The sequence below is a fragment of the Triticum aestivum genome, chromosome 2D (assembly GCF_018294505.1).
Source record: "Triticum aestivum cultivar Chinese Spring chromosome 2D, IWGSC CS RefSeq v2.1, whole genome shotgun sequence".
Taxonomy (NCBI): Eukaryota; Viridiplantae; Streptophyta; class Magnoliopsida; order Poales; family Poaceae; genus Triticum; species Triticum aestivum.
This window is the reverse complement of record NC_057799.1, coordinates 23,710,144-23,781,303: the sequence shown is the minus strand read 5'-3', so window position 1 is coordinate 23,781,303 and position 71,160 is coordinate 23,710,144. Positions and strand designations below refer to the sequence as shown.

Sequence of the window (71,160 nt, the reverse complement as noted above, 5' to 3'; positions counted from 1 at the left end):
AAGAGTTGATAATATTTTATTAAAAAGGTTCACACCTTTCCAAAATGGAACTTTATATAAATGCACATGACATTTTAAAAAATGGTCTTGCCATTTTAAAAATGTGCATCCATTTTAAAAAATGGTCATTCATTTAAAAAATGTACATCAAATTTTATAAAAAATCCTAGAGTGTTAAAGGAAATTGTACAATTTTTATCAAATGTTCATGACATTTTTAAATTGTGCATACAATTTTAGAAAACATACATTTTAAAAACAATGTCCATGGCATTTTTGTTTAAAAGTTCTGAAATATTTCTAAAATGTTCATGATATAACACATTATTTGACTGGAAATCATAAACTTTCAAAAAATACTTAGCTATTTTAAAAAATCTTCATGACATTGAGAAAATGTTCATGCATTTAAAATCATAGTTATGTGTTTCTGAAACAAATTAGTTTTTTTATCTTAAAAAGGTAAAAAATCTAAAAGAAAAAAAAGGATGAATAGGAACCACGTGCAACAATTCGAAGGAAAACTATTCCCTACCTCGGCTATTGGGTTGCTTTCGCGTCTCGCGGCCGCTTCTCGACGACATGAGACATATTGCAATAGGCTATCTTCCTTTTGGTGGGAGCCCCTATAGGGCCGACCTAGTGGTGCCGTGAGTGAGACTGTAGCTGATCGGCTTTTATATACCCTCTATCATTTATTTTTTTGAAAAATACAATAGGATTTGAAAAAAAAAGTGAACTTTTTTGAAAATACAACAACTTTTTTTGGCAAGAAATGAACATTTTTTTAACATGCAATCATTTTTGCAAAAAAATGAATATTTTTTAAATGGCAACAGCTTCCCAAATTTGCGAACATTTATTGTAAATATGAAAATTATTTTTGAAATTTTGAAAAACTATTAGAACATAAACACCATTTTTGGAAAACAATAGTTTGTAAAATTCGGAAATATGTATTGTAAAAGTGAACATTGTTTTTGAAATTTTGAAAAAAAATAGAACATAACCACTTTTCTTTGGAAAAAGTGTTTTTTTAATGCGAATAGTTTTTGAAATTTTGAACGTTTTTTGAAAATGCAACATTTTTTCCATAGTTGTGATCTTTTTTGAAGTGAATGTTTTCAGAAATGTGTATTTTTCAAAAAAATCGATCATTTTTAAATTTATGGTCTTTTTTAATTGTGAAAATGATTTTAAAATGGGAGGATGTGTTTAAAATTCCAATCAATTTTAAAAATTAAAATTCCAAACATTTTTAAAAATTAAAATTATGCCATTTTCTGAATATAAAATAAAAGAAATATAAAAAATGAATAACCATGAAGAAACAAAAACTATGTAGAAGGTTCCTAAAACTTGTGAAAACCAAACAGGAACCTTGCTCCCAAAACTAGGATATGTACAACGCTAAATGAGCCGGCCCAACTGAATCCCCCGTTCGCCAGCACTTTGCGGTATGCCAATAGCTTGGCTTACAGAGCGACAAATTTGAATTTCTCCTTTCGGTAGACTTGTCATTGGGACAGTGGTAGCAAGGGCCTAAAATTGAAATCACTAATTAAGTAGCACCACATGCAAATATAACTTTCATCTTCTCTGATGGTGACAAATGGTGTAGCGCATGCGTGGCACTTGTCGCCACCAGATAGCTTTGAGTGGTTTTCTCACGGGAGGCTATTTGTTTGTGTTTTTCTTTCTTGATCCACTTTTATAAAATTAAATATCTTCTGAACCCTACATCCAAACTAAAAATCGTTTTCACTGTTGCCTTCCTTGCGTCGAGGCCTCCAAAACTAGATCTCATATTGATAGGTTTCGACGAATTTTTTGGGCGAAAGTTTTGTTGGAAATATGCACTAGAGGCAATAATAAAATGGTTATTATTGTATTTCCTTGTTCATGACTTGACGAGCCTAGCATGTACAGACATGGCCTCGGAACACAAGAGACCGAAAGGTCGAACATGAGTCGTATAGTAGATACGATCAACATGGAGATGTTCACCGATGATGACTAGTCCGTCTCACGTGATGATCGGACACGGCCTAGTTGACTCGGATCATGTATCACTTAGATGACTAGAGGGATGTCTATCTGAGTGGGAGTTCATTAAATAATTTGATTAGATGAACTTAATTATCATGAACATAGTCAAAAGGTCTTTGCAAATTATGTCGTAGCTTACGCTTTAGTTCTACTAAGATATGTTCCTAGAGAAAATTTAGTTGAAAGTTGATAGTAGCAATTATGCGGACTGGGTCCGTAAACTGAGGATTGTCCTCATTGCTGCACAGAAGGCTTATGTCCTTAATGCACCGCTCGGTGTGCTGAACCTCGAGCGTCGTTTGTGGATGTTGCGAACATCTGACATACACGTTTTGATGACTACGTGATAGTTCAGTGCATAATGTTAAACGGTTTAGAATTGAGGCACCGAAGACATTTTGAAACGTCACAGAACATATGAGATGTTTCAAGAGCTGAAATTGGGATTTTAGGCTCGTGCCCACGTCAAGAGGTGTGAGACCTCTGACAAGTTTCTTAAGCCTGCAAACTAAGGGAGAAAAGCTCAATCGTTGAGCATGTGCTCAGATTGTCTGAGTACTACAATCGCTTGAATCGAGTGGGAGTTAATCTTCCAGATGAGATAGTGATGGTTCTCCATAGTCACTGCCACCAAGCTATTAGAGCTTCGTGATGAACTATAACATATCAGGGATAGACATGATGATCCTTGAGCAACTCACGATGTTTGACACCACGAAAGTAGAAATCAAGTAGGAGCATCAATTGTTGATGGTTAGTAAAACCACTAGTTTCAAGAAGGGCAAGGGAAAGAAGGGATACTTCATGAAATGGCAAATCAGTTGCTGCTCTTGTGAAGAAACCCAAGGTTGAACCCAAACCCGAGACTAAGTGCTTCTGTAATGAGGGGAACGGTCACTGAAGAAGAACTGCCCTAGATACTTGGTAGATGAGAAGGCAGGCAAGGTCGACAGAAGTATATTGGATATACATTATATTAATCACTACTGAAATCAGCTAATTTGCCATCTGCCAGCTCTTTGCCGTCTGCTAGCTGACGGCAAAGAAGCTCTTTGCCATCAGCTAAACATAAGTAGACGGCAAAGAAAAGGCTGACGGCAAAGAAGCTCTTTGCCATCTGCCAGCTCTTTGCCGTCTGCCAGCAGACGGCAAAGAATCTTTGCCGTCCGCCAGCAGACGGCAAAGAGTGTGGTGGCCCCCACCCCCCGCTTGTTTGAAAAAATCCTAACGGCCCACCTCTAGCGGACGGCAAAGAGGCAGAAAGGCGGACGACAAAGGCTGGCGGACGGCAAAGAGGGCACTTGCCTAACGGCAGGTACCCCCCGCCCGTTACTCACTTCGTCCTCGCCTCGCCCTTCTCCTCCCACCCCCCCGCCGCCGCCGCCGCCGCCCGCCGCGCGCCGCCGCCCCGTCGCCCCCGCCGCCCCGTCGCCCCGCCGCTCCGGCTCCCCGCCGGCCCACCGCCCCGTCGGCCCCCAGCCCCGGCCCCCCGCCGCCCCGCGCCCCACCGCCGCCCCGGCCCCCCGCCGCCCCGCGCCCCCCGCCGCCTCCTCCACCGCCCCGCCCCGGCACCCCGCCGCCCCGCCTCCTCCACCGCCCCGGCCCCCCGCCGCCCCGCCTCCTCCACCGCCCCGCCCCGGCCCCCCGTCGCCGGCCCCTCCCCGACCCGTCGCCGCCCCCCACAGTGAGCCCCTCCCATTTTTTTTTTCTGTTTTTTTGTTTTTTTTCTGTTTAGATAAGGTTTTTTAGTTTAAGTTTTTTCAGTTTAGAATTAATTAGTTTAGGTTATTTAGTTTAATTAGTTTAGGTTTAATTAGTTTAGGTTTTTAGTTTAGGTTTAGGTTAAGTAGAAGGGGGAAGAAGAAGAAGAAGAAGAAGAAGAAGAAGAAGAAGAAGAAGAAGAAGAGGAGGAGGAGGAGGAGGAGGAGGAGGAGAAAGAAGAAGAAGAAGAAGAAGAAGAAGAAGAAGAAGAAGAAGAAGAAGAAGAAGAAGAAGAAGAAGAAGAAGAAGAAGAAGAGGAGGAGGAGGAGGAGGAGGAGGAGGAGGAGCAAGAAGAAGAAGAAGAAGAAGAAGAAGAAGAAGAAGAAGAAGAAGAAGAAGAAGAGGAGGAGGAGGAGGAGGAGGAGGAGGAGGAGAAAGAAGAAGAAGAAGAAGAAGAAGACGGGGGATGAGAAGAAGTAGAAGAATGAGAAGAAGTAGAAGTAGTAGAAGAATGAGAAGACCCCCTGACCCCCCAACCCCGACACCACACCCCGACTCCACCCCGACACCCGACCCCCTGACCCCCTGACCCCGACACGACACCCCGACCCCCCGACCCCCTAACCCCCTAACCCCGACACGACACCCCGACCCCCCGACCCCGAAACAGCACCCCGACCCCGACACGGCACCCCGACACCGACACGACACCCCGACCCCCACACGACACCCCCGACACCCCGACACCCCGACCCCGAGACCCCGACCCCGACCCCGACCCCGACACCCCGACCCCGAGCCTGACCCGACACCCCGACCCCGACACCGACACGGCACCCCGACCCCGACCCGGCACCCCGACCCGACACCCCGACCCCGAGACCCCGACCCCGACACGGCACCCCGAGACCGACACGACACCCCGACCCAAGTATTCTATCTACCGTGGGCCTGCCAAACTAATCCAAATCTGAAAGGTTGGGATGTCGTTTATGAAGTGCCGCCACGTGCTAGACTATCTCCCCCAAAGGAAGAGGATTATGAACCTCACATTAACCCAGACACATATGAAGGAGAATTCTTCCAAGAGACACGTCTTTCCAAAAAGCGTTTCAAGAACCGCTATACTTCACCCCAAAACATCGAAGTAGACAGCGACAGTGAATCCGACATCACCCCAGAGGAGGAACAAGAAGAGCCGGAACAAGAAGAGGTTACTGCTGGGGATGACCTGTCATTGCTTGACCGATTACGTCAAGGTGGCCTTGCACATGTTGATGCCACTGAACCCTATGAGCCCGTCATTGATTATAGTGATGATGATGATTATGCATTTATTGATGATACTGATCGAGATTATTAGTAGTGTCAGGTATTAAATTTTTTAATGTTGTACTTGATGATGATACACTTAAGTGATACACATATTATTATTCATGTCGGTCTTTTTTTATGTTGTACTAATTTCGTTTACTGTTTGTCATGGCAGGTGTTGAAAGATGGTGGGCGCTGGTCGGGAGCGCGCCAAGGCCCCTTCTTCCTCGGCGCGTGGTCTGAGGTCTTCGATTCCAGACGTACCTCTTCGCCGAGCGTTGCTGGACAGTATGTCCACACCGCCGGGCCCTTCTTCGTCGACCGCGGTGCCCAGCAGGGGACGAGGTAGGAAGAGAGGAGGTGGGGCACGTGGTCGCGGGAGAGGAGGTAGGGTGACTGCTAGGGCGCCTTCCTCGCCGCCACCCCCAGCTGTTTCACCCGAGCACGTGACTGCTAGGGTGGACTCGTCCGAGGAGGAGGCTACACGGACTCCGGTCCACGAGCCTCCGGTCCACGGGTCTTGGGCCCACGAGCCTCGGGTCGACTGGCCTTCGGCCCACGAGAGTTCGGCCCACGAGACCCCGGAGGAGCACACGTCCGGATGGGGTACCTGGCCGGATCAGCCCGAGGAGCCGAGTGGCGATGCTGATGATGGCGGGGAGCCGACTGATCTTGAGGAGGAGGGTGGCACCGTCTACCAGCGTGGTGCTACACGGCTCCCGTCCGTGCCGGCGACCCGCGAGCAGAGGTGGTTGATCTTCCCTGATGGGGAGAGGTACGTAAGTGCATTTAATATTTTTGTACCTTCTGCATTCACGTTTCTTCAAATAACTAATGCGTTGGCCTTGTCATGCTGCAGGGGTTGGGACCACCATCATAGTGTCCGCCGGCCCAACTCCGTCCTTGGAGTTCTTTGCCGGCAAAACTTCCCGGGGTTTGTCACGTTGCCTGGTGAGGGTCGGCTTCCAGAGCTTGGGTTGAGCTGGGAGCACTACGTGGCTGCCCCGGCCCCGCCGGATGTCATTATCGACGGTGTCGTGTGCGACACGAGGGCAGACATGGTGATCAGGACGTTCTGGGTAATTTCTCCTTTACACATTTCAAAATCTTCAACTAGCTAGTTATTAATTGTACTAATCAATATTGTCTCATTTGATTGCAGACATTCTACAGGTGTGAGGAGGGATACGAGGAGGACAGCGCAAATGTTATCCAGAACGTCTGCAAGCGCCTACTCCAGAACTTACGGCACGAGGCTCGGGTGCAGGCTGTTCGAGACTACTACGCCTTGCGTGGTATCAAGAAGACCAAGCCGGCGTGCCGCGATAAGTTCTTGAGTAAGGAGCAGTACATGAAGGTAATTCTTAAGGCCTTCTACTTAAGTTCCTTCATTTAGTAATTCTTAGCCGTAGCGCTGAAGTTTCTATTTGCTAACTTAGGCGCCTCCGAGATGGTGTGCGGATCGGATGGATTGTTGGGAGGTGTTGGTCGATGAGTGGTGCTCACAAGAATGGCTAGCCCTCCACAACCAGGCCAAGGACAAACGTGCCCAAATGGAAGGTGTGCCACACCATCAAGGCAGCTCCAACTTATATCAGTTCGGGCGCAACTGGGTATGTGGTTTGCTTCATGATTCATGCAATTCATTCATCATGCTAGCTTGAGCCCTTTAATTACTAATTTTCATTGTTTCTCTCTTTCAGGCACGCTACAATAAGGCGGATAAGGTGCCAGAGGTGTACGACCTGTATGCCATGGCCCACACTGGCTCTTTCAAGAAAGTCAAGGCTTTCTCTCAGTCTGACCTCGATGATGCAAACAACTTCACCAACATCTCCTCCCACAACAAGCTCGTGAGATATAGAGATGAGGGGAAGGCGAGGAAAGGGGAGGACTTTAACCCGAGCCAGGGTCCCATTGATCCAGAGCTGGTGATGATATCTGGTGGCGGGAGGTCCCATGGCTCCATAGCCATTGGAGATGGACTTATCCGTTGTCCTAGCACTCTCCCGGAGATCAAGGCGCGCCAGTCGAGCTCCGCTCCTGAGATAAGGCCTCGTGAACGGCCAGTGCAACTCGCCATCAAGGTTAGTGATACGTACTCAGTTATCTTTCTCCATTACATTGTGTGCGCTTCCATCAATGATTACAAATGGTCATGTGAGTGGTGTTGCAGGCTGCTATACAGACTGAGAGAGATAGAACGGAGAAACTTCTGGCGGAGGCGGCGGAGAGGCAGCGGGAGATGGAGGAGAGGACGAGAAAGATGATGGAGGAGGAGAGGGCACGGAATGACATGCAGGCAAGGGCCATGTACGAGCTCCTTGTGGTAAGTTTCTTCTGCAGATTACTTGCTAGTCTTAACATTTGAGTCTCATTACTAACTAGTATGACTCTGTTCTGAAAACCAAATGTGCAGTCTGTGTGCGAGAAGTCCGGTCAGCCCGCTCCGCCGATGCCAGTGATTGCTCCTGGGAGCACGGTGAGTTTAGTTTGAATGGACATTACTTGGTAGTCTTAACATTTGAGTGTCGTAATGCTAACGAGACATTGGAAATGATCTTTGGTGCAGCTTAACTCCAGAAACGCATCGCACGATCCTTCTCCAGGTAGCGGCACTAGCCACCCCGCTCCTACACCTCCCTGATCACGGTAAGTTTCTCTAGTGTTTTGCTTAACAAATGCATAAAGACCTAGACTTAGCTTTATTTCCTCCAATATGCTTACCATAATGACCTAGAGTTAGCTTATTTTCCTCCAAAATGACCCATTTTACCTAGGTTAGCTTATAAATGATGCAATTCATCCAAGTTAGCTCAAAAATGACCCATTTTACCTATATTAGCTCCTAAATGATCCATTTTACCTACGTTAGCTTTAAAATGGCCCATTTCACCTAGGTTAACTCCAAAATGACCCATCTTACCTAGGTTATCTCATAAACGATCCATTTCAACTAATTTAGCTCATAAACGATCCATTTGACCTAAGTGAGCTAAAAAACGATCCATTTCACCTAAATTAGCTCTTAAATGATCCATTTCACCTAAGTTAGCTCAAAAAGATCCATTTCAACTAAATTAGCTCTAAAATGACCCATTTTACGTAGATGAGCTCCTAAATGATCCATTTTACCTACGTTAGCTTTAAAATGACCCATTTCACCTAGGTTAGCTCCAAAATGACCCATTTCACCTAGGTTAGCTCCAAAATGACCCATTTCACCTTACTTAGCTCAAAAACGATGCCCTTCATCTTAGTTAGCTCATAAACGACCCATTTCAACTAAGTTAGCTCATAAATGATCCATTTCAACTAAGTTAGCTCATAAACAACCCATTTCAACTTAGTTAGCTCATATATGATCCATTTCACCTAAGTTAGCTCATAAATGACATATACTTCTTGTTCTAGTCTTCTTGTTGTTCTAGTCACCTATTTCTAACTTTCTTATTTACCATTTTGCAGATTTCATTCACTTGATGGAAGCTAGCTTGCTATGATGGAGTGCTTGCTTTTCCTTTGATGAAACTTTGCATTGTATCTAGCTTGCTATCTTCATGACACTTTGCATTGTAATATATATATGGATGGAACAATGTGTATGGATGGAACTTCCTTATGTATGAACAATGTGTATGGATGAAACTGATGTGATATGTGATATGAAACTTATGTGCTGGATATGTGTTGGATATGTGCGGGATATGTGATATGAAACTTATATATTTTCTGTGCAAATTGTGGGATTTAATAAAAAACAGAAAAAACAGACAATATGCAGGCTCTTTGCCGTCTGCCACCGACGGCAAAGAGCTCTTTGCCGTCTGCCGCGGACGGCAAAGAAGCCACGTGGCAGCCAACTGTGCTTCCTGGGAGCTGACCCATTTGGTCAGTTTGCCTACAGTGGCAGACGGCAAAGACTTTGCCGTCCGTGGCAGACGGCAAAGAACCTGCACTTTTCCATCAGTGGCAGACGGCAAAGAACCTGCCATCTAGTGACGTGTAGATGACATCATAAGGCGGACGGCAAAGACCAGAGAAATTTTGCCGTCTGCGGCGGACGGCAAAGGTCTGCCGTTAGCCACTTAACGGACTGACAGCGCAATTATTGCCGTCCGCCCTCTTTGCCGTCCGCCGCAGACGGCAAAGAGCCTTTGCCGTCCGCCGCCAGGAAGCAGACGGCAAAGTAGCTGTTTACCGTAGCCTTCTTTGCCGGAGCCTTTTGCCATCCGCGGCTGACGGCAAAGGTCTTTGCCGTCCGCCTTTCGAGCCTTTGCCGTCCGCCATGGCAGACGGCAAAGTAGCTGTTTCCTGTAGTGAATGTGTACTTTACTAGTACTCCTAGTAGCACTAGGGTATTAGATACCAGTTCGGTTGCTAAGTGTTAGTAACTCTAAATAAAAGGCTACAGAATAAACGGAGACTAGCCAAAGGTGAGACGACGATATGTGTTGGAAGTGTTTCCAAGGTTGATGTGATCAAACATCGTACGCTCCCTCTACCATCGGGATTGGTACTAAACCTAAATAATTGTTATTTGGTGTTTGCGTTGAGCATAGACATGATTGGATTATGTTTATCGCAATACGGTTATTCATTTAAGGAGAATAATGGTTACTCTGTCTATTTGAATAATACCTTCAATGGTCTTGCACCTAAAATGAATGGTTTATTGAAACTCGATCGTAGTGATACACATGTTCATGCCAAAAGATATAAGATAGTAATGATAGTACCACATACTTGTGGCACTACCACTTGAGTCATATTGGTATAAAACGCATGAAGAAGCTCCATGTTGATGGATCTTTGGACTCACTCGTTTTTGAAAAGATTGAGACATGCGGACCATGTCTATTGGTATATATGCATGAAGAAACTCCATACAGATGGATCGTTTGGACTCACTTGAGACATGCAAATCATACCACATGGGCAAGATGACTGAAAGGCCTCGTTTTCAGTAAGATAGAACAAGAGAGCAACTTGTTGGAAGTAATACATTTGATGTGTGCAATCCAATGAGTGCTGAGGCACGCGGTGAATATCGTTATGCTCTTACTTCACAGATGATTTGAGTAGATTCTGAGTATATTTACTTGATGAAACACGAGTCTGAATTATTGAAAGGTTCAAGAAATTTCAGAGTGAAGTTGAAGATCATCGTGGCAAGAGGATAAAATGTCTATGATATGATCATAGAGATGAATATCTGAGTTACGAGTTTGGTACACAATTAAGACCTTGTGGAAATTGTTTCATAACTAATACCGCCTGGAACACCATAGTGTGATGGTGTGTCCGAACATCATAAATGCACCCTATTGGATATTGTGCATACCATGATGTCTCTTATCGAATTACCACTATCGTTTATGGGTTAGGCATTAGAGACAACCGCATTCACTTTAAATAGGGCACCACGCAATTCCGTTGAGACGACACCGTATGAACTATGGTTTAGAGAAACCTAAGCTGTCGTTTCTTAAAAGTTTGGGGCTGCGACGCATATGTGAAAAAGTTTCAGGCTGATAAGCTCGAACCCAAAGTGGATAAATGCATCTTCATAGAATACCCAAAACAGTTGGGTATACCTCCTATTTCAGATCTGGAAGCAAAAGTGATTGTTTCTAGAAATGGGTCCTTTCTCGAGGAAAAGTTTCTCTCGAAAGAATTGAGTGGGAGGATGGTGGAAGACTTGATGAGGTTATTGAACCATCACTTCAACTAGTGTGTAGCAGGGCACAAGAAGTTGTTCCTGTGGCACCTACACCAATTGAAGTGGAAGCTTATGATAGTAATCATGAAACTTCGGATCAAGTCACTACCAAACCTCGTAGGACGACAAGGATGCGTACTACTTCAGAGTGGTACGTAATCCTGTCTTGGAAGTCATGTTGCTAGACAACAATGAACCTACGAGCTATGGAGAAGCGATGGTGGGCCCAGATTCCGACGAATGACTCGAGGCCATAAAATCCGAGAGAGGATCCATGTATAAAAACAAAGTATAGACTTTGGAAGAACTACTTGATGGTCGTAAGGCTGTTGGGTGCAGATGGATTTTAAAAGGAAGACGGACAATGATGGTAAGTGTCACCATTAAAAAAGCTCGACTTGTCGTTAAGATGTTTTCCGACAAGTTCAAGGAGTTGACTACGATGAGATTTTCTCACTCGTAGCGATGCTGAGAGTCTGTTGGAATTATATTAGCAGTTACTGCATTATTTATGAAATCTTGCAGATAGGATATCAAAAAAATTGTTTCCTCGACGATTTTCTTGAGAAAAGGTTGTATGTGATACAACCAGAAGGTTTTGTCAATCCTAAAAGATGCTAACAAGTATGCAAAGCTCCAGCAATCCTTCTAAGGACTGTAGTAAGCATCTCGGAGTTGGAATGTACGCTTTGATGAGATGATCAAAGATTTTGGGTTTTTACAAAGTTTATGAGAAACTTGTATTTCCAAAGAAGTGAGTGGGAGCACTATAGAATTTTTGATGAGTATATGTTGTTAACATATTGTTGATCAGAAATGATGTAGAATTTCTGGAAAGCATACAGGGTTATTTGAAAAGTGTTTTTCAATGGAAAACCTGGATTAAGCTACTTGAACATTGAGCATCAAGATCTATAAGGATAGATCATTAACGCTTAATAGTACTTTCAAATGAATACATACCGTGACAAGATTTTGAAGGAGTTCAAAATAGATCAGCAAAGAAGGTGTTCTTGGCTGTGTTACAAGGTGTGAGTATTGAGTAAGACTCAAGAGCTGACCACGGCAGAAGAGAGAGAAAGGACGAAGGTCGTCCTATGCTTTAGACGTAGGCTCTACAGTACGCTATGCTGTGTACCGCACCTGAAGTATGCCTTGCCATGAGTTAGTCAAGGGGTACAATAGTGATCCAGGAATGGATCACATGACAGCGGTCGAACTTATCCTTAGTAACTAGTGGACTAAGGAATTTTCTCGATTATGGAGGTGGTAAAAGAGTTCGTCGTAAAGGGTTACGTCGATGCAAACTTTGACACTAATCCGGATGACTCTGAGTAGTAAACCAGATTCGTATAGTAGAGCAGTTATTTGGAATAGCTCCAAGTAGCGCATGGTAGCTGCATCTACAAGATGACATAGAGATTTGTAAAGCACACACGGATCTGAAAGGTTCAGACCCGTTGACTAATAACCTCTCTCACAAGCGAGATATGAACAAACCCCATGGGTGTTGGATTCGTTACAATCACATAGTGATGTGAACTAGATTATTGACTCTAGTGCAAGTGGGAGACTGTTGGAAATATGCACTAGAGGCAATAATAAAATGGTTATTATTGTATTTCCTTGTTCATGATAATTCTCTATTGTTCATGCTATAATTGTATTAACTGGAAACTGTAATACATGTGTGAATACATAGACCACAACATGTCCCTAGTAAGCCTCTAGTTGACTAGCTCATTGATCAATAGATGGTTATGGTTTCCTGACCATGGAGATTGGATGTCATTGATAACGGGATCACATCATTAGGAGAATGATGTGATGGACAAGACCCAATCCTAAGCATAGCACAAGATCGTGTAGTTCGTTTGCTAAGAGCTTTTCTAATGTCAAGTATCGTTTCCTTAGACCATGAGATTGTGCAACTCCCGGATACCGTAGGAATGCTTTGGGTGTACCAAACGTCACAACGTAACTGGGTGGCTATAAAGGTGCACTACAGGTATCTCCGAAAGTGTCTGTTGGGTTGGCACGAATCGAGACTGGGATTTGTCACTCCGTATGACGGAGAGGTATCTCTGGGCCCACTCGGTAATGCATCATCATAATGAGCTCAATGTGACTAATGAGTTAGCCACGGGATCATGCGTTACGGAACGAGTAAAGATACTTGCCGGTAACGAGATTGAACGAGGTATTGGGATACCGACGATCGAATCTCGGGCAAGTAACATACCGATAGACAAAGGGAATTGTATACGGGATTGATTGAATCCCCGACATCGTGGTTCATCCGATGAGATTATCATGGAACATGTGGGAGCCAATATGGGTATCCAGATCCCGCTATTGGTTATTGACCGGAGAGGTGTCTCGATCATGTCTACATGGTTCCCGAACCCGTAGGGTTACACACTTAAGGTTCGGTGACGCTAGAGTTGTTATGGGAAATAGTATGTGGTTACCGAAGTTTGTTCGGAGTCCCGGATGAGATCCCGGACGTGACGAGGAACTCCGGAATGGTCCGGAGGTGAAGATCGATATATTGGACGAAGGGTATTGGAGTCCGGAATTGTTCTGAGAGTACCGGGTGACGACCAGCGTGACCGAAAGGTGTTTCGGAGGCCCCGGCAAGCATTGGGGGGCCTTATGGGCCAAGGGGAGGGGGCACACCAGCCCACTAAGGGGCTGTGCGCCCCTCCCAACCCCTCTCACGTAATGTGGAGAGGTGGGGGCGCCTCCCCTAGGGCAGCCACCCCTCCCGGCTTGGGGGGCAAGTTTCCCAGGGGTGGGGGCGCCCAAACCCATCTAGGGTTTCCCCTGTGGCCGCCGCCCCTCCCCTAGGGAACCCTAGGGCGCCTCCTCCACCCCCCTTCCCCCTATATATAGTGAGGGAGAGAGAGGGCAGCCGCACCCCTTGCCTGGCGCAGCCCTCTCCTCCTCCAACTCCTCCTCCTCCGTAGTGCTTAGCGAAGCTCTGCCGGAGAACCACGAGCTCCATCGCCACCACGCCGTCGTGCTGCTGGAGTTCTCGCTCAACTTCTCCTCTCCCCTTGCTGGATCAAGAAGGAGGAGACGTCCCCGGGCTGTACGTGTGTTGAACGCGGAGGCGCCGTCCGTTCGGCGCTAGATCGGATCTTCCGCGATTTGAATTGCCGCGAGTACGACTCCATCAACCGCGTTCTTGTAACGCTTCCGCTTAGCGATCTTCAAGGGTATGAAGATGCACTCCCTCTCTCTTGTTGCTGGCATCTCCTAGATTGATCTTGGTGACACGTAGGAAAATTTTGAATTATTGATACGTTCCCCAACAAGTTTCACTCCGAAAGTGAACTAATTCGTGCTGCCAAATGTACTAACTTGTGTTTCCACTGGTTGAAGTAGACCTTGCACTCCTGTGTGAAGCACGCATGCACTTCCAAAGTGAGCTAAGTTATGCTTAAAAAATGTACTAACCCGCACTTTCAAAGTGAATTAGCTTGTGCTTTCGCTGGGTGAAACATACATTATGCTGCGGCTTGAAGCACACATGTGCTTCCAAAGTGAACTAACTCATGCTTTAATACCGTACTACTCATGCTTCCAAGTAAACTAACTTGGGCTCCTGCGGGGGTGAAGCATGCCTCGCACTTGTAAATGAAGCACACATGTACTTCGAACACAAATTAACTCGTGCTTCCATCTAGTACTAACTCGTGGTTCCACATAACACTAACTTGTGATTCCACCTAACACTAACTCGTGTTTCCGCTGGGTGAAGCACAAATATGCTTTCGCGTGAAGAAAACCCTAGCTCTGACAGCCATCGGCAAAAGGTGTATGCATATAGAAACTCACTGGTGGAGTGCAGATCAAGGTCAGCCCAACCAGTTCCGCCATCCCGCTTTCTCCCGTCAGACTAATTGACATGTACTTGACCACTCTAGTTGCCGGCCGCTCACCATATAGGACAGACTAGATCAAATGACTTCATCATTGACCGCATCCTCGGGTTCCTCTCTCACCTATACCTCGACTATCACTGGAGTCCTCCACCTACTCCAGCTAATGTGCCAACGCAGTAACCCCCCTGGATGACATCCAACACAAAATCATCTTCAAACTCCCGTGAAATAGGTTGGTTGCACCACCGTCATGTCCTCTAGTTGGAGGCATATCTGGCCCTCCACCTAGCTCGACCTGGACACAAGGACGGACTTGACCACAACCTAGTGTCTCCCAGGGCATCGCCTCCCACCAGGGCCCTTTTCGATACATCCACCTTACCAGCAAAGCCATGCGAGCTCATATGTATAAGCTCACGGAGTGGTTTTTCGAGTGTTTGCCATCAAGGGCGTGTAGGATCTCATCTACGTCAACCATTGGTCCATCATCTTTATCTGTCTTCCTGACGAGATCCTACAATGTACGTCCTTGACACGTTTATAGGTTGACATGTGCTTCTTCTGGTAAACCTATGGGCACCCTACCACCATAGCCCGGTTCCCCGAGTTGCTAGAGGTGCACACCGATTTATACAAGGTAGACTTTGATCGGGTGCTCGCCGGCAGCCCCAAGATGGAGAAGATAGCTTTCATCAGCACCCACATGGCCCTGACCCACATCGACCTCGTTGGCCCTAATCTCAGATGACTCTTGTTCAGGCACACCGTTACATCACAGGATCTCGCCATGCATGACATTTTGCATAGTTAGAAAATGTTCACCTAGTCTTAGAAAGAGCTCATGTAAAAAGTTTCATACATTTAGAAAAAATTATTTATGAAATTTTAAATTCGAGTAAAGCATTTTGCTAATAAATGTTCATGACATTTAATTTGTTTTCCATATATTTTAGTAAATGTTCATGACATTTCTTAAAAGGTGCATGATATTTTAACAAATATTTCAATTATTTAAAAAATGTTCATGACATTTATTTTGAAATCATGCATTTTTTGAAAAAACACGCAATTTTTACAAAATGTTCATCATACAACAAATCTTTTCTAATATGCGATTTATGCTAACATAGGACTACCCTCTATATATGGACGTTCAAAACCGACCATGTTCAAATGGGAAAAAGCCCTCCCAAATTGTCAAATCCTTGCCTCTAGCCATCTGTCGCGCCCTCCCTCGCGATGCCGTCATACCAATCTTTAGAATCCCCTCGTCGCTACCCACCATTTCACTCCCCTTGCCTCTTTTTCCCGCCTAGGGAATCACATCGCCGCCGTCCTCCTTCCCCGTTTCTCCCATCGCCGCCGCGGTTGGGTTTAGTTTCACCATGATGAGACTTGCAATAGAGTCCTCCAAAATACAGTGACCCTTCAAGCTCGCTCGTTTTCTTGAATTTGGCACAACCCCATGCCACGAGTTCGTTGTCTCGGGAGTCGTGCAAATATGACTTGTGGCCCTGAATGGCACCACCGGTGGTTGTATGCCCTGGTTGACTAGAATAAACTATACATATACCCTCACCACGATGTTCTTGATATTGAGCTTGAGGAAAACTAACAACCAGTCTTTGTTGTCCTCCTTCGTAACCCATCGGGGTAGAAGTGGATGCACCAATCGTGGTCGCCGACGGCACAGGTAATGGACTTGATGCACTTGCCAACAACGAGGCATCGGTATACGCATACAGGTAGATTTTGAATAAGTGGTTGTCATGCGCAGTCATCAAGACGCAAGCCAATGCCATAATCACTTTGCTTCTTTACCTCTTCTTGGCCTCATCCGCCAGCCATCACCCTTCTTTTTCACCGCATAGACATTTCTGGCGAGAAGTTAGCAAAAAACAAACGAAGGTGCATTAAAAGCCCATTTATGATCGCATGACACTCATAGTCCTAGGAACATAGGGCGTGTTTGGTTGCCCGCATCAGGCCTAACCAGGCCCACGGCGGAAAGGAGGAGGCCTGTTTGGTTGCCCATTTTCACTGTTGGCCTGCATCGCACGCTTCTTAAAGCAGCCCAGAGCCTGTCTCACTGGAAACGCTTGAATCGGCAGTTTCTCGCGAGCCAAGCCGAGGCGAGAGCTAGCGAGCGGGCCCTTGCAAGAGTGGAGACGCGAGAGATGCTAGGTGATTACCTAAGGTCTTCTTCAACATCCAGTAAGCTTCTATCTAATCTCCTCTCTCTGATCTACACAACGGTGCTTCGATTCGAGGTAAGCTCTACACGAAAAAGATGCACCTCGATGCTACGGTTCCATTCAGGCGATCGGTTCGTAGTTTCGTCGGCCGTAAGTTCTTAATCTCGTGTTCTTGTTTGGAGCTATTCTGGACGAATTTTGTCAGATTCGTCGCACACGATCGATCATTTGAAATTTCCTTTGACCAGCAGCCTAATCTCGCAGTTCCTCACAACATTCATGTTGTAAGTTTTTGGTTTCGACGATCGTAGCTTCATCTCTCTTTGGGCAGCAGTGTACTTCACTGACGCCGCAATGTCGAGCTCCTCTGTTCTCTGCTCAGAGCCATCCTATTCGTCCCTCTCGATGCCAAAGCCCTTCCTCTTGATCTCCTTGCCCACGTCCTACTACACTAGAGTCGTTTCCGGCGTCGCTCATCTCGGCCTACTCTCTGTCGTCCTCCTACTGCACTGACGCTGCAATGGCGCGCACACTGCTTCTTGTGTCCTCTGCCTCCATGCACACTGTAGTTCACCGCACCGCCGACGGGGTCGATCATCTTGGCGTCCTCTCTCTCGCCCTACTACACTCGAGTCATTTCCGGTGTGGATCATCTCGGCCTCCTCTCTCGTCCACTGCACTGACGATACCATGGCGTGGGCACTGCATTCTCCTCCTCTGTCGAATGTCTTTGCTCGAGCACCGCAACTAGTTCGCCGATGGTGTCGCTCGCCGTGCCGCCGACGGGGTCGCTCGTCCACGACTCCATGCTCGTCATGTCGGACACAGCGCCACGGCCACTATCCACCGCAGTCGCCATGGTCCGGCACACACTGCATTTCTTCTCCCACTTCCTCTGCTATCTCTTAACCCTGTGTGCTAAGTGCAAGTGCTAGCTCTTAATCATACCCCATGCGGGCAACCAAACAGCGTGTAGTTGCATGCGCCGAGACAATGCAGGCAACCAAACAACGTGCCAAAGTTGATCTCCTAATGCAGGCAGTTCATATGCAGGTAACCAAATAACTCACAGATGTCGCATATGAAGCTGTTTTTCTAGAGTCAGGCTGAGTAGAGATGTGTATTCAACGCAGGTACTGTAGGCGACGACAACCAAACACGCCCATAGCAATGCAAAGAAGCCGACCGTTTCTCGTTCTTGTTGTTTGGACAGTGCAAACACTGCTTACCAGAATGTGTCAGGAAACGCAGATAATATAGTTTGGTGGTCAACACAAACTATTGATGGTACGATCAAACTGTACACATTCTATATACATAAGGCCAGGGTTCAGAGTGTTTTTTATTCACTGTTGAATAGTTAGAAAGTTTCCAATGCCCAACGGCGTTTGCCACAAGCTCATTGAATCTTGGTTCAACCTGCATGCATAGAAGGAGCAACCTCTAATAACTTTCTTCCCAATACTGCTGATATTAATCAGTAAATGAGTCATTTTGATAGGTCGACCTGGTAGAGTTTGCCAAATCAGCAAGATATTCCATCATCCTACTCATCATTCGTGTCTGTGTAATAAAATTCATGGATACTGATATTCTTCACGATTTTCCTGCCATCGAAAGCAATCTTTGCTCGAGCTTAGGCCTGTCTCTGAACGTCAATGTCTCTATTAGACTTTTTTTTCCATTGATCCGATCTCTACCTTTGAATTATTTAAGAGGAAAAAAAAGGTATAGTACAAGAATGAGACAGAGAAAGAACATGGGTTGATCCATCATGAAACATGCTTTCACCCCCTTTATAATAAAGCCCTAAGCAGACGAATTGATACAAAGTGATGAGAAAACCCTCATGCAAGCAGGTCAAAAGAAAATATAAGGACGTGAATAAAGGGCGGACGTCAGCTCAGGAAGTACCCCCAAGCGAGCATTTCATTCTGTTACGAACATATCGACTGAGCGAACGATGATGGTTTCCTTGGGCGTTCGTGCCAGCGAGTGTTCAGCACGACCGCATGTTGGACCACAACGTATAGAGCACACGGAAAAAACGGGTTACGACCAGTAAGTTGCTTTTGCAATAATTTCCATCAAGATTTTTTTACTTTGTAATATATAAAAGACAAAACACATAAATTTGGCAAGAGAACAAAAGCATAACTTTGCGAGCTCTAAAAATTGTCATATAAAAAACAATCATAATGAAAAAAGGAAAAATACATATAAAAGTGAGTTTTGCCATGATCATTATTAGAATCCACCCCACATATAAAAAAATTGCCATGTTTGAAGATTTCATATACATGAATAAATTTATAAAATAGTGAAATTGCTGCATATGACACAATGAAAAAATCCCGGCACAATCTGCTCCCACGGCAGAATCCGCTGGTCCTGGATGTGTGTGTGTGCGGTTCTCATCTCTCTCTTGCCTCCCTTCCGGCCACGTGTCTCCGGCTTCATGGACGGCGGCGGGGATCCATCTCTTTGTGATGGCGCTTGCGTGATGGCTCTGTGATGGTGCTCCTTCGGCACAACCGCCGGTCGCGGTTGCCTCGGCCGCTTTCTGGGATTCTCCCTTGCAACTGGCGGTATGTGGTGCACTGGTTCTCCTCTACCTTATGTCTCCGCTCCGGCCAAGGTGCCTCCAGCGTCACTGTGAAATAAAATCGACGGCAACACCGATTGAGCGGAAATATGCAGCAGAACCCTCCCCTTGATTTGTGGCTGTATTCATGATCTGTCGTCGCTGCTGCGAGCACACTTGACCTGACGCGTTGAGGCCATGGTCCACAACCTCGGTTTAATTCAGTTGCCGGCGGGCATGGCCTCCCACGTTTCTGGCTAGCTCCTCCGTCCAAGCCATGCCGCCCGAGCTTCAGGTTGCATCCTCCTCCCCATCATGAAGTGAGGTTGTTCTGTCGCTCCAGTACATGGTGTGCGAGGCAAGTTTGTCGCTTCACTAATCCTTAGCAATTCGATTCTTCTTTACAGTCTACTCCCTCCGTTTCAAAATAGATGACTCAACTTTGTATTAACTTTGTACTAAAGTTGAGTCATCTATTTTGAAACGGAGGGAGTAGAAGATAGAACAGAGAGTAGATGTACGACACGAACTACTCTATCGATTCATTGGATTTGGCCAACGTTGTAGGATAAATCAGCCTTATTTTTGTGGGATCCCCTCTGTACCATTTATTTACATGCACTCTGGAAACTCCGAATGTAATACGTACAAGGAATAGAATCGCATCAAGCCTTTCCAAGGAACCCCTTTGGAAGGTGCCAGACAGTCAAGCAGTGGCGAAGCAGTAGCAGCTAGGGAACAAGCTGGGAACCTTTATGATGCTATACCATAGATTAAGATCGCGGGAGAAACGATTTCGCGGCGGCCTCTCCCGGCAGCTATTGCGGCCGCCATAGCGGGCAATCGCGGCAAATAGCGGAAATTTTTCTGGTGGGAGAGATGATTTTGGAGGGTTTTGCTGATTTTTTAGCTATTTAGAGGATATGTAGAGGATTTCGCGGCAGCAGCCATAGCTTAGCGGCGAGGCTCCCGGGCAGCTATAGCGCAGCTATCACGGCTATTTCGCGGGCTATTTTAATCTATGTGCTATACAAGCAATTCATTTTAAGCATACATATATACTAGTTCTTAATTCATGGTGATATGAACGTGGATGATTTAAGGTCCAGAGTGATGTTCCAAAACACCTTGGTCTTACATATGTTGTTTACATATGCTCATTTTCTTTTCATGCCCATATAACCAAATTTCATCGAAATATATTGCAAGCAAATCCCGCAGCAATGCGCGGGGTATCATCTAGTTGTATAGAATTTGTATGAAAGGGTCACATGGGTAACTTTTAAAATGTTTTATCTTAAAATTTCCATGGCAAGTATAAATTTTTTTCTCAGTTTTGTCATCTAAGTAGTAAGTATGATGGCAAAAATAGAAAAGCATAGTACAAGTGACATGGCAATTTTCTTTAAGATTTTTTCTATAAATGTGTTATAAGACATCAAAAGTTGCTAGATTTTTTAAATAATCACATGGAAGCACAAAGTTGTTGAACATGATCTATAGAATATAAAATGGTAACATGGCAAATGCCGAAAAAATGGTGACATGGCAAAATATATTGATTGTACAAAAAGGTCACATGGGCAACTATAAAAATGTTTTTATCTTATAGTTTCCATGGCAAATTGTAGAAAACAAAAAAAAATCTATCTAAAAAACATTCATAATAGTAAAAAAAGTGAAAATACATTTAAAAAAGTGAGTTTGCCATGATCATGATTAAAATCCACCTACATATTAAAGAATTATTTTGTCGTGTTTCAGTATATTATATACATGAATAAATACAGAAAGACAAAAATTCCCATGTGACACAGTGAAAATAATCCGCCTATATGTAATATGAAATTGTCATGCTACATACAACATAAATTTTTCATGGTACGATCCATAGATTTTTCATGGTATACAAAATAATTTTTCCATGGTATATACAAGAAATTTTCCATGGAACAACAAATAAAAAACATATGCATGCAAAATTGCCATGGTATTGTTCCAAAAAATCTACATAGTTAAATTTTGCCATGGTGCCTGCAACTTTGATAGAAAATGTTCTGTAGGTCATGAGAAAGTTCCTGTTTTTTTTTAATAATCGCATTGCAAACACATATAATTGTTGAAAACAATATCTATATTAATGGTGACATGGCAAAATGCAAAATAAATTATATTGGTGACATGATAAATTGTAATATAATTTGTATAAATGGTCATATGGGTAGCTTTAAAAACATATTTATCTTAAATTTCCATGCCAAATGTATACAATAAAAATCTAAGTTTTTCTATATGAGTAGTACATATGATGTCAAAAATAGAAAAACATAGTACAAGTGACATGGCAATTTTTTTAAGTTTTTCTTCATAAATGTGTTATAAAACATGGAAAGTTGTTTGAATTTTTTTAATAATCCCATGGAAAGCACAACATGTTGACCATGATCTATAGGATATGAAATGGTAACACGACAAATGCATGAAAACATTTGGTGACATGGCGAAATGTATATAATTGTACGAAAAGGTCGCATGGGCAACTCTGAAATATTGTTATCTTAAAATTTTCCATGGTAAATCATAGAAAAAAATTTGCCATCTCAAAAACATCTGTAATAAAAAAAGGGAAAATGCATATAAAAGTGAGTTTGTCATGATCATGACTAAAATCTACCTACATATTAAAGAATGTTTTGCCGTGTTTCAAGATATCATATAGTATTTTGTAATAATCACATGGCAAGCATGAAGGTGTTGAGACATCATCTACTTAAATGGTGACATTGTAAATGCAGATTAAAAGTATAGGGTGACATGGCAAATTGTATAGGATTTGAATAAAAGGGTCTCAGATGGGTAGCTATAAAAATATTGTTATCTCAAATTTGCCACGACAATTGTAGAATTTTTTTTTCTAAATTTTGCCATCCGAGTAGTACACAGGATAGAAACAACAGAAAAAGCATAGCACAAGTGAGATGACATTTTTTAAAGATTTGTTCTGTACCTCATGGTAAATGCAGGGAAAAAAAGTACTGTTACATGGAAAATTTAGAAGAAAAAAATCTCATTGAACATGGCAAAGGTGTATATATTTGTGGAAAAAAATGGCCACATTGCAACTTAAAAAAATTGGTAACAAAAAAATTCATGGCCAATTGCCATGTGTGTAACAATATCTGCCTTTCTCTGCATGATAGTAAAATCTACTAGGCACTAGGTTTTGGAATGCACAAATCCACATTTGCATGTGTTGCCAGTTTGTGTTAAGAAAAAACGTTTGTGATGGTCAGATGGCAACTTCACAAAAAACAATAGGTATCTAATCTGTATTATCACTAGATCATGGTCGGGGTTATACATGCATAGTATTTCCCATGATGAGTTTACTCTGAAGATTGCTGCCCCCCGACACTTTTGTAATGCTACCATACTACAATAACTGAAAGTTTTGAACCATAATCGGAGATGTAGCAGCCCGAATCATGTTCATTTGAATCATCTAACATGGTAACACGTTTACACACACACACACACACACACACACACACACACACACAGAGAGAGAGAGAGAGAGAGAGAGAGAGAGAGAGAGAGAGAGAGAGAGAGAGAGAGAGAGAGAGAGAGAGAGGTGTAATTGCTCTACACACAACATCAAAATGTGATCTGATTGCTTTGCACAAAAGGGCAAGAAGATCTAACTGACGTGATGGGGAGGAAGGGGAGGAGGACATACCTCTACGGCCTGCAGCTCGTCTCGTTAGGGCATATCCATAAGCACAATTGCTGCCGTAGCAGATCTGGGAGCCGCCTAGCCTGCTCGATCTGTTGGTAAGGGGATCTCGATGTACGCATCCATGGCACCGGCAGGCGCATCTTGGCCCTCCCGTCGTGCCCTTGCGAGCCATGCCATGGTTGTAGCTCCAGATATCCAGCAAACCTTAGATTTTCGATCCTAATAAGTGCCACACGTGTGGCACGAACGCATGGCAACTCCGAACGTTTTTGAAGGCAAGTTTAGTGACGCGAGGATGACAACTTTAGTTTTCAAGCATGGCAACTTTCTGTTCGGATAGCAAGTTTCAGTTTTTTTGGTTTGTTTTTTCTTTTCGGATCGCAACTTTAGTTGTAAAAAACGTTAGGACCAGATTGCTTCATGCCAAACACATGGCAAATATCATTTGCATAGATTTTTTAAGCATGACAAATCAAACACTTTTCATAGCAAGTTTAGTTGGCGACCATTGCAAATTCGCCTTAGCTTATTTTTTGCCAGGAACTGACGTGCTTGAAAACTTGATTTGCCATTCTATAAATTGCCATGAAAACCATTCGATTTGCCATGTGTAAAAATCTGACGTCAGACTTTTAGCAATTTCGTTAATTAAACCACAATGAACATAGACTTGAAAGAAACAAACACCTCTTACCGAAATGTGCAAAATTAATTTAACCACAATGAACATAGACTTGAAAGAACAAACTCTTCTTACTGAAATGTGCAACATTAATTAAACCACAATGAACATATAGACGTAAAAGAAACAAACTCCTATTATTGAAATGAGCAACGCGACGTACATGGTGAGGAAAGGACAAGGAAACAGATAACATCAACTCAAAAGTCAAAACTTAAGCCCAGATCCCTCAAGCTTGAGTTGGACAATGCGGTCCAACTTGTCCCCCATCTCCTGGCTCATGTGGTTTGCCCAGTCCCCCACTTCTCCTTTTCTGTAAAACGCCGAACTACCAATGGAACCGCTATCACCATGACGAACGCTACCGACCTGGTTCACCTGCAAGCTGGTGAGCGTTTCAAAGCTGCACAGCCGCACCACCTCCCGAGCAACGCCGAAGCTCACCTCCTCTTCTGTCAGCGGGACACCGAGGAATTTCGCCAGCTTCTTCACAACCTGTGCCGGATCGGACTTGATCTCTTCGTACTTCAAGAAGAGGACGCTGTCCGGCCGTGCCACGCTCTCCCTCCAGTACTCGAGGCAGTGATCCCAGAAGGGGCCATACGGCGAGAATCCCTCGCAGAACATGCTGAAAGCACCATCCATTGATAGGTTGGTGCCCGGAAACGCCTTGTTCTCAAAGTGCAGCCTTGACACGAGGGTGTCCTTGGGGTCCCGGCACAGGTACACGACCCGGCAGCCCAGCGATCTCATGTCTGGCGGGAGCAACGACATGGGCGTGTGTGTGGCGAAAAGCCTTGGAGACTCAAGGGACTCGATGTCGGTGTGGCTCGTACCGGCACCACGAATCTGAATGAACGGCACGAGATGCTGAGGGTGGTGTGTGAGAAGCGGGTGGTCACTGAACCCGTAGCGCGATCGGTTGGTGATGGTGAAGGCAAGGGCTTTGAGCCATGTGGTGCCGCATTTGGGCTGCGTGGCGAGGATGATGTCGTCGGCGCGGGGCACGAAGGCCTGCTTGACGAGCAGGATCCGCTCGAGGTGCCAAGGTCTGAACCAGTAGTTGTGGTATTGAACGAGTGGTTCAGACCACCCCTCTCTAGCTGGAAGTGTGGCTACAAAATCTTTGGGTAAGACATCTTCTTCTCGTGTTGTTGAACTCTCGGAAGTATTACTCTCTGGATCATTCATCATAAATGGAGCAACTACTGGTTGAGCAGCCATGGATGAGGTGGGAGGGGAGGCGAGGATGGCTTAACTTGCCCAATGTATGCTACCTTCCTAGTAGGAGGGGGATGTTGAGGCTGGCTATAAAGGCCACATATTGCTTACATTTTTTGCAGCAGCCGGTTGGTGCGGTGATGGAACGTACTGCCTGATTTTATTTTTTATATACACATTTTGTTTCCAAAGAGAAGGCTACATCATTGCTTACATCTCCTACTATAAGTTTATGTGTCGCTGTCTAGCCCAACGCTTAGGCAATCAGAGGCATCGTTGTGGCTGACGTGTGGGGTTCATCGCTGGGTGTGGGCCCTCAGGCCGTTATTTTATGCATTATTGGCTGACATGGGGGCTGCCTGATTCTCCTCTATGGTTTGTGGGGTCGCTTGGTAGGTCATTGACGGTCACACTCTTTGCGTGAACTCGTACCAGATTACCATCATAGCCACAAGTAAGTCTCCAGCTCACTTTTTGTTGTTGCGAATTAAGTCTCCAGCCCACGTTAACCATCCAGTCATCCACTAACATGAAAGAAAAAAACAATAGCGAAAGTGCTCATCTCATCCCAAGTCTGCATGCACCCTGGATGAACAGTAAAATAAAAAAAATGCGTTCTAAATAATTTTGAAAATACTGTTTTTCTTAACAAACATTGATGTTGAAATTTCGTGATGGAATGACATATTTGGAAGTCTGAGAAAAAAAATCAATGCTCTAATATGATTTTAGAAGATAGTTTTTTTGGACGCATTAAGTTTCTTTTTTGTCCAGACCTTCACGGATGTCATTCGTTCAACATTTTTTGCACGCAGGTGAAACATATCACAAAAATCAAGATTCTTTGGTTTTTCACGATGGTGCATGTGAGCTTGACACTACATGAGTCAGGTCGTACTAAAATCATCATCAGGCTGCGCGTCTATCGCTGGGCGCGGCGCAACGCGCCACCCCTTCTAGTTTTCCTCATGCATGCGATGAACGTGGCACTCACATGGCCGCACGAGACACCAACAGGACTGCGATGCATGCACGAGAGGCATGCAAAGGATGGTGGATGGCCCATGCCCACCTAAAACATATCCACGAGTAATATATGTTTTTTTTATGGACACGAATAATATATGTTGTTAGCTATGACAATCAAACCGAATCTTCCATATTTTCTTTGGGAAACACACACACATATATATAACAACAAAATATCACAATAAATCACAGTTTGGCCCAATTTCCGCTTAATTATTCATTCGAGTACAATTCATTCCTGCTTTCTTTTTTGATGAAGAAAGCTCACTCTTCAATTTCATTAATTAACAAATGTCTTGTTACAAAAGAAGAACAAATGAGAAGCGAATTAAGGAAACTGAAAACAATCCCATCCCTTTCTCCCACGTCCTCGCTGCTAGGAGACGGGAGGAACCATAGCGTGTCACCGCCTACCTCCTCCCCTCCTACTCTCCTCCCCTTGCACCGCCAAAGGCCGTGGAGGGGCTAGCCGGTATCAGGTGGGGCTCTTGGCTAGCATTTGTGCACACAGTTGGGCGAGCAGTGGCAGGTCCAACGCGTGGTGGCAGTGGGTTGGACGCGATGAGCGGTGTAGCAGCGATGCAGGCTTGTTTCATGATGGTTGCGCAACTTCGGGCCTAGGCATGCGGGTGATGCCCATTGCAGCGACCTTTGCCCCCCACACCATATCTATCGTCCGGTTGCGCTTAACGGTGTGGGCGGGCACGTGGCAACGTCGCAGATCCATTGCATTGTGGGCCTAGCATTGCTCGGGGTCCTTAGGCTAGCGAGGGGGTGGCACGGGTGCTGTGTTTTGGTGGCGGTACAATCCGTGTTGATGGTGTGTGGGCATGCCCCAGCTAGCTTCGGCGGGTGATGCTAAGGCGTTTACCCAGATCCAATGGCTAAGACCGGGCTAGGTGTGAAAGGAGATGCCTTCTGCTCTACCTACCATGGTGGATGCGTTGTGATATGGACGGCTTCCGGTGTCTCGAAACATGGATGCCGGTGCGACGGCCTTGGATGGTGGTCCGCGTGGTTTCCTGTCATGTGGGCTTCATGTCGGCGGCGGTGATGGTGGCTATGGTCTTGGTCGTCTGGGCGGCGAGGTTGTAGCGGCGGGTGGCTCAGGCTCCCTCTCTGACATTGGCGCTGACAGCAGTGGCGCCCACCAGTGTCGATTTCCTCTTGAGGAAGGGGAGGGGGTTGATTAGGATCTGTGGTATCACATCATAGAGAGAAAGAGAGGAGAAGCTAGAGGGGCTAGAGAACCTCCATAGCATCTGCACTAGCAACAGGTTCGAAGCAGCACAGAGAAGCCGGTCCTTCTCCTCATCGCCTGGGAAGAATCTCCAGCAGGAAGAAGATACGCTTTTTGAACCCCAGGTAGGCACTAGACCTGCAACTCCTCCACTGGCGCCGCCGCAAGAGGCGGAGTCGCCACATACCTCGTCGGCTCCCACAACGTTGCATCATACCGACAGAAGGGGAGGAACGTTGCTGCCTCCTCTCCCAGCCATGAGAATAGTGAATTTACGAGCAGTCAAAGGAATGATGGCATGGCATCGACGTGGCCAGTTTTTTCCCGATCGGGCCGGGTTTGGCCTTATTTGATCAAATCAACGAGTTTGCGGACTAAATCCGATCACTTCTCAAGTTGTTGGCCTAAAGTGTGCAATCAGTCTGAGTCTGTGGGGAAGGGGATCCCAATGTAGGCACCCATAGTAGCGGCAGCTGCATCTTGGCCATGCTGCAGCGTGTCGCTGCATGCCCCGCCATGGTTGTTGCTTCGGGTATCCCGCGAATGTCAGATTTTTAGGCATGACAAATGTTTTTCATGGCAAGTTATGTTCATCGAGGGTGACAAGTTTAGTTGCCAGGTAACCATGGCAAAACCGTCTCAGTTCATTTTTTTTTCCAAGAAATTGACGTGCTTGCAAACTAAATTTTCCATCCTATAAATTACCTTGAAAATCGTTTGATTTGCCATGTCTAAAAATCACACATCAGATATTTAGCATTTTTCATTAATTAAACCACAATTAACATAACAGAATTTAAAGAGGCAAACTCCACTTACTGAAATGTGCAACATTAATTAAATCACAATGAGCATATATAGACTTCAATGAAACAAACTTCTCTTATTGAAATGTGTAACGTGACATGCATGGTGAGGAAAGGAGAAGGGAATAGATAACAATAACTCAAAACACAAGCCCAGATCCTTCAAGCTTGTGTTGGACGATGCGGTCCAACTCCTCCCCCATCTCGTGGCTCATGTGGTTTGCCCAGTCCCCCACTTCTCCTTTTCTGTAAAACACAGAATTATTGATGTGAACGTTATCTCCATGACGAACGCCGCCAGCCTGATTCACCTGCAGGCTGGTAAGCATCTCGAAGCTGCACAGTCGCACCACCTCCTGAGCAACACTGGAGTTCTCCTCCTCCGTGGTCAGCGGGACGCCGAGGAATTTCGCCAGCTTCCTCACGACGGGCACAGGATCAGACTTGATCCCTTCATACTTCAGGAAAAGAACATTGTCCGGCCTTGCCATGCTCTCGCTCCAGTACTCGAGGCAGTGATCCCAGAAGGGGCCATAGGGCGAGAACCCCTCGCAGAACATGCTGAAAGCACTGTCCATGGACAGGTTGGTGCCCTTAAACGCCTTGTTCTCGAAGTGTAGCCTTGACACGAGGGCGTCCTTGGGGTCCCGGCACAGGTACACTACCCGGCAGCCAACCGATCTCGTGTCCGGCGGGAGCAACGACATGGGCATGTGCGTGGCGAGAAGCCTCGGGGACGGAAGTGTATGGATGTCGGTGTGGTTCGGGCCGGCGACCGGGATCTCGATGAATGGCACGACATGCTGCGGGTGGCGTGTGAGGAGCGGGTGGTCGCTGAAGCCGTAGCGGGATCAGTTGGTGATGGTGAAGGCGAGGGCTTTGAGCCAGGTGGTGCCGCACTTGGGCTGCGTGGCGAGGATGATGTCGTCCGCGCGGGGCACGAAGGCCTGCTTGACCAGCAGGATTCGCTCCAGGAGCCTGGGTCTGAACCAGTAGTTCTTGTATTGAACAAGTGATCCAGACCATCCCTCTCTTACTGGAAGTGCGGCTACGAAATCCTTGGGCGGGAGGACATCTTCTTCTTGTATTGTTGAACTCTCGGTACTAGCACTCTCTGGATCGCTTATCATTGATGGAGCTATAGCCGGTTGAGCAGACATGGCTGATGTGGGAGGGGAGGGGAGGCGAAGATGGCTTAATTCATATAGCCGGTTGAGCAGACATGGCTCAATGGATGTTGAAGCAGCCGGTTGGTACGGTGATGGAACGTACTACCTGATTTCATTTTATACAGTATATAATATACACACATTTTTTTTCCAAAGAGAAGGCTGCATGATTGCTTACATTTTCTGGACGCATGCGATGATCGTGACACTCACATGGCTTTGTCCTGGATGGTCACATGCAGCTTCTCCATGCCCACCTAAAACATATCCATGAGTATGAGTAAGAGCATCTACCGGGCTCTCCAAACCTTCTTATATGTCGGCGGACGCCTAGTCGGTGACGGGTAAAAAAAAGACTTCTCATGCTGGCCTTATATGCCTGGGCTGACTGGCACCGCTGATATCCAGCCTAAATTCTAGGGTGGATAGAGGGCGGACTAGGCGAGTCTGGCACGGCCATCATGTTGGACTGACAGGCGGTCCCAGGCGGAAATACTCGGAAATCAAACGGTTCGACTGGTGTCTTTTCCCGAGGGTGTGGATACATTCATACCGACACATGGCATCGCTCCGGCTCGCCGCTCTACGGGTAAAGCCCGGCTATTTAAACCGGACGACAACCCCCGGCCCTTGCCGCATTCATTTCCCTTCCTCCCCGTGCCGCCACCCTAGCCGCGTCCACTCTCCTGGTGCCTTGAGCTGCTCGAGGAGAGCCGGGCTAGGCGCAAAGCTCGGATCGTAGTCGACCTGCCTCCGAACTCGTCGGAGCCGGAGGAGTAGGCAGAGTAGCAGCTTGAGGCTGACCCATAGGAGGAGGAGGCCATGGAGGAGGCGGGTCCGGTTGCGGGCTTCGCCATGTAGGAGGGTATGGATGAGTTCGAGGTGGCACAAGCGGATGAGGCAGCAGAGCTTGCAACCATCCTTGAGTCCATCCATTCTGATACCGAGGTGGAGGTCAACCGCCACTTCCTCCACCAGTGGAGCTAGGGTCCAACGATGAGACGGAGTTGCCACAGGAAGCTGATACGTCCATTTTGCATCGTTATTCTTTACTGTAATTTATCTTATTTCAATGATGTATTTCACATTATGGTGCAATTCTAATGCCTTTTCTCTTTTACAATGCAAGTTATATCAAGAGAGGAAGATTACCGACAGCTGAAATTATCGACCTGAAAAAGTAACAAAAGATATATGAATTCTCCGAAGGTTAAAATGAAGCATTAATTTTCGAAGAATTATTTTGAAATATATGAAGAACATTAGAGCAAAGAAGCACCGGAGGGGGTTCACCAGTCAGCCAAAAGGACAGGTGGCGCGACATACCCTTGTGGGCCCCTGGTGGGTCACCTCCCGTAGTCCTTTTGCAATCAATTTCATTTACCCTAGAAAAAAACACCAAAAAGTTTCAAGACATTTCGTCGCTGTTTCGAGGTGGAACCAGGGCAGAAACATTTTTACTCTCTGGCGGAGCGGTTCCATCAGAGAAACTTCTCTCTAGGAGGGGGAGTTGAAGCCTTCATCATCACCAACGTTCCTCTTATCGTGGGGATTACCATCTTCATCAACATCTTGATCAGCACCATCTCATATCTAAACCCTAGTTCATCTTTTTTGTTCAATCTTTGTATCAAATCTTGGATTGGTACCTGAGGGTGCTAGTGTGTTGATTACATCTTGTAGTAAATGCTTGTTGGTTTAATTGGTGGAAGCTTATTATGTTCAGATTGCTGATCATATATATACCCATTGATCATGATCAATATGATAAGTTATGAGTAGTTTCTTTTGTTCTCGAGGACATGAGAGAATTCTTGTTACTAGCAATCATGTGAAGTTGATCATCAGTCAATACTTTGATATTATGCTGTGTTATTCTTTCTCTATAGGTGTTATATTTATGTTCATATTTATCTTCCCTCACCCTCCGAGTCTCTCCCTCTCTCTCTCTGGTGTGCTCTCACATGCATGGACAGCATAGTCTCTTTCTCCCCTATGCTTTATCTCTTGAGGAGCAAGCTCACATGCATATACAACACAGCACAGTGTATCTCGCTAAAAGGTGCGGCGTTTTCTTATGGAGAGAGAATCGCAGGCAGTGCTAGCGATGGCAACGTGCCAACTAGTCGATGTTTATCTGCAGTTCTGAATTCGCTGAAGAGACGTGTGCTAATCAAGTACAGATATGGCGCCCGGCAGGCCTGTCTCTTCGCAGTTTAATATTCGATCGACGAAGATATGGCGCCAACAAAACAACGAAAACATGGCTGTCAGTGGCAATCAGCGGGCCTCTCCGTCTACCGTCCAGTCTCCAGAACCATGTGCTATCTTGATGCCTCGCGCGTTTGCTGCCGTAATCTGTTAATACAGCACTAAATCAAAGATACGTATTTATTTTGAGACGAAGTTTTGTTATTTTTTGATGTAAAGTTATTGTGCCTAACATCTCTCTACTCATTAACTATTTACCAGGTAAGCAAATTTGTCTTGAAATACATTTACTTATCCACATCACCGCTCCCACTACAATCAACCTTAGGCATATAGAATTAACACTGGTCATACCGGAGTAATTCCAGCAGTAATATAGGGTTCAACTTAGAAAATTTGTTTAGAGCAACTCCAACGGGGTGACCCAAATCGTCTGCCTGCGTCCGTTTGAGTTGGCGCGGACAAAAGCGAAGGCCCAACGCACCGACCCAAACCCAAAACGCATCCGCGCCGCACGTCCCCTCGGTGTCCGCTGCGGTCCCACTTGGCGGCCGCCCAACTACCGCCTGCCGTCTAATTTATGACGACCACCGACACTGGCCCCATTAGTCAGCCAGTGCAAGCGTCGTGTTTTTTTAGTTTACTAGGGCAGCGTGCGGGCAACTTATTAGTTTTTTTAGTTTTCTAATTGTTTAAGTGGACTTTGAACTACGTTTGACCGGCCATTTATATTTAATTAGTCAGCTTCGCCCACGTCAGCATAAATGGGTCGGCCTCCCATTGGGCGGGGCGGCGAGGGTGCACGGCCGGCGGGGGGCGGGGGGGGGGGGGGGGGGGCGCTCAAGGAAGGAGATGCATCAAGAGGTTGAAGAAAGACCGTGGGCCATTGATTTCACATCCAACAGTTCACAGAATCGACTGACCTCAAACGAAATTTACTGATTTTTAGGCACGCCCAGAGTCTACTACTACTATCTAATAACAAAAACCACTCCACTAATTATTTATGCTTAGTGATTACGAAAGTACAAACATTACTTGATCATGAGAAATCATGATAGTGTATGGGGGACGGGAGTCGTTGAAACAGTGACTAGCTCTCGAATCACTGAAAAGTGAGGCCGGTCGCATGGAACTTGTCGGCGACGATTTCGTCGAGGCGTCGCGCCATCTCCGGCGTCATGTGGTTCGCCCAGTCGCCGGCCACGCCCTTCCTGAACAGCGCCTCGCGCGGCACCGGGACGAGGGGATCCAGCTGGCCCGTCGAATTGGCTTCCAAGGGCTTGAGGTGACCGAAGCTGCAGAGCTTGACGATGTCCTGGACGACGCCGGCGTCCTCCTCCTCGTCGGAGAACGGCAGCCCGACGAACCGCGCCAGATCCCTGACGTTCCCGGCGGGGTCGCGCAGCAGCTCCTCGTACCGCAAGAAGAGCACGGCGTCTGGCCTCGCGATGCTGGCGCGCCAGTAGCCGAGGATGTGGTCCCAGACGGGTCCATACGGCACCGCGCCGCTGCACACGGAGTCGAGGACGTCGGCCAGCGCCAGGTCTGGATGCACATGCTGGAGGAAGTGCCACAACGAGACGACCATGTCCTTGGGCTCCCTGCACACGTAGACGACCTTGCACCCGCCGGCGCCCGGCATTATCATGCCGAGCGGCATGTGCGTGTTCATTAGGCGCGGGGACGGCAGCGCCTCGAGCTTGGCGGCCTCCGCGCGGCTCCGGAAGAGGTTCTCCAGGAAAGGGATGCACTGGTGCGGGTTGAGGCGTAGCAGCGGATGCCCGGCGTCGGCGGCCGGATAAGCCCGCCGTGCCATGGTGGCGAACGCCAGGGCGTTAAGCCACGTGGTGCCGGACTTGGGAAAGCTTGCGACGATTACGTCGTTGCGGCAGGGCTCGAAGCGGCGCTGCAGGGCGACGGCCGCGGCGGCGAAGTAATCCGGCAGCCAGAAGCCCTGGTAGCAACGGATGTTCATCCGGCCGTTGAACGCGGACGCGCTCGGCAGGGCGGCGTGCTCTTCCGGGAGCTGCTCCGGCACTGGGGAGACCAAGCCTGGGTCGGTCTCGACGTCCGCGAAAGGGACGGGGCCGACCGGAGTACCAGCTGGTGCCTTAGTCTTGGCCGCCATTGATGGCCTTCAAGAGAAGAGTGTGGACGAGGGTGGTGCTCGATATATATTTTGTTCCTATATAATATTGAGTGAGAGGCTCGTATATATGCGTACTAGAGTATCGCCCACGCCCCCACTTGCTGCAAATATAGAATAGTTTGGTGGTAAACGTTTGGAGCCGGCAGTCCGGCCGAATTTTCGGCCGGTTCCCACGCCACGCTGGCTCACGCGCCCGTGAAACAACCGTCTCGCGCGAGACGAGTGTACACATGGTAGGGCCCACGCACGAAACAACTCACCGCTGGCCACACAAACCTTATCCTCATCCCGTGAGTATCTAATCCAGTTCATCCCCGCCGCCGTCCCCTCTCTGAGTCCAAAATACAAGCACCGGCGACTGCACTTTTGAGGACGCCAGAGCTGATGCAAGCGGCAGTTGCGTCCATGGATGTGGAACTGCATCCTCTTCTCCCCCGACGGCTGGAGCGGCGAGCGGCAACCATGGATGGCAGGAGCTGCAACCCGCTTTCGTGGGAGCTACAACCGGCGTCCATGGGAGCTGCAGCCGAAACGCGAGCTGCAACCATGGATGGCGGGGAGCTGCAATCGGGCCTCCGGGGGAGCTGCATGCGGTGAACGGTGACTTTTCTTTTCTCTGGAACACGAGTGCTACAACCGTTTTTCTTTCTTGCTGGTACCGGCGGTGATTTTTGCTGGAAACGGCTACAGATTTTGCTGCATTCATACATGGCCGAGCCGCGTCCCGTGACGGCGGTGACCTATTTTTGCTACAACTGTTGTAGTTTTTGCTACGTCCGTGGATGATTTTTGCTACATCCTTTTTTCATGGTGAACCTGTAGGCTCGACGGCGGCGACCTATTTTTGCTACAACCGTTGTAATTTTTGCTATGTCCGTTGATGGTTTTTGCTACATTCCTCTTTTCATGGTGAACTTGCAGGCTCGACGGCGGCGTCCTATTTTTGCTACAACCTCTGTACTCTTTTCTACGCCCGTCGAGGATTTTGGCTACATCCTTTTTTCACCGTGGACCTGCAGGCTCGACGGCGATTAGCGGCGGGTGGGGGTGGCTGGCAAGCACGGGCGGCACGGGGTTGACCGGCGAGCACCGGGGCGAGCACGGGCGGCACGGGTGGCCGGCGAGTCAGGCGCGAGCGCAGGCGGCTCAGGTGTGGCCGGCAAGCACGGGCGAAGAGAGCATGGAAGGTCCGATCCAACAGCTGTATATACGCGAATCGGACGGCTGCGCGCTGACCGGCCCAAATTTGGGCCGGTGCGCCGGCGCCTATCGGTGCCCTGGTTTGGTTGCTTTCCGTTGCATAATAGAAAAAATAAAATAAAGAGTAAATAAGAAAACAGAATAATGCCGGTTTAGTTGTATCGTTCTTTCTTCCTCCAGAAGAAAAAGGAGATCTCCGCTGACAATCTTGGTGATCAATGGTGAATGGGGTCGTCGGATCCATGCGTGTGGATAGTAATTTTATGCCAAATTAGCTTAGCTTTTCGGCTGTTCATCGTTTTGCTTCGGTGACAGCAATGGCGGAGCTAAATAAAGTTTCTTTGGATCCTACTCCGACTAGGCGATCGGTCCTTTGGTTGCGCACGGATTTGGAATCCAGTGTGTTCAAGTAAAGATAGTGCGGTAGCGGCAGCATCCTCGCGGTGGATTTGTGTCCTTGAGCTCTGTCGTTGCGACAATGTTTGCTCCAGCGTTGAAGGAGCCCACGAGGAGCTCTCAGCGAGACATAGGGAAGCCTCTTGTCATGGGAGCGCCAGATGAACTTATATTTGCAAATTGTTAAACATGTATTAGAAAAATGTTCATGATGTACACGAAAAATGTGGAATGAATACTGAAGAAACAAAAAAAGGATGAAAATCATGAAAGAAACAAGAGAAACTAAGACCGAAAGAAGAACAAAATAATTGAAAACCGAAAAGGAAAAACTAAAAACAAAGAAAAAAGTAGTGAAAATCAAGAAAGAAACAAAGAAAACATATAAAAATAAAAGCGAAGAAAAACAGTTAAAACCGTGAAAAAACAAAGAAAAACAGAGAAAAGCCAAAGTAAAAGAAAAGAAAAACTATGAAAACCTAGGAAGAACCGAATAAAATTAGTGAAAAATAAAGAGAATCATAAAAACCTGAGAAAACAGGTGAAGAAAAAGGATTTTTTTTCTTCGAAAAAGCACTAGCGAATGAAACCCAGTGAACAAAACAAGCGAAGTCGATCGAAACCAGCAAACAAGGGGAAAAAGGAAAACCGGTCAGCCCTTTGGGAGGGGGGGGGGAGATATTGACGATTCCTATTTGGCACTTTAGGCGCCCGCTAATCGATCAACCGGCCTCCCTCATCAAGGTTCACTGGTATAACCACCAAGCCGTGGAGCGGGATCTGCTAAGCTTCAACTATTTTCTTCATTTATTATTTCGTTTTCCTTTTTATTTTATTTCATTTTCCTTTTCGTATTTTTATACGTATAGGAAATACCTCCTATGTTTTCTGCATTTTCTCCCTTTATTTATTTATTTATTTTCGTTTCTTGAATGCATGAACTTTTTCCAAATCGAGGACGTTTTTTTTTCAAAATCAATGAACATTTTTTAGTGAACTATTTTTAGAAACTGATGCAGTTTTTTTCAAATTCGATGAACTTTTTTCAATTCGAGGAACATTTTCTTCAAATTCAATGAACTTTCTTCATATTTGATGAACTTTTTTCAAAACCGATGACGTTTTTTCTAATTCAATAAAGTTTTCTCAAATTCGTTGAACTTTTTTCAAAAATTGATGAACTTTTTTCATTGTTGTGTTTTTTTTAATGGATGAACTTTTTTCAGTATTGTGTTTTTTTAATAGATGAAATTTTGTCAAATTGGTGAAAAAATTTCCCGAATTTTGATGAACATTTTTCCTAAATTGAACTTTTCTTGAATAGGGCAAGTTTTTTTTCATGCTCATGAACTTTTTTCTGAAATCTGTGAAGTTTTATTTTTTTTCTAAAGAAAAACATGTATGAGCAGCTATAATAGTTTTTAAAGTGTTAGTGCTGCATTTATTCACTTGCAGCGGCACACCCTAGTGGTTAGCGGAACACCTGTTGTGTAGGACGTGTGTTCTATTCGTCGTGTGAGCAAAAAAAATTGGTGCGCTGTCCAGACATTTGTTAGTATCGCTTTAAACGAGATATAACATCACTGAAAAAAAAGGAGGAAACACTATGTTGGACTTATCTTTGCGCTTGTTGTTGCAGCATGTCACGCTCGTACAGGTCCCGGACTCCCACAAACTGCTGAATGGCGTGCCCTTCACCACCAAGAGGCGCCTATGAGGCATTGGGATCACAGCTTACCGACCCATGTATGGACTCCATCTGGTCATCACGGGTGCCAAGCCGTGTTGGTGTGTTTGGCTGGTTGTTCTACCTTGACCAGCTAAATACTCGAGCTAATCTACACCGCAAGACACTCGTTGATTCTTCGACCTGTGCTCGATTCTCTGCTGCAGTGCAAGACCGTGCTCATTTTTTGGGGTGCACATCCTCATGTGTTGTATGGGATGCTCTTGGTTTTCAACCAACCTACTCGCTCATCTCATCCCTTTGGACCGCCCTGAACACTACTGGACTGTCATAGCTATTTGGCCGTTCATCATCCTCTTGCTACTCAGGAAAAGTTGGGATGTTACAAACTCTAAGGTGTTTAGAAGCATTGATGTATCCCATAATGATGTGATCTCTAACATCATTGCAGATCTAACCCTTTGGTCTTATCGCCTCAATAAAGGCACCTCTTACGGATCATGTCGGGTTGTGGCGTGATTATCTATCCTCCTACCTAGTCTAAAAACTCTCCTGTAAAAACTTTTTTCTTGCATATATTCAGGTGGGGAGCCCCCCCCCCCCCACAGTTTTAAAAAAATGTACCGCATCACCGTGCATTGTGTGATGCCCCGTAGATGCACGTTCGTATATGACGGACTTCAGGCTTATGTACTCATCTTCCGCGAATTATCATGCATCATATTCCATATGGAACACTTAGGAGAAACCATGGAAATAGTATAGAGTTAGTTGTTAGTAATAGCTACAACCCAAATATAAATTTACTGAAAACAACACATAATGTGTAAAGCATTTTGGGCTGTTAATTTACGAAATTTCAGCATTGTTCCAAATGGTGAGAATTTAGCAATGTAATTACATATGGAAAAATTGTCTCCTCTAAACATACATGCCTGGAATCAGTGCCTACTTGCTTATTTTGAATAAATATTACATTGTTGAAAATTCAAATTGACGAATACTTCGCAGCGAATTCAGCAATATGCTTGTCCGAGCTTCCACCATCTCGCATTGCCTCCTTGGCCTTCTGCATCAACTTCGTTGCATTCCTTTTATACTCGTCCTTCCTCTCCCCATCCATGACCTCCCTAATACACCTCCCGACCTCCCCACTCCTTAGCAATCCATTTTCGCTCTTCCGCGCCCGCACACCAATATCCCATGCACTCTCCACATACTTTGCGATGGTGTGTTGGTCCGCCCAGTGCGGAATTCCCACAAGAGGTACACCGCAAACAACGGCCTCGAGTGTCGAGTTCCAGCCACAATGAGTAACAAAACAACCTACATATACATATATGTTTATGAAATAAAAAGGAAATGTTGTTACGAGTCTATATGTTTATCAATTTTTTAATTTCATTTCCATACGAGGAGGAAACAAATATGGCCTTGTGATATCATACCTATGGCCTTATGTGCTAGAACCTCAAGTTGGGGGCACCAGGAAACAATCAATCCATTCTTCTCACATTTTGCCTTGACTTCTTCGGATAACTTGTGTGCCTCGTTGGACCTAACAACCCATAGAAAAGGTTTGCCTGAGCTGCATACTCCATTGCCAAGTTCCTCCAGCTGGGTTGCGTCATAGTTCGAGAAAGTCCCATAGGATACAAGCACAACAGAGGAGATGCTTTGTTCTTGTAGCCAATCCAAACATGGTGCATCGTCGCCGAAAAGATTGAAACCATAAGACTTGTTGGAGGGCAGACGATCGTCCTCGAGGTAAAATGATGGCAAGGTGGGGCCTACGGTCTTCGCTCCCCACGTCAATTCCATGTACTCTGCCTCCTGCTCCGTTGGCAAAATGTCAAGCACCAAGTTTTCTTTAAAAACCTAATTAACTTCCCTAATTAACAAAGATCAAGAAAGAAGTTCCATGTTAAAAAAAATTGCGGCGGGAAACTTCCATGTTAATTTGCAAATCCATTCCATTGAGTGAGTAGAGAGCACACGAACACGACTAACCGTTGGCTCGATGTCGCTGAATGAGTTGACGAGCACGTCGTCGGCCTCCTCCAGCCCGTCGAACTGCCCAATCGACATCTTAAAGAACCCTGGCTGCGACTCAGGCGCCCCTGCGAATGGCGGCACGTCCTCCGGCCCCAGCTCCACGCCCAGCGCTCCGCGCGCCAGCAGCTCACGCCCGTCCGTCACTGGCGGCGCCAGCCGACCCGCCCACAGCTCCCCGTAGACGACGTTCACAGCGCACGGCTGCGAGAAGAACGCCGCGGCAGGCACGCCGGCCGCGCGCGCCACCCGCCCTGCCCACGGCAGGTGCGAGTCGTACACTAGCACGCGCACCGCGGTCGTTTCCTCCGATAGCAGGAGCTCCCGCAGCGTCTCGGAGCCCACGGCCTCCAGCCGGGAGAAGTACTTGTCGGTGTCCAGGCACGAGGCGAAGCCGCCGGCGTCGAAGCCGTCGGAGATGGGAGCCACGCGGAAGGGCGCGCCGGGGAGCGGGGTGACGGAGAGCACATGGCGGGTGGTGACGAGCGTGGGGCAGAGGCCGTGGCGCGCAAGGCGGCGGCCCAGCTCCAGCATCGGGTTCGTGTGGCCCTGCGCCCCCGGGAACGGCAGGAGGAGGACGCTCCCGCCCTCGCTACGAACTCCATGGCTGACGACGCTCGAGCTGGCGGTGGCCGCCGGCGTGCTCTCCATGTCTCCGCTTGGAGTGGTGGTTGGTTTCTTGGGTGTTTCTGTTTCCTAGTGTTTGCATGGACTATGTAGGCATGGAAGCAGAGTGGCGCGCAAGGTTTCTCTTCGGGATAGTTTTAAAAAAATTGCGTGGTCGCGTCGGGATAGTCAAATTTGTTGCTGCTGAAGACTGGCGCGCAAGATTGGTGTCGTGCTCTGCGTACGCGAGATTTCTGTGCGGTGTCTTTTGCGGCCGAGTGGAAGCAACGAGGAAACACTCTTCCGACGACAATCACTCGCAAACACTTGCGCGTGATGTGGACAACCATATTATCAGCTCGAGTGCTCACTAGCCTCTGCTGGTTAAATTTGTAGCTCGCCACCCGCCCTCCAATCCCGCAACAACAGCGGCCCAGGTGTCACACAAACAAAAACAAGCCAATTCCCCGATGTGATCATACACACATTGGTATCCAATCTTCCCATGACAGAAATAGAGTAATATAATATATCACTCTAAACAAACACAAGGGAGACATTGACACGTTTCCAGTTTATTTGTCACTAGCAAAAGAGCCCGTGCCAGGAAAAAAATATAACACTTCCCTGACACAATAACCATGACTCAAGACCTTAATAGGTCCACGTCCATTATTTAACACATGACATCCCATCTGTGTTGCCACTTATCCTCCTCCCACATTCGCTCGAATGATGTCAATTCTAAGATGTCTCTCGCTTGGCATAAGATGAGAAATCACCTTTTTTTTCATGTGCGGTTTTGGCGAGGCTTGCATATGCGGTTACAGATAATTTCTTTCGTCCCTAATCTTGGTTTTGTTGAGGTGTTCATTTTCAATCTGGATCGGCAATAAATATCAATTCCATCATATCCCTCTCTATCCTTTCTTACACTGTCAAACCAAACCAGTTTAAGAGCATCTCCAACAGACGTGCGCTAAAAAACTTTTACAGCGCCGAAATAGTGATTTCGCGTGCGGGAGGGGTTGGTTGCTTTTTCAGGCGCTGTAAATTTTAGCGCGCCGCTATAGCGCTTCACTGGGCGCGATAAAATACAACACGCGCGACCAGCCGACGCTTGGACAAAAAGTTAAAGCACATACGAAACAACATATAGTTCAAATTTTCATACAAAACATGACATTAATGCAAGTCCCACACCACAAGCTAGTTCATACGATGCAAATAAAACTAGATAAAACGATGCTTCTAGATATAAAGCGATACAAATAAACTAGATAAAAACTACTACTCCCCATACTCCTCGTGGTGTAGTCCGCCACGTAAACGCGTCGGTCCACCGAGGATCGTCATCGTCCCAGGTCGACGCGAGTACCAGGTCGTACCGGGCTTTCGCCAGTGCCTTTCGCTCATGCATGTCCGCCCGACGCGCGGCTCCGCCCTCCTCTGCTCCCAGAACTCATTCTCGGCGGCGACATCCCGCGGGAAGCGCTCGTGCCACCCCGCCATGGCGTGCTTATCCGCATCGGCGATCGGGAGGCGGCGCTCCCGCCTCCACTGGATGCGGCGATTCTCGTCGGTGATTAGCCGCGGGGGAGACGCGAGTTCCTGCGTCTGCTCGCGTGTCCACGCGTCTGAGAAGTTCATCTGCGATTGTGGCCTCCCGAGGCGCCAAGCCGCCGCGTCGTACGCACGGGCGGCCTTGTGGGCGGTCTCGAACGTCCCAAGCCACAGGCGTGTATCGCCGGAGCGGATCTCCGCGTAATACACGTCGTAGGGGCGGAGGTGGACGCCGCGGAAGCCGCAGCTGCTCCGGGGGCGCGGCGGCGGCAGGGAGAGAGGGCGCTAGAGGTGGCGGGAGAAGGCGCGGCGGCGGCGGAGCACCGAAAGAGGCGAGGAGGAAAGCGTGGGGGAAGAGGAGAGGCGGGGAAGATGGCGGTTGGCGGGCGCCCTTGCACGGCTTTTATCGAGCGCGCTCTTTTTTTCCGCGTGTGAAGTTTTTTTTTCCCGCGCCGAATTTTCACTCGCCTGCTGGAGCGCGCCAAAATTTCTTTTTTGCAGCGCGCGGGTAATCTACGGCGCCTGTTAGAGCTGCTCTAACAGAACAAACGGTTTGAGTGGCTGGAGCACACAAGTATGAGTGCGGCGGCGCCCAAGTTGCTTGGGATGGATTACGTAGGCATGGAAGTAGAGTGGCGCGCAAGATTTCTCTTCGGGCGCCCAAGGTTGCTACTGCAGAGTGGACGCGCCCAAGGTTGTTGTGGTGCTCTGCGGACGCAAGATTTCTGTCCGGTGGCGAAAGCGAAACAGGATCGTGCACTTGACTAGCTCGGCTCCGTTTTGCGGCCGAGTGGAAGCCACGAGGAAGGTCAGGTCAGGTGCTGCCGATCCATTTTCGACCATACATACATACATACATACCACGCCGTCCACATCACTCTCCCGAGAACAGAGACGGAGCAAATTGTCAATCAGACAATTACTCGCAAGCACGCGCGCATGACGTGGACAACGATATTATCAGCTCTGAGTAGTCACTGGGGTGAGTGATACTAAAGTGAAGAGGAAGAATGAGGGAAATACGCAATGGTTCCTGGGTACATATGTATCCTATATGTTTTTTTTAATAATTAAACAAAAGTCAAAATAGTTAAGAGATTATTTTTAGAATAAACTTGACTTACTTGCGCACTAATATACAAATTTTGAAAAAAAAAAAAAATACCATGCCTTCACAGTGAAAAAGACAAAATTTATTTGCTACTATAGATCACTATTCACACTATTTTGACTGCAAATTTGTGTTTTTTAAAGAAGTCAAAGAGGAATTTTATTTTTTTTGGAACTTCTCTCACCAGTACAATGGAAGGTCAATTTTTTTTGAAAAGAAATACTGTTAGAAATTTTTAACTTTTTGTTAAATTACTAATTCCTTTTCCATATAGGGTACATATGTACCCAAGAACCAAACGTTCCCCAATCTTTAATCAAAACGTGCATACGGAATATGCGATGAATCGCAATATAACCATCGAGTGGATGTGGATAATTAGGCCTAAATTTATATCGATAAATACTTGGCTGCAAATTCAGCAATATTTTTATCCAAACTCCCTCCTTCCTGCATTGCTTCTTTGGCCATCTTCATCCACTTTGTCGCATTTCTGCGGTACTCGTCCTTTCCCTCCGCATCCATCACCTTCCGGATGCACCTCTCCGCCTCCTCCCTCCTCACCAAGCCTTTCACGTCTGCCCGCATCCGCATGCCGATCCCCCATGCACTCCCCACATACTTTGCCGTGGTTGGCTGGTCAGCCGACCGTGGCATTGCCACCATTGGCACGCCGGCAACAATTGCTTCCGTCGTCGAGTTCCATCCGCAGTGTGTCAAGAAACAACCTGCAAATTGAAAGGTAAATTAACACCTCAAAAATTGATAGTATTTATTTATAAAAAGAAATTCCCCATTTCATTTCATACCTATGGCTTTATGCGCCAAGACCTCAAGCTGGGGACACAAGGCACGAGTAATCCATTTTCCTTGCATCTGTCATGGAGTTCTTCAGATATCTGTTCTACCTCGCTGGATCTCACGACCCAGACAAATGGCTTGCGGAATCGCAGAGCCCATTTCCAAGCTCGCCGGCGTCGAGGCTGTAGACCGTCCCATAGGACGCGAGGACTACTGAGATAGGAGGCTACCGATCCAGCCATGCCATGCACGGCGCGTCGCTGCTGAAGAAGCTGACGCCGTAGGCCTTGTTGGACGGCAGGCGGCCGTCGTCGAGGAAGAAGGACGGCAGCGTCGGGCCGACCGTCTTGGCGCGCCATCTGGACTCCATGTACTCCGCCTCCTGCGGCTCGAGGTCGCGGAAGGAGTTGACGAGCACGTCGCCGGCGTCCTCGAGGCTCTCGACCAGCCGGATCGACACGTCGAGGTATTTGGGGTACAGCTCCGGCGACACGAGGAATGGCGACAGGTCCTCCGGCCCGAGGTCCACGCTCAGCGCGCTACACAGCGCGCTACCGTCGGCTAAGGCCAGCGGCGCGCGCCCCGCCCACGCCTCGCTGTAGATCAGGTCCACTGTGCACGACTGCGACATGAACGCGGCTGTCGGCACGCCCGCGGCGCGTGGGGGCGCAGCGGCGGCGACGGCTAGGGTTAGGATCGTGCTGCGGTAGATACCATATAGAAGAAAAAGATGTCGGCTATGCAATCGTGATATATTGATCGGTGCACTAGGCACGTATATATAAGTATAGAAGAGGGCCACAACCTCAACTATACAGAGGAAACAGGAGGCAGGCCCTATACACAAATATACACGTACACAATATACTAACACCTTGAACTGCCGAATCGACACGTCCAAGTACTTGGGGTACAGCTCCGGCGACACCACGAACGGCGACAGGTCCTCCGCCCCAAGGTCAACGCTCACCGTGCCACTGTGGCGCAGCGCGCTCCGGTCGGCCATCGGCAACGGCGCGCACCCCGCCCACGCCTCGCCATAGATCAGTCCACGGCGCACGACTGCGACATGAACGCCGCGGTCGGCACGCCGGCCGCCTTTGCCACACGCGGCGCCCACGCCATGTGCGGGTCGTAGACCATCACGGACGGCATCCTCCCAGCGCGCGCCTCGGTGGCGATGACCCGCGCCAGCGTCTCGGACCCCACGGCCTCGGCCTTGCGGCAGTATTTTTTTTATCTTCTCCACACAACCCCATCATTATATTCTATTCCACCCATAGTGCTATGTTCATGGCTCACGCTCATGTATTGCGTGAAATATGAAAAAGTTTGAGAATACTAAACTATGAAACAATTGCTTGGCTGAAACCGAGGTTGTGCATGATTTGGATATTTTGTGTGACGAAGATGAAAACATAGCCAAACTATATGATTTTGTATGGATGAATTTTCTTTGGCCATGTTATTTTGAGAAGACATAATTACTTAGTTAGTATGCTTGAAGTATTATTACTTTTATGTCAATATTAAACTTTTATCTTCAATCTTTCGGATCTGAATATTCATGCCACAATTGAGAGAATTACATTGAAAATTATGCTAAATAGCATTCCACATCAAAAATTCTGTTTTTATCATTTACCTACTCGAGGACGAGCAGGAATTAAGCTTGGGGATGCTTGATCGTCTTCAACGTATCTATAATTTTTGATTGTTCCATGCTATTATATATTCTGTTTTGGACATTTAATGGGCTTTATTATACACTTTTATATTATTTTTGGGACTAACCTATTAACCGGAGGCCCAGCCCAAATTGCTGTTTTTTTTTGACTATTTCAGTGTTTCGAAGGAAAAGGATATCAAACGGAGTCCAAACGGAATGAAACCTTCGGGAACGTGATTTTCGGAACAAACGTGATCCAGATGACTAGGAGTGGACGTCAAGCAATCAACAAGGAGGCCACGAGGCAGGGGGCGCGCCTACCCCCTAGGCGCGCCCTCCACCCTCGTGGGCCCCTCGTAGCTCCGCCGACCTACTTCTTCCTCCTATATATACCTACGTACCCTGGAAACATCAGAGACGGAGCCGAAACCCTATTTCACCGCCGCAACCTTCTGTACCCGTGAGATCCCATCTTGGGGCCTTTTCCGGCGCTTCGCTGGAGGGGGCATCGATCACAGAGGGCTTCTACATCAACACCATAGCCTCTCCGATGATGTGTGAGTAGTTTACCTCAGACCTTCGGGTCCATATTTATTAGCTAGATGGCTTCTTTTCTCTCTCTTTGGATCTCAATACAAAGTTCTCCTCGATTCTCTTGGAGATCTATTCAATGTAATCTTTTTTTGCGGTGTGTTTGTCGAGATCCGATGAATTGTGGGTTTATGATCAAGATTATCTATGAACAATATTTGAATCTCCTCTGAATTCTTTTATGTATGATTGGTTATCTTTGCAAGTATCTTCGAATTATCAGTTTGATTTGGCCTACTAGATTGATCTTTCTTGCAATGGGAGAAGTGCTTAGCTTTGGGTTCAATCTTGCGGTGCGCGATCCTAGTGACAGTAGGGGAAACGACACGTATTGTATTGTTGCCATCGAGGATAAAAAGATGGGGTTTATATCATATTGCATGAGTTTATCCCTCTACATCATGTCATCTTGCTTAAAGCGTTACTCCGTTCTTATGAACTTAATACTCTAGATGCATGCTGGATAGCGGTCGATGTATGGAGTAATAGTAGTAGATGCAGGCAGGAGTCGGTCTACTTGTCACGGACGTGATGCCTATATACATGATCATACCTAGATATTCTCATAACTATGCTCAATTCTATCAATTGCTTGACAGTAATTTGTTTACCCACCGTAATACTTATGCTATCTTGAGAGAAGCCACTAGTGAAACCTATGGCCCCCGGGTCTATTTTCCATCATATTAATCTCCCGTCAACAAGCTATTTCTATTACCGTTTATTTTGCTTTCTTTACTTTTAGTCTTTATCATAAAAATACCAAAAATATTATCTTATCATCTCTATCAGATCTCACTTTTGCAAGTGGCCGTGAAGGGATTGACAACCCCTTTATCGCGTTGGTTGCAAGGTTCTTATTTGTTTGTGTAGGTGCGTGAGACTTGAGCGTGGTCTCCTACTGGATTCATATCTTGGTTCTAAAAAACTGAGGGAAATACTTACGCTACTTTACTGCATCACCCTTTCCTCTTCAACGGAAAACCAATGCAGTGCTCAAGAGGTAGCAGCCCCCTTCCCAATTCGGATTGGGCTTGGGGGGAGGGGGGGGGGGGGGGCGTGCGGCCCCACCTCTTGGCCGCCTACTCTCTCGCACTAAAGCCCATGTAGGCCCATATAGCCTCCGGGGGGTTCCGGTAACCCCCCGGTACTCCGGTATATGCCCAAACTCATCCGAACCCTTTCCGGTGTCCAAACACAACCTTCCAATATAATATATCAATCTTCATGTCTCGACCATTTCGAGACTCCTCGTCATGTCCGTGATCACATTCGGGACTCCGAACTACCTTCGGTACATCAAAACACATAAACTCATAATACCGATCGTCATCGAACTTTAAGCGTGCGGACCCTACGGGTTCGAGAACTATGTAGACATGACCGAGACTCATCTCCGGTCAATAACCAATAGCGGAACCTGGATGCTCATATTGGTTCCTACATATTCTACGAAGATCTTTATCGGTCAAACCGCATAACAACATACGTTGTTCCCTTTGTCATCGGTATGTTACTTGCCCGACATTCGATCGTCGGTATCTCAATACCTAGTTCAATCTCGTTACCGACAAGTCTCTTTACTGGTTCCGTAATGTATCATCCCGTAACTAACTCATTAGTCACATTGCTTGCAAGGCTTATAGTGATGTGCATTTCCGAGAGGGCCCAGAGATACCTCTCCGATACACGGAGTGACAAATCCCAATCTTGATCTATGCCAACTAAACAAACACCTTCGGAGACATCTGTAGAGCATTTTAAAAATCACCCAGTTATGTTGTGACGTTTGATAGCACACAAGGTGTTCCTCCGGTATTTGGGAGTTGCATAATCTCACAGTCAGAGGAACATGTATAAGTCATGAAGAAAGCAATAGCAATAAAACTTAACGATCACTATGCTAAGCTAACGGATGGGTCTTGTCCATCACATCATTCTTCAATGATGTGATCCCGTTCATCAAATGACAACATCATTCTTCAATGTCTATGGTCAGGAAACTTAACCATCTTTGATTAACGAGCTAGTCAAGTAGAGGCATACTAGGGATACTTTGTTTTGTCTATGTATTCACACATGTATCAAGTTTCCCGTTAATACAATTCTAGCATGAATAATAAACATTTATCATGATATAAGAAAATATAAATAACAACTTTATTATTGCCTCTAGGGCATATTTCCTTCAGTTTGGCTGGTTGTTCTACCTTGGCCGGCTAAATACTCGAGCTAATCTACACCGCAAGACACTCCTTGATTCATGGACCTGTGCTTGATGCTCTACTGCAGTGGAAGACCGTGCTCATTTTTTTGGGTGCACATCCTCATGTGTTGTATAGGATGTTCTGAGTTTCCAACCAACCTACTCGCTTATCTCATCCCTTTGGACCGCCCACAACACTACTGGACTGTCGGAGCTATTTGGCCGTTCATCATCCTCTTGCTACTCAGGAAAAATTGGGTTGTTATAAAGGTGTTTAGAAGCATTGATGTATCCCCTAATGATGTGATCTCTAACATCATTGCACATCTAACCCTTTGGTCTTATCGCCTCAAAAAAGGCACCTCTTACGAATCATGCTGGGTTTTGGCGTGATTACCTATCCTCCTGCCTAGTCAAAAAAACTATCGTGTAAAAACTTTTTTCTTCAAATATATTCAGGTGGGTGCCCCCCCCCCCCCCCCCCCCCCCCCCCCCCGACAGTTAAAAAACAATCTACCACATCACCGCGTATTGCATGATGCCCCGTAGATGCACATTTGTATATAACGGACTTCAGGCTTATGAACTCATCTTCCGCCAATTATCATCCATCATTTTCCATGTGTAAAACTGAGGAGAAACCATATACATAGTATAGAGTTAGTTGTTAGTAATAGCTACAGCCTAGATATAAATTTACTGAAAACAACACATAATGTGTAAAGCATTTTTCCACGGGCTATTAATTTAGGAATTTTTAGCGTCGTTCCAAATGGTGAGAATATAGCACAGTAATTACATATGGAAACATTGTCTCCTCTAAACATATATGCTTGGAATCATTGCCTACTTGCTTATTTTGAAATAAAGATTACATTGTTGTAAATTCAAATTGACAATACTTGGCAGCGAATTCAACAATATGCTTGTCTGAGCTTCCCCCTTCTTGCATTGCCTCCTTGGCCTTTTGCATCCACTTCATTGCATTCCTTTTGTAGTCGTCCTTCCTCTCCCCATCCATGACCTCTCTAATACACCTCTCGACCTCCGCACTCCTTAGTGATCCACTTTCGCTCTTCCGCACTCGCACACCCATACCCCATGCGCTCTCTACATACTTTGCGATGGTGGGTTGATCCGCCCAGTGCGGAATTCCCACAAGAGGTACACCACAAACAACCGCCTCCAGCGTCGAGTTCCAGCCACAATGAGTAACAAAACATCCTATATACATGTTTACGAAATAAACAAGAAATGTTATTACCAGATTCTCATTTAATTTTATTAGTTCTTCTAATTCATTTTCAAACGAGAAGGGAAAAAAATATCGTTTTGTGATATCATTCATACCGATGGCCTTGTGAGCTAGAACCTCAAGTTGGGGGCACCAAGAAACAATCAATCCATTCTTCTCACATTTCTTTCTGAGTTCCTCGGATAGCTTGTGTGCCTCGTTGGACCTAACAACCCATATAAAAGATTTGCCAGAATTACATATCCCATTGCCAAGCTCCTCTAGCTGGGCCGCGTCGTAGTTGGAGAAAGTCCCGTAGGATACGAGCACAACAGAGGAGATGCTCTGTTTTTCTAGCCAATCCATGCACGGTGCATCGCTGCCAAATAGGTTGAAACCATAAGACTTGTTGGAGGGCAAACGATCGTCGTTGAGGTAAAACGATGGCAATGTGGGGCCTACGGTCTTCGCTCTCCATGTTAACTCCATGAACTCTCCCTCCTGCTTAGACGGCAAAATGTCAAGCACTAATTTTTCCTATAAAAACCTAATTAACTTCCCTTTTAAAGATTCCAGTCTCGTTAATACTGCATCCATTCTTAAATAAAAGCCCTTTTAGAGATTTCGATACGGACTATATAAGGAGCAAAATGAATGAATCTACACTCTATAATACGTCTATATCATTCGAATGTATTCGGCGTTGAAATATATAAAAAGGCTTATACTCTGTATTTAGAAACAGAGATGTCAAAATGTGTAAAGATGTCGCAAACAAAGATGAAGAAAGAATTCCATGTTTGCAAACCCGTTGAGTGAGTAAAGCAGACGAACAAGACTCACCTTTGGCTCGATGGCGTTGAATGAGTTGACGAGCACGTCGTCGGCGTCCTCCAGCCCGTCGAACTGCCCGATAGCCGTCTTATGGAACAAAGGCTGCGACTCCGGCGCTGCGGCGAACGGCGGCACGTCCTCCGGACCCAGCTCCACGCCCAGCGCTCCCCTCGCGAACAGCTCGAGCCCATCCGTCACCGGAAGGGCCAACCGCCCCGCCCAGAGCTCCCCGTAGACGACGTTCACGGAGCACGGCTGCGAGAAGAACGCCGCGGCGGGAACGCCGGCCGCGCGCGCCACCCGCCCCGCCCACGGCAGGTGGGAGTCGTGCACCAGCACGCGCACGGGCCGCCCGGCGCGCGCCTCCGACAGAAGGAGCTCCCGCAGCGTCTCGGACCCCACGGCCTCCAGCCGCGAGAAGTAGTCCGTGTAGTCCGAGGCCGCGCCGCCGGCGTCGAAGCCGTCGGAGATGGCGGCCACGCGGAAGGGCGCGCCGGGCGGCGGGGTGGAGGAGAGCACGTGGCGGCTGGTGACGAGCGTGGGGCGGAGGCCGTGGTGCGCCAGGCGGCGGCCCAGCTCCAGCAGCGGGTTCGTGTGGCCCTGCGCCCCTGGGAACGGCAGGAGGAGGACGCTAGCGCCCTCGCCGCCGCCGCCATGGCCCGTGCTCTCCATGCGTCTGCTTGGTCTGGGGATTTCTCAGGTGTTCCGGTGCTTCACTGGGGTGGATTATATAGACACAGAAAGGGTGGAAGCAGAGTGGCGCGCAAGGTTTCTCTTGGCGGCGGTCCTGTGCGGTGGCTGGACTGGATTTTGCGCTTGGGTGTCTTGTGCTGGCGAGTGGAAGCAACGAGGAAGGTGGAGCGGCTGCATTCTCGACCGTACGCGTGCGCATCCATCTTCTGAGGACACCCGTCAATCGGACAATCACTAGCCAACACTAGCTTAGTGGGGTGTTTTTTTTTTTTGAAAGACCCGGCAAATCACCGGCTTCATTGATTTAGCAGAAAGCAGTGGAAACATGTAGTGCCTTTGCTGGTTAAAAATGTAGCTCACCACCGGCCCTCCAATCTCGCAACAACAGCAGCTCAGTTTTCAGATTATCCACAAAACAAGCCCACTCCCCACTGTGGCTCCAATCTTCCGACGACAGAAACAGAGTAATGTAATCTATCATGTCCAAAGAACCACAGGACAGACATTGAATGCAAGAGCACAGCAAGTCAGGCACCTTGAGTTGCACAACACATTTGTTTAAAAAAAGTGCAATATGAGCAAAAATTTAGCGCAACTTTCAGGCCATTCTATTGTTTTATGAATGGTTTATTCTCCGATGACAATTTATCCCATATCTATACCTATACATATAATACAATAAAGTGAGGTGTGTTTCTCCATTTTTCGGTCTATTCATCTACCCTAAAAGTTGTCCATAAAGTTGAAGTAAATTATCCACCTGCCATCCATAAGTAAAAAAAAAACTCTTTCTTAATTGTTTCTCTAACTTTTTTGTCTGTCATCGAAACTGCCTCTAAAGTTGCAATAAATTGCCCACCCCGCCACCTGTAAGTGAGAAAACACTCTTTGTTAATTGTTTCTCTAAATTTTTAGTCTGTCATCAAAACCACCCCTAAAGCTGAAGTAAATTATCCACCTGCCACCCATAAAAGTGGAAAAAAAAGCCGAGCGTTCCTCCGAATTTGTACGTCATAGCACCGTTCAGTTTTTCATCCACCGTGAGACTGTCCGTTTATTTTATTTTACATGCGTCGAGGGTGTACTAAAAATTACACACATCAAAGATCAAGTCCAACATCGATCCATTGTGAGCATGTTAGAATGCACATGTCTTACGTCCACATGTGCGCTGATTGGTGCGCAAATATTCAAATAGGTGTATAGACATGGAATGCGAATATTTGAAACTTGATTTGAAGATCATAATTTTATTATCCCGTTGCAACGCACGGGCCTTTTACTAGTTTAACCTATTTAACATAAAAGCATCAGTATGCTAAACTTGTCAAAGCCAAATGCTTCGTCACAACATCACAAAATATTATAAATTAACTAGTGCAAGTGATCTTGGAAATCTTAAATCATTATTTGTACTCAATTTACCTTCAAATTAGGTTGTAAAAAAGACGAAGTTGGCCTATCAACTCGATTTTTTTTTTAAAATCCTGTCATTCTTTAAATCCTTAAAGTTGTATTCTTTCATGGTCTGCGAAATGTTGAACTGTAGTTTTCATTTAAACTAAAGTACATGCTATACATTGAATTTAATATAGATTACACTTGTCTTTTACAAAGTATCACTAGTAGAAAAATGGGCTTTTACCCCGGTTGGTAAGGGCCTTTTGTCCCGGTTTTCGAACCGGGACTAAAGGGTCGTTACTAAAGCCCTAACCCTTTAGTCCCGGTTCTTACACGAACCGGGACAAAAGGTCCTCCACGTGGCCGCTGCTGCCAGCCCAGGCAGGGGGGCCTTTGGTCCCGGTTGGTGACACCAACCGGGACCAATAGGCAGGGCCTTTTGTCCCGGTTGGTGTCACCAACCGGGACCAATAGGCATCCACGCGTCAGCATTTCAGGGGCTGAGGTTTTTGTTTTTTTGAAGGGGGGGGGGGGGGGGTTGGGGGGTTAATTTAGGTGTTTCATATATTTTGTTAGCTAGCTAATTAATAGAGAGAAGTGTCCTCTCTTATCTCCGTGCTTGGTCGACGCTACGTACTATATACGTATGGAGAGGACTAGACACGCTAGCTAGTAAGCAAATGAAGGAAACAGAAGATCGTCATGAACATATGCATACAGAGAGAAGTGATATCGACCACCTCTCCTTCTCCGAGAGATTGGTCGAACAACAAGTTCTCGTATATCTATCTGACACTACCGGCTACATATATACAATAATTATCTCTTACAATATAATCTCCTAATTAAATTGTAAGAACACAGGGTCCACATAGTATTCTCCGTTTTCAGCGATCACGTGGTCAAGGAAGAATGCTGCCAATTCCTCTTGAATTGCTCGCATACGATCTGGTGCTAGGAGTTCATCCCGCATCCGAAAGATCTAATTTGAAGAAGGGGGTCAATACATATATATATATATAAATAAATGAAACTCGACACAAATGATGGTAGTAAAATAAAATTGTGAATATTATTGCTTACGCACTTCATATTGTTCGTCAGAGTAGCCCCGCTCACAGGTCGTGTGGCGGATAGACTCGCAAACGTAGTATCCACAGAAATCATTCCCTTATTCCTGCCACAACCACTTTACAAGAAATAGAGGTCAATCTAACTGATAAGCAAGCATGCTAAATGGTATTGATGAAACTAGCGCTTGAATCACTAGGAGATGTGCGGAACATGCTACTATAGTACTTACTTTCGGGTGTCTAAATTGCAGCTTCTTCGGCAGTCCCGGAGCTTTTGTGGTGAATTTTCTCCAAACCCTGCCAGACAAAGAAAACAATTACTTGATATCAGGAAATGAACAAAGTTGCTGATATGGTGGATAATGATCGATTTAACTTACTTCTCGAGCATTTGAGTCATGTTCGCATAGTCCTGTGGATCTTTTCGTCTCGAGTCTAAGACGGTTACTACTCCCTGCTCAAGCTTAATCTCTAGGAGAATATAGTGGAAGCTGTGCATGCATGCATAAGTCATCAATTACATTACCATAACCTGGACTAATAAGGGAAACCGAATATGCACAAGACAGTAACACTCACTTGAAGTTGTAAGGAAAGAGTATTATATCTTTGTTTTGATTTAATACCAACGATCGTAGCAAGTTGGCCTCGACTTCTTTGGCATGTTTCTCAACCGTATATGCATCTATGAGATTTGTGTTAATGAACCCAATATCACCGATTTGTCGTTTCTTCAATTCGGCGATCTTCAATCTGCATAATATAGTGAGGATAATTATAAATACATGCAATGAAAGAGCTGACCTATATAGAGAGACTTAATGACAGAAGTAGTACTACTTACAGACAGTAGCAAGTGATCGTTGATTTATCGAGGGCCTTTTGATTGAAAAACTGGAAGAACTCCTCAAATGGAACATTCAGCAGTTCAATTCCAACGAGGTCATGCTCCGGTTTAACTCTCAGCATCAAAGTATTCATCCCATCAGACTCTCTGCAGGTTTTCATGTACCAATCATGTAATCTTCGCATCATCGTTGTTAGAGATCTTTCTTTGACGAGAGGCTTCTCGTAATGGTATTTGTGTTCGTCCACCTCCATGATTTCATAATGTACATCGTCGGGCCGGTAATCTCCAATATTGCTATAACCGGGAACAATCCTCGGATCATTAGCGACGATGTCGCTAGACACCTTGAGCAGGGGGCACAATTGGTTCGCTTGTTCGTGTTCGCCGAGCTGGGCAATTTTTTTCCCAGCTCATCGTTCTTTTAACCTTTGATCACTGACAGTACTTCCCGACCGCTCCGCTTCGACAAATGTCTTTGCAATAATGCGCTCATAGTTTCCTTTCGGTGGAGACTTTGGTGGTTTTGTCAGGGCAGCCAGAGTGCGCTTCGCTTTCACCGGATCTACCTTCTCCTCCGGAGGTGGATGTTTCTTTGCTTTCACCCCTTGAAAGAAGTTTGTCACCCGGGGTCCTCTCGTATGGTAACTTCTCTGGAGTCTTCAGAGAAGGACCGAATCTGTATTGCCTCCCGCCTCTGGCAGCTGTACTGGTAGACGCCGCCAGAGCAGACGGAGCGGCTGCGGCTGTCTTCTTTCCTTGCTTACGAGGCGGAGGAGAAGGACTACGACGCGCCGGAGCAGCCGGAGCGGCGGCGGGTCTCTTCCGCCCTTGCTGACGAGGCGGAGAAGGAGGAGGCTGGCTGCTCTGGCACGCCGGCGCAGGCGGAGAAGGAGGCGGAGTGCCGCCATGCACCGGAGAAGGAGGCTGAGTGCCCTGATCACTCGCCGGAGGAGGAGGCGGAGGAGGAGGCGGAGTGCCGCCATGCGCCGGAGAAGGAGGCTGAGTGCCCTGATCACTCGCCGGAGGAGGAGGCGGCGGAGTGCCCTTACTCGCCGGAGGCGTCCAGTTCGGAAGGTTAATGAGCTCCTTCCGCCATAGGCACGGAGTCTTCAGAGCTAAACCCAGCCGAGTCTCCCCTTCACCGGTAGGGTGGTCAAGCTGGAGGTCCTCAAATCCCTCCGTTATTTCATCCACCATCACCCTAGCATATCCTTCTGGAATCGGCCGGCAGTGGTAGGTTGCGCCGGGTTCAGGAGGTAAAACAGAGCCAACAGCCGCCTTGACTTTGAAGTTCTGCCATTGCGCCATAAGGTGGCAATGTTGAGACTCCGTGATAGCATCCACGGGGTAGCTAGCAGGAGCCGTCAAGACATGCTCCGGCTGAAGCAGCTCGGTGGAAGCCACACTGCTTCTCCGCTGAGATGGCGGGGTAGCTTCGGGGGTAGTTTCGGCATGTCGATTGCCGTCTCGTTCCTCTAGCGCTTGAACCCTTTCGTGCAGCTTCTGAATTTGGGTCTGCTCCATTTTTTTCCTCCTCTCCTGGCTTTTGTAACCGCCTGCATCCGGAAAACCAGCCTTCCACGGAACGGAGCGTGGCGTGCCTCGTGTCCGTCCAGGGTGCTCAGGATTCCCAAGGGCCATTGTGAGCTCGTCGCTCTCTGTCTGGAACGAACGTCCCTTCCTGCACTGCATCGATATATTGCTGAATCTTCTTGACTGGTATTCTCAAAAGCCCGTTCGTCCAAACGCACCTCCCTGATACAGGGTCCAATTTTCCGCCAGCCCCGAAGAACCAAGTCCGGCAACGGTCTGGCCAGTTCATTGTCTGTGGTTCGATCCCTTTTTCAAGCAGATCATTCTCAGCCTTGGCCCACTTAGGCAGGGCTTTGAGATAGCCACCTGACCCCATGCGATGGTGAAGCTTCTTCTTCGCAGCATTCTTCTTGTCTGTCGCTAACATCTTCTTACTCTTTTCCGATGTCTTGTGGGCCACAAATGCGGGCCAGTGATCTCTGATCTTCTCATACCGGCCGATGAATTCTGGTGTCTCTTCTTTGTAGACAAACTTTTTCAGCTCATTCTTCCACCTCCTGAATAGGTCTGCCATCTTCTTAAGAGCATGAGACTTGATTAATTGCTCTTTAACTGGCTTCTCCGGATCCTCCTCTGGCGGTAGGGTGAAATTTGCCTTCAGCTCAGTCCAAAGATCATCTTCCTGCATATCATCGACATAAGACACCTCAGGGTCTTCCTTCTTAGGCTTATACCATTGGTGGATGCTGATCGGGATCTTGTCCCTAACAAGAACCCCGCACTGAGCAGCAAATGCTTCCTTTCTCCGGATGGGTTCAATCAGTTGGCCGTCGCGCGCGATTGCTGTGATCTCAAACCTTTCATCCGAGCGCAACTTTCTCTTCGGGCCTCGTCTCTTTACCGAAGTTGTGCTTGATCCGGAGGGCTAGAAAAAAGAAGAAAGACGAGAGTTAATTAATATGTGTACATACCAAAACAATGAATGCATCAATTAGCTAGTCAGCACAGGCTTAACTAATATATTTACCTGGCCGGACTCTGTTCGGTCACGGAGCCGTCACCACGGGCTCCTTCTTGCACCAGCATTGGGTCACTGAAGCCATCATAATCATGTCTTTCCTCCTCCACTGTTCGATCACCGTAGCCTGCTTCTTCACCCTGTTCTTCCAGAGCATCATTGTCGTTAAGATACGACAAGATATCACCTCCGGCTAAGATTATGTCCCCCAACACCTCTTCTGCTTGCTCGTCTCGTCCGTGCTCCATTGTTTCTGCAAATATTACAACATGGCAATTATTACACAAACAAGACAGCAGGTGGATATATTAGTGCAAACGTAGACCTACCTTATTCCGGGTTTGGGGTGGCCTCGGCAACGCTTCAAGGGTAGGGGCACGGCGGGAGGGGGTAGGAGACCGACATCGTTTTTTTCTAGGGTTTGGGTGTCCTTGAGAGTTTTGGTCGAGCGAAAGGGCCCGGGGGTGCTCCCTTAGTATAAGTTATCACGGTCGAAGTTATCCGGGAGGGGTTTATATCGACAACGACGACATACATACATGGGAAAATAATGTTATCGGGGAGGGGGTAGGTCAACCCCCCCTCGTGTTGAAGTTATCGGGATAGAAGAGAAGAAGAAAAAAGTAGAATTTTCTTATTTTTTCTTAAATGTAACTTTTGCATATATGAACATATACATACATAAATTATACATACATGGAAAAAAAATTCTATGAACAAAAAAAACATCATATATGAACATTTTGTATATATATACATCCATATCCATCCATCCATCCATCCATTCATACATACATACATGGACAAAAAAATGCTATGAACAAAAACATCAGTAGAATTTTTTTATTTTTTCTTAAATGTAACTTTTGCATATATGAACATATACATACATAAATTATACATACATGGAAAAAAATTGCTATGAACAAAAAAAACATCATATATGAATATTTTGTATATACATCCATATCCATCCATCCATCCATCCATTCATACATATATACATGGACAAAAAAATGCTATGAACAAAAACATCAGTAGAATTTTCTTATTTTTTCTTAAATGTAACTTTTTGCACTAGAACTATTTCAAATAATTCCTTTCAAATGACACAAAAATTTTGAGAAGTCCTCTGACGCCTATAGATCATTTTTATTCAAAAATCCACTTTGGTCATTTGAAAATTTTGAGCACAACTTCCATTTTTCAATTTTGGTCCAATCTTGGCATTGAACTACAACCCTATTTTCCCTTGCTAAAAAAATTCTGAATTTTTTACATCTTGTAGTCCTTCCTACTAAACCCTTAAGTCAAGAAGGCCAGCCCCAATTTCATCTAGAAAGTCCACCAAAGAAATTCATGTAGTTTCTGTCCAGCACTAAATTTTAATAAAACTTGCACTAACAAGTTTTTCCTTTTAACAAACCAACTTGACCATCTTCACCAACATCCAAGGAGACATCATCCTTCCAAGTTTCACAAAAAACAAAGTTCCCTAGCTTGCCCTAGCATTTCATCAAACACCTTGTGGACATGGCTGAAAACATGCACTTCTCTGAAACTTTGCACTGAACCAACTTCACCATCATCACATACATGAAGGAAGGACAGAGGAGAGGGGTGGGAGGGAGGAGGGAGTACCGACCTGTCCGGCAGGCAGTGGTGCGGCGGCGTTGATGGCAGGGCAGGGGAGTGGCGCAGCGTCGGGGCAGGGCAGGGGCGCGGCGGCGTTGGCATCGCGGTCGAGGCAGGGGCGCACGACAGCGTCGTCGGGGCATGGTAGGGGCGCGACGGCGTCGGGGCGAGGCAGGGGCGCAAAGCGTCGGCGTCGGGGCAGGGCAGGGGCGCACGACGTCGGCGTCGGGGCACGGCAGGGGCGCGGCGGCGTCGTGGAAGGCAGGGCGCGACGACGGCGTCGGGGCACGGCAGGGGCGCGGCGGCGTCCAGGGCAGGCAGGGCGCGGCGACGGCGAGCACGGGCAGCCTGGCGGCGTCGATGAGCACGGCGTCGTCGGGCGGCAACTGCGAGATGAGAAGTGAAAAATTTCACAAGTCCAGCTTATATACACAGAGCATTGGTCCCGGTTGGTGCCAACAATCGGGACTAATGCCCCCTTTAGTCCCGGTTGGTGCCACCAACCGGGACCAAAGGCCTCTTTTCAGCAGCCCAAAGGGTGGGAAGCGGCGGCCTTTGGTCCCGGTTGGTGGCACCAACCGGGACTCAAGGGGGGGGGGCATTGGTCCTGGTTGGTGCCACGAACCGGTACGCATGCCCCCCTTTTGTCGCGGTTGGTGGCACCAACCGGGACCAAAGGCCTTGTGCTGCCCGCGTCGCGGCCAAAGTTTAGTCCCACCTTGCTAGTTGAGAGAGCTCGAGAGTGGTTTATAAGCGCTGTTGCGCCCACCCTCTCGAGCTCCTCTCAACTGCAGGCTTTCGGGCCTAACCGTACACTATGTGCCTATGGGGCCTACTGGGCCACCTGCGGGCCTGAATCCTGGCCCATGGTTGGGTTTCTAGTCGTATTCAGGCCATGGTGGCCCATGAGATGGCACTTTTTTTTCTTTGTTGCTTTATTTATTTTATTTTGTTTCTACTTACAACAAAATACTTACATTTGCTATTTTTATTTATTTTATTAAAGTTTATTTTTTAATTCTTTTTGCTTTTAGGTCACAAAAAATATAAACTTTCTGTTAGTGCCATTAGTTTTCAAATTTGAATAGTTTAAATTTGAATTCTTTGAAATTTCTGTGCATCACTAGTTTGTAATTAACTTTACTATAAAAATAGATTTTGGAGTGATTCTTTTTCCTGCTATTTAATACTTCTGTGTTTTATGATTCTATTCAAAAACAGATTTTGTTATTTTAGTTTCTAACAAAATAAATCTTTATGATAATGCTTTTTGCTATTAAAGTTTCTAACAAAAACATTCTTTATGAAAATTCTTTTTGCTTTTAATGTTTTGAACAGAAAATGATTTGATAATTTTAGTTGCATAAATTTTATATAATTTTAGTTTCAATAATACTAGAGGTTTATAAAAGTTTTTTTGTTGATTCCTTTTGCTATTGGAGTTTTATAAAAGCTTTTTAGTTGATTCTTTTGGCTATTGAAGAATATTATAGTTTTGTTTTAGTTGATCATAACAGCATATTTTAATTGATTATTTTTAGTTCATTCTTTTTGCTATTAGTTCATGAGCTATAAATGACCCTTAAATTGAAAAGCACTACAAATGAACTCTCAAAAGGTTGAAAATTGGCATGGTATCATCATTTCACCCACATAGCATGTGCTAAAAAGTTGAGAGGGTTACGGCAAAAACTAGATGCACTTCGTGTACAAAATGGACAATCTCTTCCGAAGTATCAGGGTTTCGAACGAAAACTCATCAGTTACAAAGGGATTTCATTTTTTTGAACTTATTTGAACTGCAGACTTTTTGTGTGTTCAAAATGCACCATTCAAAGCCACATCATCAATTTTCAACCCTTTCTGACTTCATTTGTTATTTTTCATGCATTTACTGATTTTCATGAGCTATATGACCGTGAAATTGAAAAGCACTACAAGTGAACTCTGAAAAGGTTGAAAGTTGGCATGGTGTCATCATTTCACCCACATAGCATGTGCTAAAAAGTTGAGAGGGTTACGGCAAAAACTGGATGCACTTCGTGTACAAAATGGACAATCTCTTTGGAAGTATCAGGATTTCGGATGAAAACTCATCTGTTACAACAGGCATTTCAAATGAACTACAAAAAGGTTGAAAGTTGGCATGGTATCATCATAGTAGTTGTGGAGAGAAAGTCTTCACTTTTTCTTCGCTTGTGTCCTTTGCTTATTGCGCCGTAACCATGGATAGTCTTCATCGTTTATCAGGATGCTTGGATCAGCCTTGACTTTGAAGGGAGGAATTTCATGAAACTTTTCATAATCTTCAGACATGTCTGTCTTGCCCTCCACTCCCACGATGTCCCTTTTTCCTGAAAGAACTATGTGGCGCTTTGGCTCATCGTATGATGTATTCGCTTCCTTATCTTTTCTTTTTCTCGGTCTGGTAGACATGTCCTTCACATAGATAACCTGTGCCACATCATTGGCTAGGACGAACGGTTCGTCAGTGTACCCAAGATTGTTCAGATCCACTGTTGTCATTCCGTACTGTGGATCTACCTGTACCCCGCCTCCTGACAGATTGACCCATTTGCACTTAAACAAAGGGACCTTAAAATCATGTCCGTAGTCAAGTTCCCATATGTCCACTATGTAACCATAATATGTGTCCTTTCCCCTCTCGGTTGCTGCATCAAAGCGGACACCGCTGTTTTGGTTGGTGCTCTTTTGATCTTGGGCGATCGTGTAAAATGTATTCCCATTTATCTCGTATCCTTTGTAAGTCAATACAGCCAAAGATGGTCCCCTGGACAACGAGTACAGCTCATCACAAACAGTGTTGTCACCTCTGAGACGTGTTTCCAACCAACTGCTGAAAGTCCTGATGTGTTCACATGTAATCCAGTCGCCGCACTGCTCCGGGTGTTTGGAGCGCAGACTGTTCTTGTGTTCATTGACATACGGGGTCACCAAGGTAGAGTTCTGTAGAACTGTGTAGTGTGCTTGAGACCAAGAATATCCGTCCCTGCATATTATTGAGTCCCCTCCAAGCATGCCTTTTCCAGTCAGTCTCCCCTCATACCGCGATTTAGGGAGACCTATCTTCTTAAGACCAGGAATGAAGTCAACACAAAACCCAATGACATCCTCTGTTTGATGGCCCATGGAGATGCTTCCTTCTGGCCTAGCGCGGTTACGGACATATTTCTTTAGGACTCCCATGAACCTCTCAAAGGGGAACATATTGTGTAGAAATACGGGCCCCAAAATGACAATCTCGTCGACTAGATGAACTAGGATGTGCGTCATGATATTGAAGAAGGATGGTGGGAACACCAGCTCGAAACTGACAAGACATTGCGCCACATCACTCCTTAGCCTTGGTATGATTTCTGGATCGATCACCTTCTGAGAGATTGCATTGAGGAATGCACATAGCTTCACAATGGCTAATCAGACGTTTTCCGGTAGAAGCCCCCTCAATGCAACCGGAAGCAGTTGCGTCATAATCACGTGGCAGTCATGAGACTTTAGGTTCTGGAACTTTTTCTCTGGCATATTTATTATTCCCTTTATATTCGACGAGAAGCCAGTCGGGACCTTCATACTGAGCAGGCATTCAAAGAAGATTTCTTTCTCTTCTTTCGTAAGAGCGTAGCTGGCAGGACCTTCATACTGCTTCGGAGGCATGCCGTCTTTTTCGTGCAAATGTTGCAGGTCCTCCCGTGCCTCAGGTGTATCTTTTGTCTTCCCATACACGCCCAAGAAGCCTAGCAGGTTCACGCAAAGGTTCTTCGTCACGTGCATCACGTCGATTGAAGAGCGGACCTCTAGCTCTTTCCAGTAGGGTAGGTCCCAAATATAGATTTCTTCTTCCACATGGGTGCGTGTCCCTCAACGTCATTCGGAACAGCTAGTCCGCCGGGACCCTTTCCAAAGATTACGTGTAAATCATTGACCATAGCAAGTACGTGATCACCGGTACGCATGGCGGGCTTCTTCCGGTGATCTGCCTCACCTTTGAAATGCTTGCCTTTCTTTCGACATTGATGGTTGGTCGGAAGAAATCGACGATGGCCCAGGTACACATTCTTCCTGCATTTGTCCAGGTATATACTTTCAGTGTCATCTAAATAGTGCGTGCATGCGTGGTATCCCTTGTTTGTCTGTCCTGAAAGGTTACTGAGAGCAGGCCAATCGTTGATGGTTACAAACAGCAACGCGTGCAGGTTAAATTCCTCCTGTTTGTGCTCATCCCACGTACGTACACCGTTTCCATTCCACAGCTGTAAAAGTTCTTCAACTAATGGCCTTAGGTACACATCAATGTCGTTGCCGGTTTGCTTAGGGCCTTGGATGAGAACTAGCATCATAATGAACTTCCGCTTCATGCACATCCAAGGAGGAAGGTTATACATACATAGAGTCACGGGCCAGGTGCTGTGATTGCTGCTCTGCTCCCCGAAAGGATTAATGCCACCCGCGCTTAAACCAAACCATACGTTCCTTGGGTCAGCTGCAAACTCAGCCCAGTACTTTCTATCGATTTTTCTCCACTGCGACCCGTCAGCGGGTGCTCTCAACTTCCCGTCTTTCTTACAGTCCTCACTGTGCCATCGCATCAACTTGGCATGCTCTTCATTTCTGAACAGACGTTTCAACCGTGCTATTATAGGAGCATACCACATCACCTTTGCAGGAACCCTCTTCCTGGGGGGCTCGCCGTCAACATCACCAGGGTCACCTCGTCTGATCTTGTACCGCAATGCACCGCATACCGGGCATGCGTTCAGATCCTTGTACGCACCGCGGTAGAGGATGCAGTCATTAGGGCATGCATGTATCTTCTGCACCTCCAATCCTAGAGGGCATACGACCTTCTTTGCTGCGTATGTACTGTCGGGCATTTCGTTATCCTTTGGAAGCTTCTTCTTCAATATTTTCAATAGCTTCTCAAATCCTTTGTCAGGCACAGCATTCTCTGCCTTCCACTGCAGCAATTCCAGTACGGTACCGAGCTTTGTGTTGCCATCTTCGCAATTGGGGTACAACCCTTTTTTGTGATCCTCTAACATGCGATCGAACTTCAGCTTCTCCTTTTGACTTTCGCATTGCGTCCTTGCATCGACAATGACCCGGCGGAGATCATCATCATCGGGCACTGGTTCCTCTTGATCTTCAGCAGCTTCCCCCGTTGCAGCATCATTGGGCACATCGTCTGGTTCCTCTTGATCTTCAGCAGCTTCCCCGGTTGCAGCATCACCGTATTCAGGGGGCACATAGTTGTCATCGTCCTCTTCTTCTTCGCCGTCTTCCATCATAACCCCTATTTCTCCGTGCCTCGTCCAAACATTATAGTGTGGCATGAAACCCTGGTAAAGCAGGTGGGTGTGAAGGATTTTCCGGTCAGAGTAAGACTTCGTATTCCCACATGTAGGGCATGGACAACACATAAAACCATTCTGCTTGTTTGCCTCAGCCACTTCGAGAAAATCATGCACACCCTTAATGTACTCGGAGGTGTGTCTGTCACCGTACATCCATTGCCGGTTCATCTGCGTGCATTCCGCTAAACCATACAAATCTCAAGGAAAATGGAGCTTTGAGGTCGAGCTTCGAGAGGAGAAAGCTTAACTACTGTGGCTCGGGCATTTCATCGAACACCTCATGTGCATAGGAGGTGAGCTAGAGCACCACAAAGCCCTCCCCTCGCCGGCCAGAGAAAAACAGAGCACTGGAGTGCTCTGCTCGCGGGCGAGGGGTATATATAGGCACCTCATTGGTCCCGGTTCGTGGAATGAACCGGGAGTAAAGGGGGCGCATTGGTCCCGGTTCGTGGCACCAACCGGGACTAAAGGGGGGGCATTGGTCCCGGTTGGTGCCACGAACCGGTACGCATGCCCCCCTTTAGTCCCGGTTGGTGGCACCAACCGGGACCAAAGGCCTTGTGCTGCCCCGCGTCAAAAGTTTAGTCCCACCTCGCTAGTTGAGAGAGCTCGAGAGTGGTTTATAAGCGCTGCTGCGCCCACCCTCTCGAGCTCCTCTCAACTGCAGGCTTTCGGGCCTCACCGTTCTCTTTGCCTGTGGGGCCTACTGGGCCTTCTGCGGGCCTGAATCCTGGACCATGGATGGGTTTCAAGTCGTATTCAGGCCGTGGTGGCCCAGTAGGTGGCATAATTTTTTTCCCTGTTTTTTGTTTTCTCTTTTGCTTTATTTATTTTGTTTTGTTTCTACTTACAACAAAAAACTTATTTATTTTATTCCATTTTGTTTCTAATTACTTATGTATTTTACTTTATTTATTTTATTTTTATTTATTTTACTGCTGCTATTTTTATTTATTTTACAGCTGCTATTTTTATTTATTTTATTAAGGTTTATTTATTTTATTTACTATAGTTTATTTTATTTTATTTTATTAAGGTTTATTTATTTTTATTTATTTTATTAAGGTTTATTTATTTTATTTACTATAAAAAATGAACATAGATGCGCCTATAGAGAAAATTCAACCTAAATTCATAATAAATTTCTATGAAATTCAAAGAAATTTACTCTGAATTTAGGTCAAATTCCCTGTATAAGGGCATCTATTTTCACTTTGAGAGGAGCTCAACAAGGCAGAGAGGGACGGGCTTATAAACCGGTGTGAGCGCCCTTCGGTTGGCAAGGTGGGACTAAACTCTGACCGCAACTAGGACCAACCCTTTAGTCCCGGTTTGTGGTATGAACCGGGACTAAAGGGTGAGCCTCTGGTCCCGGTTCAAGCCACCAACCGGGACCAATGGTGGTGGGCCAGGAGCGAGGCCCATTGGTCCCGGTTTGTCCCACCAACCGGGACCAAAGGGGCCGGACGAACCGGGACCAATGCCCCCACGAGGCCCGGTAGGCCCCTGGCCGCACGAACCGGGACCAATGCTCACATTAGTCTCGGTTCGTGACTGAACTGGGACTAATGTGAATATTGCCCTGTGACCAAAGCCCAGTTTTCTACTAGTGTATGAAGAACTAGAATTGAAGTACTGAAATTTAGGTATATTTTAAGATATTTATGTTTAACTAAAATTATAATTCAACGTAATTTTTAAATATTTTTATCACATTTTTATTGTAATTAATGGTATTTAATGAGGAGAAATGACAAGAATAGATGTTAAATAAAATTTACTAAACAATACCTGAAATAATAGTTACTTTTAATTTCACAATTTAATTTTCTTATAAGATTGCAAAATCTAATACCGTAATCTAAAATATAGTCTAGAATATCAGGAAAATGAAAAACATATTTTCCAATTCAGGTGACTAGGATGTATATGAAATCTTAACCATACTCTAATACACAATTTAATTTTCTTTTATGAGTTTTACGCTCAGCTGTCACATGAGCCTAACATGTGGGACCATTTTGTTGGGAGAGGCTCTTTTGTCAAATGAGATAAAATGTGAAACAGACTTTTTAAATCAGATAACTTGAGAGACATTTTCTAAATTTTGGCAGTTACCGTCACCCGAGCAAAAGTATGTGTGTAAAAAAGAGGATTTTTTGTCAAATTTTGAATACTCCCGCTCCAAGTTTTTTTTTTGCGATGAACTCTTGTTCGAAGTACTGTAGCATCATGCCATCCTTTGTTGTCTAAAGCTTACACCTAGCATAAAGCCAAATAGTTCTAATTCCTAATGAGTATAGTCAATTCATCGGTAACTCGGTTTATAATCGGATTTGTGTAAAGGCTTCTAATACAAGAAAATTAAAGTGTCATTCTAAACCTCTTGATGAATGCCTTGACATTGAAGTATAAAGTGAAGAGGGAGAATGATTCTCTGCCAACGTGCATACAGAATCTGCGATGAATCACAATATGACAAATTTATCTCGATAAACACTTGGTTGCAAATTCAGCAATATTCTTATCCGAACTCCCTCCTTCGTGCATTGCCTCCTTTGCCATCTTCATCCACTTTTTCGCATTTTTGAGGTACTCATCCTTTCCCTTGCCATCCATCACCTCCTAGATGCACCTCTCCACCTCTTCCTCCTCACACGGCCTTTCACGTCTGCCCGCATCTGCACGCCGATCCCCCATGCACTCTCCACGTACTTTTGCCGGGGTTGGCTGATCAGCCGACCGTGGCATTGCCACCATTGGCATACAAGCAATAATTGCTTCTGTCCTTGAGTTCCATCCGCAGTGTGTCAAGAAAAAACCTGCAAGTTCAAAGGTAAATTAATACCTCAAAACTTGATATTTATTAATAAAAAATAAATTCCCCATTTTAACCCGCAATCAATCGCCAATCAAATATTCCATTCAAAAATGTCAATCAACTATCTCTCCGCTAATTCCATTGTTATGATGCGTATACAGTATCCCCAGCCGATCCACTGCCATAATCGCCTTCCCTTTTCTTTTATTTCAATGTTATAGCATTCCAAAACATTGATCTCGATGATAGTCTATATGTGATTGATCTAGAGATAAGAAAAACTACCTTCAAAAGATCATGCACAACATTGTGTAAGCGTGGACATCCTCCAAAATCGCAAGGGTGGGACGACGCGTGGATGAAATCCACATGCCAACCGCCCCTTCTGAGCTGCCTCACACCACCATCTGGAAACTAAGACGTTGGGGAACGCGGTATTTCAATTTTTTTACCTACGATCACGTAAGATCTATCTAGGAGATGCATAGCAACAAGCAGGGAGAGTGTGTCCACGTACCCTCGTAGACCAAAAGCGGAAGCGTTTAGTAACACGGTTGATGTAGTCGAACGTCTTCGTGATCCAACCGATCCAAGTACCGAACGTACGGCACCTCCGCGTTCAGCACACGTTCAGCTCGATGACGTCCCTCGATCTCTTGATCCAGTTGAGGATGAGGGAGAGTTCCGTCAGCACGACAGCGTGGCGACGGTGATGATGAAGTTACCGGCGCAGGGCTTTGCCTAAGCACTACGACGATATGACCGAGGTGTGTAACTGTGGAGGGGGGCACCGCACATGGTTAAGAGAAACTTGTGTGTTCTATGGTGCCCCCTGCCCCCGTATATAAAGGAGGGGAGGGGGAGGCCGGCCGGCCCTATAGGGCGCGCCAGGAGGAGGGAATTCTATGGGGGAAGAAGGAAGGGAGAGGGGGAACGGAAGGAAAGGGGGGCGCCGCCCCCTTCCCCAAGTCCAATTCGGACCCAGGGGGGCACGGCCAGCCCCTTGTGGCCCTTCCTCTCTCCCCACTAAGTCCCATCAAGGCCCATTAGTTCCCCCGGGGGGTTCTGATAACCCTCTGGCACTCCGATAATTATCCGGTACCTCTCGGAACTCATCCGGTGTCCGAACAATATATCAATCTTTATGTCTCGACCATTTCGAGACTCCTCGTCATATCCGTGGTCTCATCCGGGACTCCAAACAATCTTCGGTCATCAAATCACATAACTCATAATACAAATCGTCATCGAACGTTAAGCGTGCGAACCCTACGGGTTCGAAAACTATGTAGATATGACTGAGACACATCTCCGGTCAATAACCAATAGCGGAACCTGGATGCTCATATTGGCTCCTACATATTCTACGAAGATCTTTATCGGTCAAACCGCATAACAACATACATTGTTCCCTTTGTCATCGGTATGTTACTTGCCCGAGATTCGATCGTCGGTATCATCATACCTAGTTCAATCTCGTTACCGGCAAGTCTCTTTACTCGTTCCGTAATTCGTCATCCCGCAACTAACTCATTAGTCACATTGCTTGCAAGGTTTATAGTGATGATCATTATCGAGAGGGCCCAGAGATACCTCTCCGATACACGGAGTGACAAATCCTAATCTCGATCTATGCCAACTCAATAAACACTATCGGAGACACCTGTAGAGCATCTTTCTAATCACCCAGTTATGTTGTGACGTTTGATAGCACACAAGGTGTTCCTCCGGTATTCGGGAGTTGCATAATCTCATAGTCAGAGGAACATGTATAAGTCATGATGAAAGCAATAGCAATGAAACTAAACGATCATTTATGTTAAGCTAACGGATGGGTCTTGTCCATCACATCATTCACTAATGATGTGATCCTGTTCATCAAATGACAACACATGTCTATGGTCAGGATACTTAACCATCTTTGATTAACGAGCTAGTCAAGTAGAGGCATACTAGGGACACTCTGTTTGTCTATGTATTCACACATGTACTAAGTTTCCGGTTAATACAATTCTAGCATGAATAATAAACATTTATCATGATATAAGGAAATATAAATAATAACTTTATTATTGCCTCTAGGGCATATTTCCTTCATAAGAGGCCTCTGGGTCGCCCCACGAGTTCGCTGTCTCGATCTGCTCTGACCGGAGGTAACGCCCGATTTTCTCCCGGGGGGGGGGGGGGAGCATGTTCGAGGAGATGGGATAGTTGTCATTCCGGACGTCGCCGCTCTCCATGATTCTGAATCCGGTGGGGAATGAGAGAGGATGAGTGAGGAAAGGAGGGGTAGGCCGCCATTGTCGATCTTGGATGGACAGGAGTAGTTGCTTGCTGATGCGCTCTGGGTCAAGGTTGCAGCTCTGGGTCACGGCTACAGCTTCAGCTGTTGCCAACGCCAAGCCGCTCTACCATTGACGACGAGATGGAGTGAGCTAGCCGTGGAGTCAAGAGCTAGAGGTTGCGGAGATGAGAGATGTAGATTTTAGAAGTATAGAGCAAGAGTGAGATGCAACGCTATTGTATTGACTGAGCTCTGGGCTCTTTATACACGAACAAAAACTTGCATTTCATGCAAGAGCGCGGTAGCTAACAAGCCCTCTAAAGCCCCACGAAAAAACCCCTCTAAAGAGAACCTAATAGCCCTACCTAATTATAGGTGAAAGCATGGATTTTAATAGTGAAATTAATGAAGGTGGTATTTCTTGTCTATTATATTGTTGTGATTACCAAAATGTTATTTTTTTTGTGGTTGAGTAACACAAATAGTGGCATTGTACTACGTAATACACATTGTCTTTGATGATTGGTAAAAACCAGTTTGTTTGTAAACCACACGTTGAATACGTCTTCTATTGGCATTCCACTACATGCATTTTTCATTGTTTATGATAAGAATTTAATATATGTTGTCTCTAACGGTTGGTAAGAATCAGTGTAAACAAGGCATACAATACGTCAACTATCGCAATACACGAGGGCCATTTTTGAAATTTCAAAAGATTTGAAAAAACAATATCACTATGGTAAGGTGAGCAACATACTTTTGAAATGACGATAATGCTAGAGCAAGAGCACCCGAAGAGAACGCCTACTAATCAAATAGTAATAAATAAGAATTAAGCGAATATTCAACTTGCTAATCGACAAAGAGAAGATCAGAATAATATTGTTAGTCATTAAAAACCATAATATGCGGAGGTACCAGATTTTGAAAAGGGTGATCAAACACACCGGTGAGAGTGAAGGTTAGAGGGAGGGAGGGGTGGAAAGAAAGATGCCGCTTTACATCCCTGGAACGACAGCGCGATTAAGGAGACACAACAATTGTTGAGAAGGAAAGGAATGGAAAAGAGCCTCAATTCATTGCACATGGATGAAAACATGCCATCATGTACGACACACATTTCCAAATTATATAATAAATGTATTGTTTATTATTTTGTTGCAACGCACGGACATGGTGCTAGTAGGAGTAATTGCATATATGTATCTAAAGCATTGTCCATGAGATAGAGAATAATCGGCTTGCTTTAACATGGGCAATTGCTTTTCCATGTGGAACACTAAGAACATACCATATACACATAGTATATAGGTACCTGTTAGTAATAGTTGTAGTCCGCATATAAATTTACAGAAAACGTCACATCGACACATAATGTGTAAACCATTTTCCTGCTGGCTATTGAGATTTGAAAATTTCAGCATCCTTCAAAACGGTGAGAAGATAGCACTCCAATTACATACGGAAAATGTCGCCTCCTCAAAACTTATATATGTGCACGGAATCATTACCTACTTTCTTATTCTGAAATAAAGATTGCATGTTGAAACTTTAAATTGACGAATACTTGGCAACGAAATCAACAATAATTGCTTCTGTCGTTGAGTTCCATCCGCAGTGTGTCAAGAAACAACCTGCAAGTTCAAAGGTAAATTAATACCTCAAAAACTGATATTTATTAATAAAAATAAATTCCCCATTTTAACATGCAATCAATCTCCAATCAAATATTTCATCAAAAAAATGTCAATCAAATATCTCTCCGCTAATTCCGTTGTTACGATGCGTACACAGTATCCCCAGCTGATCCACTGCCATAATCGCCTTTCCTTTTCTTTTATTTCCATGTTATAGCATTCCAAAACATTGATCTCGACGATATTCTATTTGTGATTGATCTAGAGATAAGAAAAATTACCTTCATTCAAAAGATCCTGCACAACATTTTCTAAGCGTGGACATCCTCCAAAATCGCGAGGGTGGGACGACGGTTGATGAAATCCACATGCCAACCGCCCCTTCCGAGCCGCCTCACACCACCATCTAGAGACCAAGAGGCCTCCGGGTCGCCCCACGAGTTTGCCGTCTCGATTTACTCCGACTGGAGGTAATGCCCGACTTTCCCCAGAGAGGGGGGGCATGTTCGAGGAGATGGGATAGTTGTCAATCCGAATGTCGCCGTGCTCCATGATTCTGAATCCTGTGGGGAATGAGAGAGGATGAGTGAGGAGAGGAGCGGTAAGCCGCCACTGTCGCTCTTGGATGGACAGGAGCAGCTGCTTGCTGATGCGCTCTGCGTCAAGGCTGCAGCTCCGGGTCATGGCTGCAGCTTCAGCTGTTGCCAACGCCAAGCCGCTCTACCATTGACGACGAGATGGAGTGAGCTAGCCATGGATGAGAGAGCTAGAGGTTGCGAAGATGAGAGATGTAGATTGTAGAGGTATAGAGCAAGAGTGAGATGGAACCCTATTGTATTGACTGAGATCTGGGCTCTTTATACACGTACAAAAACATGCATTTCATGCAAGAGTGTGGAAGCTAACAAGCCCCGCAAAAATAAAACCCTCTAAAGAGAAGCTAACAGCCCTAGCCTAATTATATGCCAAAGCATGAATTTTAACCATGAAATTAATGAAGGTAGCATTTCTTTTCTATTATATTGCCGTGATTACCAAAATGTTATCTTTTTTGTGGTTGAGTAACACAAGCAGTGACATTGTACTACGTAATACACATTGTCTCTGATGATGGGTAAAAACCAGTTTATTTGTAAACTAGACGTAGAATACGTCATCTATTGGCAGTCCATTACATGCATGTTTCATT

General features: G+C 46.1%; 4 protein-coding genes and 2 pseudogenes across 5 annotated transcripts; 1 reads left to right on the top strand and 5 right to left on the bottom strand.

Annotated features, from left to right (window-relative positions):
- Positions 1 to 23,925: 23,925 nt before the first annotated feature.
- Positions 23,926 to 29,403, bottom strand: LOC123055564 (uncharacterized; annotated as a pseudogene).
- A 3,011-nt stretch (positions 29,404 to 32,414) lies between these two features.
- On the bottom strand, positions 32,415 to 33,781 carry LOC123051197 (cytosolic sulfotransferase 5). Its single transcript, XM_044474007.1, has one exon. It carries the CDS (start codon positions 33,678 to 33,680, stop codon positions 32,655 to 32,657), a length of 1,026 nt encoding a protein of 341 aa, XP_044329942.1. The 5' UTR covers positions 33,681 to 33,781; the 3' UTR covers positions 32,415 to 32,654.
- A 33-nt stretch (positions 33,782 to 33,814) lies between these two features.
- Positions 33,815 to 35,091, top strand: LOC123051198 (uncharacterized). The gene is made up of 2 exons (XM_044474008.1): positions 33,815 to 34,301; positions 34,623 to 35,091. Exons 1-2 carry the CDS (start codon positions 34,111 to 34,113, stop codon positions 35,020 to 35,022), a joined length of 591 nt encoding a protein of 196 aa, XP_044329943.1. The 5' UTR covers positions 33,815 to 34,110; the 3' UTR covers positions 35,023 to 35,091.
- Positions 35,092 to 37,925: 2,834 nt separating this feature from the next.
- On the bottom strand, positions 37,926 to 39,720 carry LOC123048409 (UDP-glucosyltransferase UGT13248). Of its 2 annotated transcripts, XM_044471512.1 has the most exons (3): positions 38,995 to 39,720; positions 38,433 to 38,817; positions 37,926 to 38,310 (listed from the first exon to the last, which is right to left on the bottom strand). In XM_044471512.1, the coding sequence occupies exons 1-3, from the start codon at positions 39,685 to 39,687 to the stop codon at positions 37,973 to 37,975; spliced, it is 1,416 nt and encodes a 471-aa protein (XP_044327447.1). In that variant the 5' UTR covers positions 39,688 to 39,720; the 3' UTR covers positions 37,926 to 37,972. The 2 variants fall into 2 exon arrangements, with proteins under 2 accessions (XP_044327447.1, XP_044327448.1); XM_044471513.1 differs by lacking the exon at positions 37,926 to 38,310 and having other exon boundaries at positions 38,634 to 38,875.
- A 2,986-nt stretch (positions 39,721 to 42,706) lies between these two features.
- LOC123055563 (UDP-glycosyltransferase 79-like) lies at positions 42,707 to 44,347 on the bottom strand (annotated as a pseudogene).
- Positions 44,348 to 48,301: 3,954 nt separating this feature from the next.
- Positions 48,302 to 50,465, bottom strand: LOC123051195 (UDP-glucosyltransferase UGT13248). The gene is made up of 3 exons (XM_044474006.1): positions 49,661 to 50,465; positions 48,934 to 49,318; positions 48,302 to 48,807 (listed from the first exon to the last, which is right to left on the bottom strand). The coding sequence occupies exons 1-3, from the start codon at positions 50,321 to 50,323 to the stop codon at positions 48,455 to 48,457; spliced, it is 1,401 nt and encodes a 466-aa protein (XP_044329941.1). The 5' UTR covers positions 50,324 to 50,465; the 3' UTR covers positions 48,302 to 48,454.
- Positions 50,466 to 71,160: the final 20,695 nt, after the last annotated feature.

What these genes read in the sequence shown, in the direction of transcription:
- LOC123051195 (XM_044474006.1), bottom strand. Translation starts at nt 50,323, where the DNA reads ATGGAGAGCACGGGCCATGGCGGCGGCGGCGAGGGCGCTAGCGTCCTC. An exon ending in TCAACGCCATCGAGCCAAAG is followed by an intron (nt 49,319 to 49,660) that starts GTGAGTCTTGTT and finishes CCGTCTAAGCAG; the next exon opens with GAGGGAGAGTTCATGGAGTT. An exon ending in TCTAGCTCACAAGGCCATCG is followed by an intron (nt 48,808 to 48,933) that starts GTATGAATGATA and finishes ACATGTATATAG; the next exon opens with GATGTTTTGTTACTCATTGT.
- LOC123051198 (XM_044474008.1), top strand. Translation starts at nt 34,111, where the DNA reads ATGTGGAACTGCATCCTCTTCTCCCCCGACGGCTGGAGCGGCGAGCGG. An exon ending in GGAGCTGCATGCGGTGAACG is followed by an intron (nt 34,302 to 34,622) that starts GTGACTTTTCTT and finishes GTGAACTTGCAG; the next exon opens with GCTCGACGGCGGCGTCCTAT.
- LOC123051197 (XM_044474007.1), bottom strand. Translation starts at nt 33,680, where the DNA reads ATGGCGGCCAAGACTAAGGCACCAGCTGGTACTCCGGTCGGCCCCGTC.
- LOC123048409 (XM_044471512.1), bottom strand. Translation starts at nt 39,687, where the DNA reads ATGGAGAGCACGCCGGCGGCCACCGCCAGCTCGAGCGTCGTCAGCCAT. An exon ending in TCAGCGACATCGAGCCAACG is followed by an intron (nt 38,818 to 38,994) that starts GTTAGTCGTGTT and finishes CCAACGGAGCAG; the next exon opens with GAGGCAGAGTACATGGAATT. An exon ending in TCTAGCACATAAGGCCATAG is followed by an intron (nt 38,311 to 38,432) that starts GTATGATATCAC and finishes ATGTATATGTAG; the next exon opens with GTTGTTTTGTTACTCATTGT.